The 71,381-nt window shown below is 43.0% G+C and overlaps 2 protein-coding genes across 7 annotated transcripts in view; both read left to right on the forward strand.

Moving 5' to 3' along the window:
- HMGXB4 (HMG-box containing 4) overlaps window positions 1-17,592 on the forward strand; it is a 21,661-nt gene extending 4,069 nt beyond the window's left edge. The window contains exons 2-11 of one of the 5 annotated variants that reach the window (XM_048500673.1): window positions 2,384-2,489; window positions 3,140-3,285; window positions 4,480-4,555; window positions 6,322-7,346; window positions 7,908-7,989; window positions 9,230-9,294; window positions 10,930-11,035; window positions 12,038-12,207; window positions 13,088-13,210; window positions 15,670-17,592. In XM_048500673.1, coding sequence (XP_048356630.1) covers window positions 2,459-2,489; window positions 3,140-3,285; window positions 4,480-4,555; window positions 6,322-7,346; window positions 7,908-7,989; window positions 9,230-9,294; window positions 10,930-11,035; window positions 12,038-12,207; window positions 13,088-13,210; window positions 15,670-15,714 — 1,869 coding nt within the window. In that variant the 5' untranslated portion in view covers window positions 2,384-2,458 and the 3' untranslated portion in view covers window positions 15,715-17,592. The remainder of the gene's footprint in view (window positions 1-2,383; window positions 2,490-3,139; window positions 3,286-4,479; window positions 4,556-6,321; window positions 7,347-7,907; window positions 7,990-9,229; window positions 9,295-10,929; window positions 11,036-12,037; window positions 12,208-13,087; window positions 13,211-15,669) is intronic. The other 4 variants (XM_048500676.1, XM_048500675.1, XM_048500678.1 and 1 more) reach the window with 4 other exon arrangements.
- Window positions 17,593-19,535: 1,943 nt separating this feature from the next.
- On the forward strand, window positions 19,536-54,177 carry TOM1 (target of myb1 membrane trafficking protein). Of its 2 annotated transcripts, XM_048501009.1 has the most exons (16): window positions 19,536-19,673; window positions 30,486-30,570; window positions 32,368-32,446; window positions 33,147-33,296; window positions 33,972-34,106; window positions 36,562-36,708; window positions 37,204-37,320; window positions 37,557-37,690; window positions 37,796-37,829; window positions 39,063-39,177; window positions 40,210-40,330; window positions 44,314-44,389; window positions 45,897-45,944; window positions 51,293-51,352; window positions 52,677-52,707; window positions 53,030-54,177. In XM_048501009.1, the coding sequence occupies exons 1-16, from the start codon at window positions 19,622-19,624 to the stop codon at window positions 53,176-53,178; spliced, it is 1,533 nt and encodes a 510-aa protein (XP_048356966.1). In that variant the 5' UTR covers window positions 19,536-19,621; the 3' UTR covers window positions 53,179-54,177. The 2 variants fall into 2 exon arrangements, with proteins under 2 accessions (XP_048356966.1, XP_048356967.1); XM_048501010.1 differs by lacking the exon at window positions 45,897-45,944.
- Window positions 54,178-71,381: the final 17,204 nt, after the last annotated feature.

Below are 71,381 nucleotides of genomic sequence, written 5' to 3' on the forward strand. Positions count from 1 at the left end.
CCATTTTCCACAAAAAAAACCTTGTAACTAAGAATATATGTTTAAAACTAAGAACATGTACATTTGAGCAAAGCATTATGGTTTTTGTAAGTCACCTTGAGCCTGTCATGGGGAAGGGAGGGCACGTGATTCAAAGAATGAATGAATGAATAAATAATTGTGGTGAAAATTGGATCCTTGTTTTGCGGTTTCCTTTTCTTGTATTATTATCTCAAGCAATTGCTGTTTAAATTACTGAACTCAATCACACAAATTCTGTATTGTACTACTAATGTACTGCACTCATTCATGTTTTGGTAATCCTGTTCCCTACTAGATTGCTCATTCAGTGTCTCCTTGTACCTGCTGTAATGACCTACACTGTGATTATTAGATGGACTTTTTGTGTGGACTATTATGAATTTACTTTGCGTTTCAGTGGGAAAGGCAGGCTGTAAATACAGTACATTAAACACAATTACCCCTGCCAGCTATGGGAAGAGTCCGATTTGTTAGCAGTAGACGAACGTGAAGAAGTATCTCTTGTACCCAAACTAGGCAAAGCTCCATCTGTTACATCAAGGCTGCTGTCAAAGGCACAAGAGCAGGGTCAGTGGGAAGAAAGGGTGGTGATCCTAGCTATGGGATAAAAAGAGCCATGACTATGCAGAGTTGTTTCCTTTCCTAACCCAGGGTTGCCAAGTTGAAATCCAGAGAATTTCCGTGTTTCTTTTTCAGAGCTATGGTTACACCCTCTCATACACAGAATGCTGCTGTAGCCTCTTTTGCCCCATTGCACATCCCCTACCCCTACTTGCTGTGGAACAAAACAAGAGGGTTGATGACAAAGGGGTCTTTGTGTCCTCCATTGCCATTTTGGAACTCTTTGCAATTCACTTACCCTCTGCTCTGCATCAGGACTAGTTCTGCTGCATTGCTGCATGTGCCTGGTTGTCTATGCATTGTCTTCTGCCTATAAATGTATCTGGGACCAGAGGTGTTGACTTTTTTTGCTGTGTGCAAGCAGAGTTTCTAAGCTACCTTTGTTTTCTTGGTAAATCTCTCATGGTTAACAGTAGCTGCTGGATATACAATTGTGAGAATTCTTTAGCTAAGATGGAAGATTATTCCCTGTTCTCTGTAAATTGTATTAAAAATATCTCTCAATTATAATTTTATTACTGTGGTAAGTGACAACTGAAATGTGTTGATATTTTAAGTATACACACATTTTTTGTAAAATGCATTGCTGTTAGTGGGCACAAAAGATTCTTCATGACCCAGAAGCACAACTCTAATTTAGCATGTTATGGTTGCTGCTTATAAATGCCTTGAAAAGTAGAAGGCTAATTTGCTGTCCATAAAGAGGCAAATGAGATAAAAATCACTTCTGCCCAGGAGCTGAATCTGTTAAAATATTGTGAGACTCAAAATAAAAATTTAAAAAATGGTACTTGTGCTTAGTGAGAGAATGCATGTCTGTCATGCAGTTGATGTGTGTCATTTTATGAGGGAGAGTGAATTCTTCCATAGCTGAAGCTGCTCCTTTACCGGTGCTAGCATTAATTTTACTTTATTTTATGTTATTTTGGGGCAAGAATGAGGCAGGTGGAGGAAATCTTGAACATCTGAGGTGACAGAGGCTGGAAATGCTGCAGAGGCCCTGGGAAAAGGACTGCTTCTTTCAGTCTTCTCTCTTCCTCCCACTATCCTTTCCTTTCCTCCTCACCATTTCTCTACCCCAGGATAGCACTCAGTCCCAAGGGTGTGTGTGGGTATAGGATTTATTCTGTTGTTGCTACCCTCCCATTAACCTCCCTAGAGCTTGTCAGCATTGTACATCAGATGAAAGGAGGGAATCCTTAGCAGGATGGCCTGAATTCCTTGAAGGCAGGGCAAGATTTAAAAAAATTAATGGATAGATTGCATAAAACAGATGCTAAGCTGAATTTTTTCTGATTGGTCATCCAATTTTATCCTAGAATGAAATGCTACCGGTCTGTTTCAGCCCTACCACACCGCAATCCTCCTTTTCTTAATGAATGCTTAATGCCAGCTCACTTTTAAGAAGTTCCTGCAATAATACATAACCCAAAGTGAATCTCACAATGACTTGAAAGTCACATTCCCTGTGCCCTATTAAAGTATATAACACCAATTTGAAATTGCTGTAATGGCGCTTGATTACCATCTAAGAAAAAATCTTTCATCCCCTGATCTTCCACATGAAATCCGTTAAAACAAACTATCCCTGGAATTTAAAGTTTCTCTCCAAAGCTAATCACAAAACTGCGCACAGGACACACTTCCTCTTCCTCCTCCTTCCCATTTCATCTTCATTCAGTCCCTTCCTCCATCATGATTCCACTTTATGGGAGGGTTATTCTCATTCTCTGTTTCTTAGACCTTGTCCTGTAGACGGGAACGGGGAAAGGAGCCCAGACGTGGCAACACATTCCCACGCCCCTGCAGGACCGCCATGGCTTATGATGACTCCAAGAAAAAAGAAGGTAGGATTGTTTCATAATCGGAGAGGTGTTACAATGAGCATACCATCACTAACCTTGGGAGTGAGAGAGTAAGAAAGAAAGCCAGTGTCCTGCATGGATTGGGTTTCTGCAGCATTCCAGATTCCCCCACCCCCCATCAGAGATCTGAGCAAACCAGGATTGGAACTTGAGTCTCACACATAGTAATTCAAAGTGCTGAATAACTCTGTTTTGGGGCTAACCCTCAAGTGGTGCTTTCTAGTCAGCTCCATGGAGTAGGCATTTGGAATTGAATTCAGATCTTCTACGTAGCACCTCATTGATACCTATAGTCTTGAGCAGTCTTCAGTGTTTTGCTATCTCTGGGAAGAAGATAGCAGTGCAATTTTAGGCAGTTACTCCAGTCTAAGACCGCTGAAATCAATGGCCTTAGACTAGACTAGCAAATCTCTGCAAAGGTGTGCACTGTCTGTAAGAACAGGCGAGGAAAGCAGCCTTCCAGGTGGCAGTATTAATCATACTACAGTTCCCCAATGGAGGACAGAGCTGTAATTTCAGTCCTTTTGTTTGTGTGCTCGCTTCATTCCGTGCCTTGTGTTTTACCGTCAGTCAAAATTATTGTGCTGTACATTAATTAGTTTACTTTCTAACCATTCTGTTTCTCCCTTTAGATTGTTTAGAGAGCGACCAGACTGATGGTGTGGGGTTGGTAGCTGGGAGAACACAGCGAGAGAAGAAACGCTCCTACAAGGACCTGCTTCGAGAAGAGGAGGAGCTAGCTGCTCAGGTCAGGAAGAATTCAAGGAAGAAGCTGAAGGTGACACGGAACAGGAGAAAGTTGCCTTCTTTAAAAAAAGGCAACAGTGTCATCTGGAATGCATTGTGCAACATTCAGAAAATGTGTGCCTTACGTAGTGCTTCTTCTTATATGCGTGCATTAAAAATAGTATTATTAATAGAAAAAGCAAATACAGGTTAGGTTTAGTTGTGATCATTATAAGTGGAGGGATCCCCTCATGCCATAGGGTAAAAAAGAGCAAATAGAATGAACTGGAACAGTGTGGCTGAATCGGTTCAAGAGTGTTCCTGTCCAGCATTCTCTCTCCAAGTATGACAGCCTAATGCCTCTGGTGGCCTGTAAACAAGACACTATGGAAATCCCCGCCTCCTACAATTTTTAATACCTGTTTTGGCAGCTTAGGAATTTATTACCAGTTAGAGGTTTCATTTAGCTGTCATGGCTTATAGATGTGTCCTTTTAATCTTCTTTTAAAGTCATTTAAACTACTTGGCAGCCACTGTACTTTACCTAGGATATTGTTGTGAGACCAAGAAGAGAATAGGACTCCATAGAACATGGTTGCACAAATCTTGCTATTTCAGCATTGTGAGAAGGTAGTGACCTTTTGAATTTAGCAAAACCATCTTCCCCTTCTGTTGATTCAGAAGGAGGAGATGGATATGATCTTCTATCTCCTGTTCAGCTCTCAGAAGTCTTGTGTGCTGAGCTCGAATTGCAAAGGTGACAAAAACTCCCACAAATAAGATATTGAATGGTCATTTTGGAAGTATATTTTTATGACTATATACAAAATCCTTGGGGTGTCAGCAGAATCCAAACTGATAACATTGTCTCTCTAATGCTGCAGATAACCTGAAAATCATCTCAGAAGTGTCACCTACCTCATTCGCTCCTTTGGGATGTTTCACTTTAAGCTTTTCTGCAAAACATTCCCCTTTGAGCTGAAATTTCTGCTATCATTCCTGATGGGATTGTTGTTGTTTTCTTCTGTTAGGAAATGTTATTTCCTGCTGCCGGGCCGGGCGGGGTGAGCCTCTTCTGTCCTTCAATAGTATATTCTCCATAGTTTATCAACAGGCCATTTCCAGTTTTGGATGACAGAAGTGCTATGTTCTGGAGAGTGTGTTTATTGTGTAGTTCAGAATATTCTCTGTCAGAAGTAAGCCTTCCTTCATTGCTTTTTTCTTTTTAATCTATTGGGTGTGGCAGGAGAGTGACCTCTTTTTACTGGGGACAGAGTCTCACAAGAAGAGGAAGCACTCCTCCAATGAGCACTATTACAGAGGTAAGGGTGGAAAATTGTTGCAAAGGGCACAAGGAAGGAGTATATAGCACACTGGAAGTTGTCTTGTACTATCAGACTATTGGTTCAACTAGATCACTAATCTTCTACTCAGAGTGGTAGCAGCTGTCCAGGTTTTCAGGCAAACAAAGGTCTTTCCAGCTCTTGAGATCCTTTAGATGGAGATGCCAGGGACAAAATGTAAGACCTTCTAATTGCAAAGTATGTTTGACTGAGACATGTTAGTTCCCTAAATAAAGAGAGAGTGTTCTACAAATTTTGACTGTTCTTTTACGGCGCAATGTGCATAGTACCTTAGAAGAACTAAAGTAAAAGAGCAGTGTTTTGAAAAAAGAATCTTGGGGTAAGAGAGGAAAAGAACAGATCCATTCTTAGAAAAAAATTAATTTGTTTTGTTGAGTTTTATTTCCAGTGCAAAAGAGGATACAGTTTAGCTGTTGATCAGTTTGGATGCTTATTCAGTTGTCTTCTGACCATTCAATTGCCCAGTGGAATATAAATCAACTTACAAATGTGGAGCTCTTTTTCTGACATTAAATGAATTATTACAGAACTTATAAGTCATTATTTTAAAAAGCCATATTTTGTATTTCCCTGCACAGAGGGTTCTAGATGGATTATAAAAGTGAACTTGCATGTGTATCTTACAGTTAAAACCTTAAGCCACAGTACAATATTATTCTCAATAAATAGCATCCCACAAATAAATCCATATAGGCAGCAGTAAAATCAAATACTGCAATTGGCCAAAAGCCCTTCAGAATCATATAGTCTTACATACCCCCTGGAATGTGAATACAGTGGGGATCGACATCTCCTTCACTGGAATCTAGAGGTGGCCAAAAATAATTATCGGTATTTTCCGGGTTTGAGTTTAATAAACCTGGAATTTTTCAAAAAAAACCCCAAAAAGCCAATATTTCATATCAACTTATCAGGTTTTCAAAATATTTTCAAGTTACTAAACCCGAACCATTCACCTGCCTCCACCTGAGATCCATTTGGAGTTCAGAGGCAGAATTGAATGCTGGACCTGGCCAGGCTGACCCCAGTGGCAAACTGCAAGCTCAGCCTGGCCAGGTCAAGTTCTGTACTGCTGGCTCTACCTCTGAAGCTCTGACTCCAAAGTCACATGAACTTTGGAGGTGGAGGCAACAGAATAAAGCTGCACCTGACCAGCTGAGTGCACAGTGCAGTGCTGGGTTTGGCCTGGCAGGATCCAGCTTTAAACTGTGGGCTTGGAGTTCAGGGCCAGGGAACACTGATAATGCTGACCTAGCCAGGCTGAGTTTGTTTGACTGCTGGGCTCGGCCTCACCAGGTCTAGTGTTCAATTACTGGCAGCAGGCAAGGGAGAGTGCATTTACTGAATGCCCTCTCCTATTGACATCCCATTTCCTGGAGCAGTTCTTCACAGACTGGACCTCTCGGGAGGAGGGAGGGACACAGATTGAAGCTGGCAGGAGGAGCCATGCTCTTGTATAGGCTAATATTGAAAGATATGCTTCTATAGATATGTGATCCCATGAAGGACTTTGAAAGTCAAAGGCAGCACATTAAATTGAACCTGGAAACAAATCGGCAGCCAATGTAACCATTCTAAAACAGGCATAATGCAGTGGAAATCATTTGTTTTGCTCTGAAGTTTGGTTGCTTTGTAATGAACTGTTTTCAGGTTGTCTTCAAGAACAGGCCCTCGTTAAGCATATTAAAGTGTTTCCATCAATCATTCTCCTTTGGATGTTTCAGATCTTTCTCCTTTTGATTTATCCCTGCCTTTGGAGCCCACTTCAAAGAAGAGGAAAAAAATAGTCTCTAGTCCACCTTCTGCTGATACTGCCATGGATCTGCTTAAGGCCATCACCTCACCTTTGGCCGCAGGCTCGAAGTCTTCTAAAAGGACATCTGAAAAATCATCCCATTCTTCACTCCCTGCCTCTGGACATTCAGAGGCCAAGAGAGAGCATCACAAAAAAAAGCCTAGTGGGAGCAGTAGTGACCTGCCCTTGGATGATGGTACTTCACACAAGTCCAAAAAGGTGAAACCCCCTTATGTTAACACTGAAACACTGACCTTGCGTGAACCTGATGGCTTAAAGATGAAACTCATCCTTTCACCAAAGGAGAAGGGGGTGAACCCAGTGGAAGAGCCCTTTCCACACTCACCACCGCCACCAACAAAAAAATCATCTAAAAAATCATCTCGGGATGAGCATGGGTCATTCCTCCCAAGTCATGATATGCAGAGCTTTCTGAAACCATCCCGAAAGAAGCACAAACCTCTGGCAGACCCACATCCCCCTCCAGTTGTGGAGAGCTTTGGCCCAGACACTCCCCTTTTCACAGAAGGCCACAGTAATGAGTTTGATCTTCTAGGCCTGGAGCCACAACTGGAATCGGGCTCATCCTCTGGAGGTGAGCTGGAAGCTGGTGAGCTGGTGATTGATGATTCGTACCGTGAGATAAAGAAGAAGAAGAAATCAAAGAAGAGTAAAAAAAAGAAAGACAAGGAGAAGGAGAAGCACAGGGAAAAGAAGCACTCCAAGTCTAAGAAGAGCTCTGGGCTGTCTTCTTCCCTAGTGGCAACGCCACTGCCCGTAGCCTCGCCCCTGCCAGTTTCTCCAGCCAGCCCACAGTTTGCTGTTCCCGCTCTGCCTCCACCTCCACCTCCTCTACCCCCACCTCCACCTCCTGTTTTTCACACAGACAGCCAGAGTGAGAAGAAAAAGAAAAAGGAAGAAAAAGAAAAGGCAGAGAAATCAGAAAAAGAAAAGGTAAAAATCAACCACTGAGCAAACTGGTACATACTTACAATGAGTATGTAAACTTAATTGTTTTTTTAGGAGGCTAGCCCATTCTTTTAAAGTCCCAGGCCTATAATTGGAATTGACTTTTTTACTTCAAGAAATTTCAATGGTAAAAATAAATGTTTTGCTGCTGCTTTATTTAAAAAAAAAACCCTTTTCAAAATGTGAATGCAATACCAGTCCAGTCCAGAACCTTTATTAGGCATATAATCAAGAAAATGTCAAACATTTCCAGAGAATGCAATACTTAAATTCAACTTGCAGAGAATCAATAATGTCTCCAACTTCTCCATGCTGGACAAGTACTATGTTTTCTCTGAAAGGCTTCTTAGACTGAGCCAACATTAGCTTTTGATACAAGCCACTATCTAACACACTCCATCTAGAAAAGGACTGCAGAAGCAAACCTCTAACAACCTTTGAAGGGAGACACTAGGAAAAAAAATCTCCAGGTGTTTTTAAAGGAGCGACAGTATTTTAAAATATATTCATCAGTGTAATTGTTTTTCTTTCCTCCTTTGCACTTAGCCAAAGAAGAAGAATATGTCTGCCTACCAAGTGTTCTGTAAGGAATATCGAGTGAACATTGTTGCTGAACATCCAGGAATAGGTAATAATAGAATAATTCTGTAAGGACATGTTCTACTTCCATTTTACGGTCTTTAAGCACCTGGGATGCATTTGTGCAGGGGGTGAAACACTTGGTGGAAGCCTGTTTAAATATTTAATGACCCAATCTGTATGAAGGCAGCAGGACCCTACGCCGGCGGATTTGTCCTCTCTGGGGCACTTACCCCAGTGGAGGGGCAAATCCACTAGTAGGAGGCCACTGTGGCCTTTAAGGCTGAAAAATGCTCCCTCGGCTTATACACGAGTCACTGCTTACCAGCCGGCTCTTCAAGCCTCTCCCGAGGCTGGGGGCGTGGCCAGGACGACCTCCCTGCGGCTACACAAGTCAGTAGAACATCATTGTAGCTTCAGTTACCAAACTCATGGGTCCCTTACATTCCCATTTCTTGTAATTAACATTTCTGTGATGCACAGACCACTCCAGATAGTTGGGCACCTCATTCACTTAAAATGGGCATTGTGTGTGTACAAAGTATATTCAGCCTGCATTCTGCAAACATTGCTAGATTCCTGCCTCCCAGTGGAACTGCTTTCCCTTATATGAAATTTTAAATAGTATGTGAACAGGGAAAAATATATATATAGCCATGGCTATTAAAATTTGAGAGGGTTTTTAACTAATTCCTAACACCCTTATGAAAACTAGCTCTATTTAAATCTCAACTACGAACTGTATCAAAATGGCTCAACAGAAACCTGCCAGGAGGAGCACAACAATATTACTCACATTTATTTATTTTATTTATTTTTTCAATTTATATACCGCCCGATCCCCGGAAGTTCTGCAGAGAACCAGCCAAGATAAGTTTAACGGAGGGGTGTGTGTGTGTTAAAATTTAAAGCCCAGTTGACAGCAACACAAATACACTTTAATTTTTAAAAAATTTCCTCTGTTTCCTTACATATGCTGTGGGAAAGCGGAAAAGCTGAAATTTTTCGACTTTTCAGATTTTAACTGAATTCAGATAGCCAGGATTTTTCAGCTGAGCCCACAAAAGCTGTTTTGGTACAGCATATCTGAATGCATCCCCCTAGTTCCTTCTACATATATAAGTTTTTCACCAGTGCAAATATTTTATTTCTAAGTTATTGTGTAGTTTAAATGATTATTTTTAGTAATAGACCAGGATATAAATGCGCATAGGCCAAAATCCTCATGAAAGTTGTAAAAAAAATTTTTTTTTGTTCTTAATCTTTTACCTTCTCTAATTTTCTGCTAGATTTCGGAGAGCTAAGCAAAAAGCTGGCAGAAGTTTGGAAACAGCTGCCGGAGAAGGATAAGCTGGTAAATATGAGATGTTTCCATTAAAATTATATCTGTCATGATATGTCCTGGTATGTTGCCACCATGGCATTCACATTTATTAACTCTTCATTCTCCTCCCCACTGAGATTGTGTATTTCTCTCTTGTGTTTATGTATGTGTGATTATGTAATGTTTGCCATCAGCTCATGAAAATTACATAGTTTATTTGGGTGCTGTGTGGTTTCCGGGCTGTATGGCCGTGTTCTAGCAGCATTCTCTCCTGACATTTCGCCTGCATCTGTGGCTGGCATCTTCAGAGGATCTGATGTTGGGAAAGCAAGTGGAGTATATATACCTGTTGGAGTGTCCAGGGTGGGTGAAGAAACATTGTCTGTGAGTAACAAAGAAGGCAACCAGGTCAATAGTTGAGGGCATCTGAATAGAAGTATGAGTAACAATGAAGTCTATAGCATGGGAGTAACAATGAAGATAGCAAGGTCACTGGTGGGAGCATCTGAATAGAAGTATCCTGGCCTTTGTTTCCTTTGTCTATAGTCATCCTATGTTTGTGTGGAGCTGGTTAGACACTGTCTTGACTCTAGTATTTTTCAACACTGGCACTATAAAAACTTTGGTAGATCGCGCAAACAGAATCTGTGAACCCCACCTCCTTCAAGATGAATTGAATCACCTAAACAGGGCTCTACAGGCTAATGGTTACTCTAATACAGACATCAGAAGAGCTGCAAGACCAAGAACAAGCCACATGAACAAAGATAAAGAGCCAGCTAGAGGGAAAGTGTTCTTACCATACATCAAGGGAACCACTGACCACATAGGAAAACTGATGAAGAAGCATAACCTACAAACAATCTACAGACCCACTAAGAAAATTCAACAGATGCTACGTTCAGCAAAGGATAAGAGGGATCCTCTAGCTACGGCAGGAGTCTACCACATACCATGCAGCTTTGGACAAATCTACATAGGAACCACCAAACGCAGCGCGCAGACACATATCAAAGAACATGAAAAGCACTGCAGACTATTTCAGCCAGAAAAATCAGCAATAGCAGAACACATGATAAACCAACCTGGTCATAGAATATTATTTGAAAAAACAGACATTCTGGACCACTCTGAAAGCCACTATGTCAGACTACACAGAGAAGCCATTGAAATCCATAAGCACATGGACAATTTTAACAGAAAGGAAGAAACTATGAAAATGGACAGAACTTGGCTGCCAGTGTTGAAAAATACTAGAGTCAAGACAGTGTCTAACCAGGTCCACACAAACATAGGATGACTATAGACAAAGGAAACAAAGGCCAGGATACTTCTATTCAGATGCCCTCAACTATTGACCTGGTTGTCTTCTTTGTTACTCACAGACAATGTTTCTTCACCCACCCTGGACACTCCAACAGGTATATATACTCCACTTGCTTTCCCAACATCAGATCCTCTGAAGATGCCAGCCACAGATGCAGGCAAAACGTCAGGAGAGAATGCTGCTAGAACACGGCCATACAGCCCAGAAACCACACAGCACCCAAGTGATTCCGGCCGTGAAAGCCTTTGACAATACATAGTTTATCTTCCTCACCTGTGAATTTTGGGGCAACTGATAGGATATTGTTAAACATGTTTTGTTTTCTCTATTCTTTTCAGGTTTGGAAGCAGAAGGCTCAGTATTTGCAACACAAGCAGAATAAAGCAGAAGCTACAACAGTGAAGAGGAAAGCAACCTCATCAGAGGGTGCCCCTAAACTAAAAGGTAGCATCTAAGCCTATTTCCACACAGGATTTTTTTATCCACATGGAACAGAGCATGCCCCCAAATTTGTTTTGGAGTTTCCAGATGGTATCATGTTCATTCGAAGCACAGCTATTGGGGTTCATGGGCTTTTCTCATTTGGTTCAAAGGGAAAACCTCCTTTGATACCATTCAGAAGAGGAAATGCGGGGTGACTGCATGTAGAAATGTCCATGTGGACACGCTACCTTCAGTCAATCTAAGAAGGGGCAGAGTTAAGCTGTGGTTTGAAAATTGCAGTTTTAAAATAGTTCAAAGAAGGGTGTAGAAGGAAAAGTGAAGTTTAACTGTGCTTTTTGAGGCAGAACTTAGCTCTGCATTTCCCCCGTTTCTCCTTTTAAAATCCTGTTAGGCCTTTTAACCTGTCCCCAGTAGAGCCATTCTAAATCTTCATCTGTGACTCAGCTAGGAGGGGGCTTGACATGGCACAAGATGGAAACAGAAGTGAGGGGCACTGTGATGGAGCAAGTAGACACAATATTCATTTAGCACTGCTTCTGCAACAGGCACATCTTTTTGCACCACGTAGAACTAGCTCAATTCAACTGATCCTTATCTTTTGTCTAGCTACAATCAGAAATTGGAGAGGGCTGTTTTCTCCTAAGACATTTCATGACCTGTTGTAGTATGTTAATAAGCTTTCTTTTTAATGATTGTAAAGCCTTTGACTCAATCTGTAACATCCATGTCTTGTTTCAAAGCCTGGAAAACATGGATTGCAGGGTTCACTTTGGTATAGGTTGCACACATGGTAAGATCTCCAAAGTTCCCCCTCCATGTTAAGCTGCCTGAGAGTAAGACTAGTAACCCAGGCATTTTAGTTGGGAGAGCACTGGTCACCTCCTTTACTGAACATTAGAAAATTCTTCAGATATATAGTGTGTAATCTGCTCATATATTTCATTTATATCTGCTCACATATTTCATTTACATCCTATCTTTCTTCTTTTATGGAACTTGCAGCGTCTCTATCAGGCATGCTATCACCTCATAAGAAGTCTCCATCTAGCACTGTAGTCTTACCTTCATCACCCGTCAAAGTTCCTGAAACAGATCCTATTGACGTTGCTGCACATCTACAGTTGCTGGGCGAATCCCTAAGCCTTATTGGTCACAGGCTACAGGAAACTGAAGTAGGTGCTGTTTGAGCTTTCATTGACTAATTGTACTATTTTATTTATCACAGCACAAGCTTTGTCCCCATCAGGAACCATAAGGAAAAAGGGGGGGGGGGATGGGGACATCCCCATCTCCCTTTCTATGATAGCATAAATTTATCAGCTGTTAATCTCTTAATTGTTTCTGCCCAGCTGATTTCCATTCTCCTCTCTATTTTCCTGTTAAACAAAAAACAAACAATCCCTCTGACAGTTGCTGTGGGGGTCTTTTTAAGGACATCTTTTCAGCATACCTAGGGTTCTTTTACTGCCTTTAGGAAAGAAGCTCAACTGTGAAGGTTGCTATTAGGCAGAACAAGTCAAGGACTTATAAGGAACTGCTGTACGGAATAAGTTAGGTGAAATTCTCCCCAAACCTCAACCTCTCTAACCAAGTTACTGTCAGCCCCTCCCAGTTAACTGTTTGCAGCATACCAAGGGCCACATACACTCCTCATTGCACCATTTATGGGGAACTGTTCCCTTATTTTAAAACTTCATTTTTGTACATGCTCAGGAACCCCTTGAGTATACAGAAACATTACCTTTGTCTGTGGGTGGGCACCATTTTCTGCTTTCACAGTAGGCCTTCAGTTATGCTGTTGATGACAAGAAGGAAAAGTTGAGGTGTGCAAAGGAATAAACATTGACATTTCCCTCCCCCAATAACTCTTAAGGACTTAAATATGCCAGCTTTTCATCCCCCTTATCTCTCTGCTTTTGTTTTCTTTGACTGGCACTCAACATATCTTGCTCATGAAATGTTTGTACAAAATAAGAGTTTTCAATCCTTTGAGGAAGCCACTTAGAGAATATGTGTTTCACTAATCTTTCATTCACTTTGCATGCTTCCTAGGGTATGGTAGCTGTATCAGGAAGCCTGTCAGTGCTCCTGGATTCAATTATCTGCGCCCTGGGCCCTTTAACATGCCTGACTTCCCAGCTGCCTGAGCTCAATGGCTGTCCCAAACATGTTTTGGTGAGTTGTGTGCAATGATATGGATATTCCGTGGGAGGGGGGGGGATGAATTGGAAAGTCCTAAATTGATGCCAGCTGTGAACTAGCAGGTTTTGAAGTCAACAGAATTTACAATGTATTTATTTGCTTCATTTATAGCCATCTTTCAACAGCATGAGTCCCAATAACAGCAAATACTTGAACTTATTATTAGATTTGGGGGGAAAATCAAGTGAGGTTTAACTTTATATTCAAGCAAATGCAAACCTTCATGTGGAAAATTGTTCTACTGGAGTATTACTTGTAAAAATTAAAGACAGTATCATACAGTTCTCTTACATTGTCTAAAGGAGTTTGTAAGCCTTTTGAGTCTCCCTACAGGAGATAAAGGAGGAGGGTTATAAATCCAAACTCTTCTTCAATTTATGGACAAAGACACTTGAAACTGTTGAGACCTAACAGGGCAATCGCTAAGCAAAGTTCCTCCTTTCTTAGTCCACTGAAGCCAGTGGGTTTAGACGGGTGCAGCTTTGCTTTGGGATTGTACAATAATGCGAGTGCTCCCAGGGAACTGCACAGGATGTGCTGGGGCTGTCGCTGTTTACTAATTTGCTCCTGCAGAATTTAACTCTTTCTCACCTAAGTCACTGGTGAAACCTCAGTTTTTCTACCGCACTTGCATTACTTGCTAGTTTCATATCAAATTATTGATGACTGTATCTCTCCATTGTCATGCCTTCAGCCAACTGTGGAGAACAGATTAGAAGGCTTCTAGAAGCTTTAGAGCAGTGGTTCTCAACCTTCCTAACCATCAGTGTTCTCCATCTGTAAAATGGACAAATGTTAGGGTTGGGGGTCACCACAACATGAGGAACTGTATTAAAGGCAGCACTTGAAACAAATTAACATCAACAAAATCAACATCTGTCAACTTCAAAAAGCCGCACTGCTGGGCTCCGCAAACATCCTTCGTCAATACGTCACAACATCCTAGGCCCCTGGCTGGGGCTCAATGGTGATGTAGACCAACACCGACAGTGATACCTGGCTGCCGTGTATTTTGTTGTTGTTGTTGTTTTATTATTATTATTATTATTATTATTATTATTATTATTATTATTTCCATTTTAGAATTTTTTTGTCTCATCCCTGTCAGACTTAATGCTTTTGATGTTCAGGGATGCATTTGCCCCTATGGGATCACTAATATGGGATCACTGAGAAATGCCTCTGCCATGTAATGCGCCGTCTCACCATCCTTCAAAGTCGGCTTCCTTCAAAGTCAGCTTCCTTCAGTGTTGAGATTTGAGGAAACTGCAGCTACCTCACCATGTCTACAACCTGATCCCAAAGACAGTCTCCTTTCTGTCCCATTCAGCAGCAGCCCACCGGCAGATTTGGCCTCTTCCCTGGATGGGGCTGTAGGTTGTTTTTTGAAGGAGCAAACAGAAGCCGGGTGAATCCCATATAGTATTAATTTAGCAATATTGAGGGGAGGGGTGAGTGAGAAAAAAAGGGTGATAGAAAGCTATAGCATGGCACTGTCCTTCAGCTGTTATATATGGACAGCATAGCATGGTTTTGTTGTTCAAAGGGGACTTGTACCTACCTGGCCATTGTGGTCATCCTCTGAAGTCTCCTTCTTTGGAGGTTTTTAAACAGAGGCTGGATGATCATATGTCAGGAGTGCTTTGATTGTGTGTTCCTGCCTTGCAGGGGGTTGGACTTGATGGCCCTTGGGGTCTCTTCCAACTCTATGATTCTGTGCTTTGGTTGACTCTTCTTTCTTACTTTAGGCAGGTGCCACCACAAGAGAGGGTCTTCTCAGTTGTGGTACCAAAATTATGGAACCCCCTCCCCAGGCATATTCATCTGTCCCTTTCTATCTCTTGTCCCCTACAGTGTTTGCAGACTTGTTTGTTTCATTTGGCAATCCATCCTCCCTGTCCTATGTTTTAACTGCTATTCTTGTGCTTTTATGATTTTTACATATGTACTTAATTACAGCAAATTACAGCTTCAGTTGTGTAAAAAGACCATTGATATGTCCCAGTCTGCTTGTCCCTGTAATACTTTTTGAAAGATTAAAGGATCTTAAGCTGCAGTTTCTACTTGTTATCAGCAGGTGGCCGTGCTACTCAGAGATTTTCTTCATCCCTTGCTGTGTTAGCATTAATGTCTTTGCCTTATTTGTCATTCTGTTCTTTCTGGGATCTATACAAGGCAGTGTACATTTTTTAAAATTAAAACCCAGTGTTTTAGATTAAAAATATACTACAAACCAGTAAATGGGTTGGATCCAGCAATCCATAAGCAAAAACTGGTGGTGCAAGCCATAGCCCTTGCATCAGTGGATCAACAGATCTGTCCCAGTGTATGTTATTACAGATTGTATTTCCCTCCAATCATCTGTTCTACCCAAAGTCTGTTTGTTTTATAAGCTAATGGGTTAAATCAGTGTGTCATTTTTCTCTTTCCAGTCAAACACATTGGACAACATTGCCTATATAATGCCTGGACTCTGACAGAAACAGGATCCCGGGACTTGATCCACTACCGTGTAACTAGTGTGTGTGTGTGTGTGTGTTGTGTGTGTGTGTGCGTGCGCGCGCACGCATTGCGCTGGCATTGTTCAAGGTGGGAGGGTGGTCAAACATGTAAAGTTTGTGTCTGTAATTCAAAAACAGAACTGTTAGCCGTTTCACTTGATTTTATGAACAGCAGTGAAGTTTAATTAGAGAAAATCCATGTTTTCTCCTGTCTGAATGCTTGTATATAATCTAGAGTTAGGAAGTCTTTTGATACATAGATGTAATTTGGAAGTTATAAATAAATGAAATGGATTTTACTTGGAAACGATGAGCTAAACAAGTTTTACAGATGAAACACTACTCTTTTTAGGAATAAACGTTCTACTTCTCTGAGGGAAATCAATGTGATGGAGCAAGGGGTTGTTTGAAGAGCTGACTGGCTTCTTGTTATTGCTGAGGAAGAAGACTATTCTTTTTCCTGAGGGCATGGGCTGGCACCAGTAAACCTCAGCTTCCCTATTAAACTTCCCAGGTATTTAGGGAGAGAATTCTAAAATAGATGTACTCAAATTCGTTGGAGAAGGTAGGGGTCCATGATGTATGTAAGTAGCAGACCTTGGTGGAAACATACATTGCTTGTTCTCCGATTGTGTCTACTCTGCTGACTTCAGTATTTAGAAACACTTATCACCAGCAATAAATGGATGCTGCTCTCTTCTCATGGTGCTGCCATTCGTATTTTAGAGGCAGTGATCAAGATGAAATGAAAGAGCTTATTGCTGATAGGTACTGAGTGAATAGATCCAGGGGGTTCAGTGTTCAGAGTGCCTGATCCTCTTTGGGGTAGCACTTCATTTGCACTCACAATCCTAAGTGTTGCATTCTTATCATGTGTATTTGCATTTTCATATATTGTATGTGGTAGATTAATTTATATTGTATATTTCTGTATATAACTGTAATTTAAAAACAAAAGAAAACCCTTTCATTCCACCAATAGCATATGGAAAACATGTGCTTGCTGTTATCATCTAAATGCTCCACAGGATCAGGCCTGAGAAGAAAAAGTAGCAATGGGATATATATGATTAGTGGAAATGAAGTCATAAAATTAAGTCATAAAAACCTTATGTTCTGCCCTGGTCCCCTTTATTGCTTGTGATGTGGAGTTCTGGTAATGGCAAAAAAGTGAATGCTTTTGCTTCCAGGCCCTATTAGTAGACTGTCAGGTTGACTGACTAGATTCAAATAAACATTTAAATAAAACTGTTTCCATGCTGTGTGGTAGCATTTGGATAAGGTCTCCCTTTCTTGTTTTTCCCCTCAGTGAGCCCAATGAGGATAATCGGTGCTATTCTAAAAAATTACATTTTTTGTGCTGATGGCCGATGTCTTGGTTTTCACGTAGTTTATTCAGAGCTCAATATTTATCTGAACAGCATCTCCGGCAGTATTTAAGAGGGGAAAGAAATCATGGTGCAGCTCCTTGAACTCCTTGAACTGTCTCAACTGCTTTCTTTCTACAGACACATGATACCTGGTCTTAAGGTTTCAGATTTTTAATTATGGAGAGCAGTGTTGGTTCTCCGTGCATAAAGATATAGATCTCAGATTAAACAGTACAATCTGCTTTAGTTGTGTCATTTGCACTATGGCAGACTTGAAGTTTTTAAAACAAAAATACCTATTCATATACTCTTATTTAAAATTTGTACATATTTGTATAATCTCTATCCTGTGATATTTGTTACTGGAGATCTTTAGACTGAGACTCTAGCAAATTTTTTTTACATTTGTTGTTTCTTGCCACTTAGTGAAAATTGTATTGTATAGACATTTTACTAATGTATATAAACTTTTCAAGAACTTGAAGCTTGTGTCTCTATTCATTTCAGATTTGAGTTGTGCTTTTTGCCTTAGCATATCATTGGTCTTGTAAACTACCTCAGTCATAGAGTTGTTGTGTATTTGTCTCCTCAGCTACAGAGTTTTCTGTTACATTCTTGCATGCCTTATCAAGAGCTCAACATGCGATAGTGCATAGCCATCCTCTATTTTTATTCTTTTCACCACAGATTTGTCCATTGTAAACCAGGAACAACTGCTGTGAAAATCCATTGATCGTAACTGGCTATTTGTGGAATTTCTGCTGCACTGTATTGACTTGGAGGTTAGCAAGTAGCAATTCCTGGTGAACTGGGGCCAGAACTGTTTAATCACAGTGGTTCAATCACATTCTTGCCGCCTTTTCACCCAATCAGTGTCCACAAGGCAGCAATCATTAATAATCTGTGGATAGGCTTAAATCACCTTTAAACTGAGAATCATATATTGATATACCTATGAGGGGACTGTCAAGTTGGGGGTTTTGTGTTTAGCAACCTAATTTGAATCTGGAAGCTTGATTTTGGGATGAACTAAAACAGAAAAAGAATGCCCACTGGGAAAAGTGGAAGACGCTTGAAGGCCCATTGGATATAATGGGGGGCAAGAATTTATTTGAATGGGTTCCATTGAAACACGTTACAGCATCCAAAAGTTGCAAGAAAATGTGAAACATATTATCAGAAACCTGCTGTATGTCTATAATGACAATCCCTGGGATCAAATAGATTGCTTTGGGACTGGAATGACAGCCCTGAGAGCACAGTGGGCTAGATTTCAGTTTAGTAGCCTCTTAAAGGCCAACAAGATTTTTGCAGTATAAACTTTCAAGAGTCAAAACTCCTTTCATCAGAGTGGAGGGATGGTCCCTGGAACTGGAATGATGGACCCTGGGCCTGGAATGATAGTCCCAGGAAGCAGATAAACTGTGCTGTGACTCAAATGATCGTGCCCAGGGTGGAATAGACCCTGACACTGGTATCAAGAGCTCTAGAAGTGAAATGACAGCCCCTCACCAGCAGAATGGTTGTCTCTGGGATCACATAAACCGCTCTGAGGCAGGAATGACAGCCTCCCAGAGTGGAATGATGGTTCGTGAGAGAAGCATAACTGTCCTGGGCCTGGCTTGTCACTTATTTAAAGCACTGTCACACTGCCTTTTCACACTATCAAGGTCCCCAAGACAGCAAACGTAATTAAACATCTGAACAATTAAAAACATTTATAATTGTAAAATAATTCAACGAAAGCATACCATCAAACCATTCCAGAACCAGAAAGAAGGGCCAATAACCACCACTGGGGATATAAAACAAAATGTTTTCTCCTGCTAGTGCTATTATGAGTCATGACTTGCCAGAACTAAAGGAAATGCCAGGCTTCGCTCTAGCAAAATGTAAACCCTTCTACGCCAGTTAAACTGTCCTTTTGCCATATACGGGGCAGCCAGTCGGAAAGCTTATCTCCCCAAGCCGCTGAACTTGCTTCCCTTTGTCATCTTGGCTAGTAAGAAAGGCATGCGCAAAAAAAAAAACATCAAGAGGACTCCTGCACAAGAAGTGGTGCAGAAAATTGGGTGAGCACCACAGATCGTGGCAGGACAAGGCGTGTCAAAGAGAATTTAACAGCAGAGCGGAGGCAGATACACCCACCCACCGACTGGCGTGCCCGGGGTTTCTGGGGAGCGTGCACCAGCCACGCTCACTTTTGTGGCGGGGCAGCCACGTGTTCGTTCCGCTGTGACAGCAGCCTTTCAGTGCCATTAGTCAACAGGCCACAGGAGGCGCCAATGAGCAGAGCGGCGGGGAGAGAGACGGGCTATTGTAACCCTTTTGCCTCCACCTGTAGCGCTATAGCACCGCCCTTTAAATTCGGTTTAGAACGAGCCGAAGGCTGACGTCACGGACGGGAGGGGGAGGCCCGGAGACACGCCCCACTAGATCCCGAGGAGGTCACGTGAGGAGCTCTCACGGCTGCGTCAGCTGATCTCGGCTGAGCTGTGGCAGCGGCGGCGGCGATGGACTTTCTGCTGGGCAACCCTTTCAGCTCTCCCGTGGGCCAGCGTATCGGTAAGGCCGCTGCCGTTGGCCGTCGCCTTCGCTCCCGGATTTTACTCGCCGCGCACATTCTCATGCGCTTTCGCAACTTAAGATTCTACGCGGGCAAAGGGGGGGGGGGCTAGAAGGGCGGTACATATAGTCCGTACCTGGAGCCAATGAGGGCGCGGGACTGTTTTGACTGACTGACCTCGTCAGCCAATGGGGAGCGGGGAAAGAGGAGGGCTCTTGGGGGCTGCCCTCCTAAGCCAATCCTGGTGTGGGGAGGGGTCTTGAAGCGAGGAGAAAGTTTGCTTATTTAAAGGGACCGCTCCCCTCCTGGAACTAGAGCCACGCCCCCCATGAGGAAGGGGAGCGAAAAGAGTTACTCGCTGTTGTTGTGATTCAGGTTGTTGTACACTATTGAGGAGGCCCGTCTAGCGGTGCCCCTGTGTTCCGCTGTGCCCTCAGCTGCGTTGGTCTACAGGCAGTAGGGGCATAGGGGAAGTAACACGTGTTGCAGCAGAATTTGTTCATAAGCCAACTTTAGGTGGTTGCTTCCCCTCCCTTCCTTTCTCAGACTTCTCCAAAAAATCCTAATTGATCATAGCCCTAAAAGTAACAAAGCCAGTCCCAAAAAATCACTCAGACATTTGTCCTTGATAGATTGCTAACAATAATTCGTAGACTACCAACTATGCACATGTAATGGAGAAGGGCGGTTGATTCCCGATGCAGTCCCTGGGCTTCATTAGACCAGAACCTGCATAGTCTGGTGTTTTTTCAGCATGAGAAAGGTTAGGGTTTTCTGATCTGCGGTTTATTTTTGATCTCAGGAATTACATGGGAAGTGAGCAACTATACATTCTCTTCGGAGATTATTTTATCTTCTGAGAATACAGGCTTTTATATTTTATAAGTGAGCCTGTATTGGTGATTTCAGAGATGCAAGCAGGCCCTGGGTGACTCATATGTTGCTTCAGTAGATCAACGCCTTTCTCATTTCATCATTCCCTGGCTCAAGTAAGACTTTTCCATTTAGTGTTATATCACAAAATCCTCACATATTGTGTAGAGTTGCTGGAAATTCCTGGCAATCCATGACTTGCTAGTTTAATAACTGGGTAGTAATGGAATAGCCTAGTCACTGTCATTCTTTCTCTTCATTGGCATTCAGGGATTCATTTAAAGTACTTTGTGTACAAGAATGGCAACCTACTAATTCCCATGTGACTGGTAATCCTCCAGTGAATCAGTGTCCATGACTGGATTAATAAACTTGTATTGTTGAGAGCAATCGATGGGTGCTGATTGATTAAAAGGCATGCACTCTGTATTCATTGGAAACGTGTTTTGTTCAAATGGAGAGCACCCTTGGGATAGCAGTGGATCAAGGAAGGATGGTTCAGAGCTTGGAAGCTGGAACAAGGGATGGAATATGTCATGACAGTTCTCTTCTGCCTGGCCCTCGAGATTTCACTTGCCTCAGTCACACTCCATCCTATGCTAGAAGCACAGTCCTGTGCATGTTCACTCTGCATGTGCATCTAAACACCTGTGCATGAGCTTGCAGTCAGAACATTTTATTGGAAGATCTCTAACCCCCATATTATAAAAATGGCAAGGGATGAACTTTGTTCCTGTTCAAAGCAGCTTAGCCTGTTGGAGTCATCACCTGGTTGTTTTTGATGATTAATCAGTTAATTGACTGAATGAAGACAAGCCTGTCTGTAAATAAACCAGATATTGTGGTTTGCAAAGCCAATTTAAAAGCATTGCTTAATTCAGGAGAGGCACATAAATTGCTTGTAACAACATCATTAGGTTTAGGCCCTGATGTTCAGTCCTAATCTCTAAATGCTGTTAGTGGCACTGAAAATCTGCACTGACACTTTCTGTGTCACTTTCCTTTAAAAAACCCAGAGCAAACACTTCAGTATTAGAGCATACCAGAACTACTTGAAATCTGCGTGCTTCAGTGTTGTGTTAATATTATGTTACTGTCACCACACTTCGGTGGCATGCTTCTAAGTTGACTGTGAAGTTTGCCAGATAAGTTTTAACAGTTTGTCATCTAGGACTTTTCAAGTTATTGCCTGGGTTTAATTTTAAGCTCTCTGTTTGATAACCCTATCTGAAATGTTTGTTGACCATTGAGAGTCATGCTTCTGTGCCTACTGTCGAAGTCACCCTTCTGTGTAGAAGTCATGTGGGCCTGGGTTAGATTTCAGGAGGTGTGGATGGTTCTAATTACAGCTTTCGTAGTTGAGCTCAGCATCTAGATCTTTCATATGACCAATAAATATCCTTTGTGTTTCTGAGAAGCTTTATTAAAGGAGTAAAATCCAGAATCCTTCCTCTCCCACTTTTAATGAAACTTACAAAAACCTCACTAACTAAGAATCCATTCCAGGGATTTATGAATGTAGGAAGCATTGTTTAGGTAGTCAGGAGAAGCATTGTTTAGTTATCAAAGTCTAGCCATTTAAAGCAGCCGTGTAAATGTTCGATGAAAGGGGGGAGGGATCTACATGCTCCGGCACAGTGGCACAAAAGGCTTCTAGAACAAACTAGAATGATATCAGTGGTTGTACAGAGTGTGATGCACTTTCTAAAGTGGTGCAAGAAATTGCTGAGTCAAACCTAGCCACCCCTTGACCTCCCTCTTCCACTGATCTGCGTGGCTGAAATCAGGAGGCAGAATACCCCCCCACCCCGTGCACTATCAATAACTGTTCTCCCATATCTTTTATGGTTGATGAGGGAGGACTTCATGAAATGCCTCTTATGAAATGTTCATGAAATGCCAGGTAGCAGTGCTTTCCCACCCACTCCCTTCCCCCCTGCCCTTCATCTGTTGATTGTACACCAAAAGCAGGAACAAGAACTGTAAAATAACCTAGTTGTAGCTGAGTGGCAAGTTGTGGGATTTTCAGTTTATTTATGCAGATGGGCTTACTGAAAAACCTTGATCTAGACTCAAACCAGATTTTCAAGTGGTTTGTCATACCACCCACACATGTACCTCTTTTCCCATCTCAACCATCTGAGCCTGGGAGGTCTTTTGGGAGATAGTGTCCAAAGAAAGATGGTAAGTAGAATTAGAAATAATAAGATACCACCTTCTTGGATCTGGAAGGTAGTTTTTTTAAAAAAGAAACTTTATACAATCAATTACAAAATAACCTAAGTACATTTTTGTAATGTACATTAAGTTTTGTTGTATGAATTTAACTTAACCTAAAGTAGTTTAAATTATGGGGGGAGGGGCAGACCTGCATAAGTCTTGTCCTTTGCCCACCAAAGAAGGGAAAAATAGTTACTCAGCTCCTAGGAATCTGATGGGGGCATTCGTCTTCCCAGGCCAGACACTGAGCTCAGTTCCAGGTTGTACTGTGTTCACTGCAGCTTCCATGGCACAGATTCTGCCCTGATAATCTACATTCTTCCAGCTCGTTCTGATCCATAGTGTGCACATATGGCTCCTGCTTCTTTACCATTTCCTTTCTGTTACACAAATGCACATAATTTATTCTAAGAGCAGAATTTGGAACTTTGAATGTACTTTGCTTGTACTCTTGTCACATGGCTCCTTCCTTTGCCATTCTTTCTTAATTTTTTGACCTTCTTTCCTAATCAGCCCATTCTTTCACCGTGTACTCTCCCCCTGCTGTTCTCCATTGCGGTTTCTGTGTCCGCTTACAGTGCAGTGAAGTACTGAGAATATTTTCACCTTTCGCTGTTGCTAGTCCGAATGAAGTTGGATCCTACTTCAGGGAATTAAATTGGATCCTACTTCAATGGCTTAGTAGTCTTTGCCTAGTATTATGGCCATTTGGCTCTGGCTCCACTGGGATTTTCTTTTTCCTGCATGCTAGTTTCTTTCCCAAGCAGCCGGAAGAGTATATGCAACTTGTTTGCATTCCTTTCCACAAAGTAAATGTTTTAAAACCTTGACAGAATCACTTTATATTGGGGCAAAGGTTAGTAGAGATTCTATAACACCCAGACAGAGGGAAATGGAGAGGAAGAGGCTGGTAGAGAAACCCTTCACTTATCACAAGTTTGGGGCTCAAGCAGGGTTTCATTTGAGGCAGAGCTGTAGCTCAGAACCTGGTTTTTGTGCCAGGATTCATCTCTAGAAAGTGCGAAGTGATAACCAAGTGCTTTTGAGCATATGATGAATAATGGCTTTGCTGCCAGCTGACTTCAAAAAGTCAATATAGTGTATATAGTATGGTATAGTTCACAGAGTATTATACTGATAGGGAAGGACTGGGTTACCAGCCCTGGTCATCAGTAAACCTCCTTGGTATTATTTGCCCTGATGACTGATAATTTTTTAAAAAATCCTAAGTATTAAAAAAAGACAAAGTATGTGTTATTAGTTTGAATTTATTTTGTAGCACAAAACAGCTAACTTATGTGTAAATGCAACCCAAACAATATTAGAAACCCCATTTCTGAGCATTAAACTGTTAACTACAGGCTCCTCCATCTCAAGATATTACTACAACCAAGCCTCCAATTCATTCTAATCCAGAAGCATATCAATTTTACATAGAATTAAAGCCACCTGGTGTAATTTCTGAAAAGTGCTGTCCTCTGGCCAGTCATTCTGCAAGGCCAGGTGCAACCATGGAGAATATTGTGGCTCTTAAAAACCTGGAGGTTACCTCTCAAAAGGAAAAGTCGCCAATTGATAATTCTGTGCCAACCTCAACTGGCATATGGGCTTATATTGAGAGAGGCAGTCCTTCAGATCATAGAATAGAATCATAGAGTTGGAAGAGACTGCAAGGGCCATCAAGTCCAACTCCCAAATATAATGCATATTGGTCCTGTGTTGTGAATGTCTTTGAAGATTAAAAGGCACTTTAAGCACTAAACATAGATGAAAGGCAGGGTGTAAATGTTCTGGTCTAAATAAATACCATTTTGAATCTACTGCCAATAAGGGCTTCCTTTTTCCCTCAATTGCCACTTTGTCAAAATAGGTTCTTATTACAACTGTTATCTGATTGCATGTTTCTGTGAAGAACCATAGTACACATCTAGGCCAAACAGAAGAGCTTCTGGGTCACTCAACGCAAATTGGAGCCATGCGCCTCTGATATTAGCACATTAAGCACTAGAATGAGAAATTCAACTATTGGGGCGAGGGGACTCTTTCTAAGTCTGCTTTTCTCATCATTGTATGAGTGCCAGATTTGATAAGGTACAGAGCTTTTCCAGTGTACACAGTAGGTCTCTTTTCTCCCTGCATAATTCAGCAGCCCTGCCTATTGGCTCCAAACTACCCTTGGCACTTGTTGGAGCACTGGTCCTCATTTAAAAAAACAAAGAAGTCTTTTTAAAAAAAACTAAAATAGTATGGGAATAGAAGGAGTTTGTCTGCAGATCATTCACATCAAAGGCACAGTTTAGCATGTGGTCGCAGTCCAGTGACGGTGCTAATCAGGTGAGAAGAGGAATCAAAGTTTTAACTGATTTTTCACTGTGCATACACATATCCAGACCTTATGCACCAGATGAGAGGAAAATGTCAGCGTTTCAGTATATGAGTGCTCAGACGGGTGTATTCACGCCACAGAATATGGCGTTGAATCTTGAGATAGTGGAGTGAACTGAATTGCTGCCCACAGGAGTTGGATGATGCCATTTTGGAGTGCTTCCTCCCAAAGAAAAAATTCTTAGCGGAAGAAAAAATCTAACACACAAAGCAAAATCTAACGCCCGAAGCAGAAAAAATCTCATAGACGAAGCAGTGACCCATTCACTCTTCTAATTGTCTGCCTTCTATGGAATCTTCAGAAGTGGCATCTTCCTTTGGCAGTTTGAAATTATACAACCTGTCTCACAGCTTTTACTTGAATCAAGATTTTTCTCGACTGTCATAGCTAGTCCGGTAATAGGCCAGACCACGATAGCCAGGCTGGACGACTTCAGGATTCAGAGATCGAGTCTGAACATTGAAAGCACAAACTCCTGATAGTTTTAGAGAGCTCAGATTCCAGATGTATTTTTCCCATTCCAGAAGATTTCTGTTGTTTGTTCTGCATGTGTGATTTTTGTCAGTTTTGACCCCAAACTGCTTCAACATTTTTTTCCTTTTCTGCATGTCCCCCCCCCCCAAAGTAGTAGCTTTAATTTTTCCTCAACTTTTTTCTACATGCACTTTTACCACAACTTTTTTTTTCCAAACTGATTCACTCAATGTGCCGAAATGTTCCAATGTGGTTGTTGTGGGTTTTTCGGGCTGGTAGATCTTGTTCCTAACGTTTCGCCTGCATCTGGGGCTGGCATCTTCAGAGGTGTATCACAGAGAAGTCTGTTATGCACTGTGTCCACTGAGATGGGAATGTTTAGTGGGGGATAGGCCACACAGCCCGCAAAACCCACAACAACCAGTTGAATTCGGCTGTGAAAACCTTTGACAATAAGTTCCATTCTGGGTTTTGTTTTTTGCCACTCATTAAGGCCTACCCACGCCCATATCCAAACTCCCCAATTAATTAAGAACATAAGAACATAAGAACAAGCCATCTGGATCAGACCAAAGTCCATCTAGTCCAGCTCTCTGCTACTCGCAGTGGCCCACCAGGTGCCTTTGGGAGCTCACATGTAGGATGTGAACGCAATGGCCTTCTGTGGCTGTTGCTCCCGATCACCTGGTCTGTTAAGGCATTTGCAATCTCAGATCAAGGAGGATCAAGATTGGTAGCCATAAATCGACTTCTCCTCCATAAATCTGTCCAAGCCCCTTTTAAAGCTATCCAGGTTAGTGGCCATCACCACCTCCTGTGGCAGCATATTCCAAACACCAATCACACGTTGCGTGAAGAAGTGTTTCCTTTTATTAGTCCTAATTCTTCCCCCCAGCATTTTCAATGAATGCCCCCTGGTTCTAGTATTGTGAGAAAGAGAGAAAAATTTCTCTCTGTCAACATTTTCTACCCCATGCATAATTTTGTAGACTTCAATCATATCCCCCCTCAACCGCCTCCTCTCCAAACTAAAGAGTCCCAAATGCTGCAGCCTCTCCTCATAGGGAATGTGCTCCAGTCCCTCAATCATCCTTGTTGCCCTTCTCTGCACTTTTTCTATCTCCTCAATATCCTTTTTGAGATGCGGCGACCAGAACTGGACACAGTACTCCAAGTGCGGTCGCACCACGGCTTTATATAAGGGCATGACAATCTTTGCAGTTTTATTCTCAATTCCTTTCCTAATGATCCCCAGCATAGAGTTTGCCTTTTTTACAGCTGCCATGCATTGAGTTGACATTCCCATGGAACTATCAACTAAGACGCCTAAATCCCTTTCCTGGTCTGTGACTGATAGCACTGACCCCTGGTAGCGTGTATGTGAAGTTTGGATTTTTTGCCCCATGTGCATCACTTTACATTTTGCTACATTGAACTGCATTTGCCATTTTCTGAGCCCACTCACCTAATTTATCAAGGTCCGCTTGGAGCTCTTTCGCAATCCTTTGAGGTTCACGCCACCCTACATAATTTGGTATCATCTGCAAACTTGGCCACCACGCTACCCACCCCTACTTCCAGGTCATTTATGAATAGGTTAAAGAGCACTGGTCCCAAAACGGATCCTTGGGGGACACCTCTCCATTGACATCTCTTCATTGTGAGAACTTCCCATTTACACCCACTCTTTGTTTCCTGTTTCTCAACCAGTTTTTAATCCATAGGAGGACTTCCCCTCTTATTCCTTCATTGCTGAGTTTTCTCAACAGTCTCTGGTGAGGAACTTTGTCAAAAGCCTTTTGAAAATCCAAGTAGACAATGTCCACCGGTTCACCCTGTCCACATGCCTGTTTACACCCTCAAAGAACTCTAGTAAGTTTGTAAGACAGGATTTGCCTCTGCAAAAGCCATGCTGACTCTTTCTCAGCAGGTCTTGCTTTTCTACATGTTTAATAATTTTATCTTTAATGATAGATTCTACTAATTTACCAGGAACAGATGTCAAACTGACTGGCCTGTAATTTCCCGGGTCCCCCCTAGATCCTTTCTTAAAGATTGGTGTGACATTGGCCATCTTCCAGTCTTCAGGGATGGAGCCTGATTTCAGGGATAAGTTGCATATTAAAGTGAGAAGATCAGCAATTTCATGCTTGAGCTCTTTAAGAACTCTTGGGTGAATGCAGTCTGGGCCAGGGGATTTGGTAACATTTAGTTTATCAATGGCTGCCAGAACTTCTTCCTTGTCTACCACTATCTTCGCTAGTTCCTCGGATTCGCCTCCTAAGAAGCTTGGTTCAGGTGCAGGAATGTTCCTCACCTCCTCTTGGGTGAAGACAGCTCCCTCCCATCCTCCCCTCCACCTGGGCTTCCTTGTTCTTTTTTAAACATTTTTTTAAATGCAAAGATTAGTCATCAAATGCACCCAGCAAGGGTCTTCTGATCAGCCTTGCTGCTATGACCATGTGACCATAAAACTGACCAGAAGTCGATAGCAGAGGTGTTTATTTTCACTTGAGTTGACACCCTTGCCTATTCTTTCAAGGTGTGTGTGGGAAAAAGGAGCTTAAAGAAGTCCATCTCCCAGCTCTTGTATTAAATATGCAGGAATGAAATGGGAAGTTTTTCATGCCAGTCACATGTGGTTATGGGGAAAAGGCAGAAAGTGTCCCGTTTTGGCTTGTGCTGCTATGAAAGGCATAAGAGTGTTGCCAAGAAAAATAGGTTACAACCCTACCCTGTACTTCCAGATTAAATCTTTGGTGATCTCTGTCTCTCCATTGGCTGCCGCGGTCTTGCAAATGCCACCTTGAACAGTGGATGAAATTTCTCTCTCAGTCTTCTTCCTACAGCCTGTTTTTTTTTATGCTCACTGCTGGCTTGCTGTCCATTTTTCCTTAGGAGGTTGACCACCCTTCTGCCTAGTCTGACTTGGTTCACTTTCCAAAGGAGGTTGAGGCCGAGCTGATTACAGGGTGGGGACACTGGTAACGCTGGATATAAGAGCTTGTTGTTCAGTTCTTTTGCCATGAGTAACAATCCTGGTTTGTGTAAGAACTGCTAACTGAATAGGAACATTGGCAGATAAGGACTGGATTGGCTCTCACGTGGGTCTGATCCCCATTCTGCAAATTTAAATGTCTCTTGCACTAATCCCTCTGAAGAACCTTCTAAAAAATGAAATGGCTTCTTCATTTTGGTAGGATCAGAGTAAGCCCAGGACACTTTGATCCCTGAGTCAGAACATACAGATTTCCGCACTTGCTCAGTAATAACCAAGCCATTGATATTCTGCTGTATTTAATGGAATCCCAAAATATGCCTCTGAAGTAAGCTATGCCTTTCTGTCTCTTAGAGGGTATTCACTGGGCAGACTTATATTAAAAACTAAAGAGCTGGCAAATTTTCTTTTTTCTTATACATGCATGTTGTTTTGCTTCTGATTTGATCTAACTGATGGGGCCTCTGTGGTAGTGGTCTTAAGAATATATCAGTGCAATCCCAAACACTTCAGTCTAAGCCCACTGAAATCAGTGGCTTTAAATTAGAGTGTCTTTTTAAGGACTGCAGTGTCTATTAAACAGCAGCTAGTTTATCATGCTATCAGCCAATCATTTGGCTTCTGGGGATTTACTATTTATTTAATAGAATCATAGAGTTGGAAGAGACCACTAGCGTCACCCCTACCCCCCTGCCATGCAGGAATACAAAGTCAAAGCAGTCCTGACAGATGGCCATCCAGCCTCTGTTTAAAAACCTCCAAAGAAGGAGATTCCACCCTCCTCTGAGGTAGCATCTCTTTCATTTTATGCTCCTCGTGTCTTCCCAATGGGGACCCAAAGCTGCTTACATAGTTTTCTGTTTTCATCCTCACACTGACCCTGTGAGGTAAATAAGCTGAGAGTTTCAGAGGATAGCCATGTTGGTCTGCAATCGAACAGTTAGATTGAATTCCAGTGGTATGTTGAGGACCAACAAGATTTTTGGAGTACGGGCTTTCAAGAGCCAAGACTTTGTATCTAATGAAGGGAGCTTTGGTTCTTGAAAGCTTGTACCCCAAAATCTTGTTAGTCTCCAAGATGTTACCATACTCTAAGTGTTAGGATGAGTGTGTGTGATTGGCTAAAAGTCACCCAGGAAATTCAGAAGCAAGGTGTTGAAAGAGAAGAGCCAATGTGATATAATGGGTAAAGTGCCAGATCTGGAAGTCCTGGGTACAAATTTCACAGAGCCATGAAGCTTAGTTGGTGATCTTGAGTCAGTGATTGTTTCAGCCTCATTTATCTCACACAGCTGTTGTGAGGGTAAGATGGAAGAGCAAAAATGGTGTACACAGTGCTGAGCTGCTTGGAAGAAAGGTTTGATACAAATGGATTAAACTTTAAACAAACAAAATCTAGCGGATGACTGTTCTCAATGTCTGCTTTCTCCGTACTTGGAGAGTACACTCCTGTTCATTCTGGCAAAGATGACTGCAGCATCCCCTGGATACATTTTTTCTTATAGAGAGGAATAACAAAATCCTCCTTGTTCCTCTCCAGGGCTAAGAATCTTTGTGTTCTTGGGGGGTTAGGGTGGGCAAGCAGAGGCATGGAAAGAGATCTGGCATGGGATGTTTTGTCTGTTGTAGTACCTGTCCAAAAGCAGGAACTGCTGCAGGCAGCCGGAGCATTTTGACCGCATAGCAGCTCTTTTTAGGCTTACTATGTGACCTAGTCCTAAGATTCTTAGAAAGCAGGTTTATATACATTTGCCACCCTCAGTGTGTACCTCAACAACAGGGAAAGGCACTTCGCTGTGTTTCAAAGACAGATTCTGGGATGTTGTTATCTGTTTTATTTATAACTCTTTTTTTCTTCAGAGAAAGCTACTGATGGCTCACTGCAAAGCGAAGACTGGGCTCTCAACATGGAGATCTGTGACATCATTAACGAGACAGAGGAAGGGTAAGGGAGTTGATAACGCTAGGACAGGCTGATGTTGTCTGAGTGCTTGGATATGTCCAGTGACACACTTGTGAACACATCCTGTTATGTACTCTCCATACTAATGACTGGAAAATCCTCTGACTATACCCAATTCCAGCTGGGGTTCTGTTCTTTAGAACATTACTAATATGGCACAATTGAAGAGGTAAACCTGGGAAAAAATGTTAAATTTCCCCTTATGTTCTCAGCTCCTACACAAATATACAAAAACACGATACTGGCATATCTAGAAACCTGGGGAGTGCCTATCCCATTGATGCTAAATTCTATAAATAATTTGCATTGGGCTTGTGGGTGACCTCAATAAAGGCAGGAATAGCATGTGATGGGAGTGGCACTCCATGGAATTTAAAGCTGTGGTTATGTGGATGCCACTGTCCCCAACAGAGGAAAACCTCTGAGTACTTTTCATTCATGTAAAATCTGAAGCCAAGTCATCTGTTTCTGTCAAAAATACCTCCCCCAGCATCTGTTTCTGTTCCAATCCCACATTTTAGTCCCAATATGAGTCCAACTTGGCTCCACAGTATATTTCTCCCCTCACCTCTTGGCCAATTTCTTGGCTCCACCCAGTTCCATTCTTGTACATCTGGTTTATTGCTCGTATAATTTACTTGGATCTAGGAGAGAGTGGGTTACCATCTTAAATTAGCTTCCAATTCTGTGACTTTCTCAAGGCCACTTGGCATCTCCCAGCCTAAATTTACTGTGAGAATGGATGAGATAAACTTTGGGAAACACTTTGAATGTTGAAAGGCACATGAATGTTCTTGCGTCTAGTCATAGTATTTCATGTCTGCCCTCTATCTGTCTTATGCAGAGGCAGCCGAAGCCATTTTGGTGCCTGGGACAAAAAAAAGGATAGACATGCTAAATAAAGTAGGGCAAAATCCACATGCACACCACACACACATCTTTTTCAAGCCTTATAGAGTGAATAAGAGTTGTACAAGACCCCTCTGGTGCACTGCTTCTCTTCATTAGGACTTTGCTTCTTTTCTTTGGGAGGCTTACTTAGGAGCATTTCCTGATTGGATCCTGTCCTCCTCTTGGGTGGGCTAGTCACAGTTCTCTCAGAACTTTCTCAGCTCCACGTACATCACACGGTGTCTGTTGTGGGGCGAGGAAGAGAAAGAGTTTGCCAGCCTCTTTCGAGACTCCTTACTGTTGAGAAAAGCAGAGTATAAATCCAAAATCTTCTTTTTCTTCTCTTAATTCCATTTTCCACAGCAGGCAACAGAGAGTATATACCCTATTCCACCTGTAGATATACCAGTAGGGTTTTATTCTCAGTAGTATAGAATAAACTGAAAAAAAGAACATTTTTCTGTGAGTAGACTGTTTTATATTCTGCTCTCACCTGGTCCAAACAACGTGTTTCTGGTCCCTTTCTGGCATATGGTAAATGTTAATCTTTCCTTGCACCAGCCAACATAATGAGACTTTACCCAGTTAGGGAATAGTCTTTTCTTGCCCATACCTTCTGTTTCTATGTCTCCTCGTTTCCTTGCTCTTTACACCCATTGATCCTGTGAGACATGTGCAGTTGTGTTCCTAGTTAAAAAAAATTAAATTTTGGGATGTAGAAATGTCTGCTTTTGACATTGGGGAAAGGGCAAGTTTAGCTCGTTTGGTTAGTTGCAAGACTTCAGAATGTTAGTGACGAAGGAATTAAAGTTGATTTCTGACAGATAAATTACAGCTGTGTGTTTTGCCTCCACGCTAATACCAGCACTTTTGGTAATTTGCACATAGGCCCAAAGATGCCTTTCGGGCCATAAAGAAAAGGATTGTTGGGAATAAGAACTTCCGTGAGGTGATGCTGGCTTTGACAGTGAGTAATATGGACCCTTTCTTGGTGATATAGAGCCCCAGAAACATCAGTCTTCTTTGTTTCTTGCTGAATGATGCGGGGGGGGGGGGGGGGCTTTTTTTTTTTACACAATACCATTTAGTTGACTTCAGTGGCTGGGTAAAAGGCATGGCATTCTAGAACCTGGTTGTTTCTGAACAAAAGGGGCAGTCTCCAAGGTGGAATGTTAATCTTGGATTAAGTTGTAGGAAAGCGCCAAAAGATTATAATAAATCTGTAATGAGAGGAAAGGAAGTAGAAATACAGTGGACGGCAAAGCGGTTGTTACCTTGACTAAACTTGTGCCTGCCTGCTTTAACAGCCTTACATAAAAACATATACCACACAGATCACTGATCCATCTTTCTCAGCATTGTCTATTCTGACTGGCAGCAGCTTGGTCTGAGGAACACAAAGTTGTCACCCAACATCCGCTGCATGATAACCTTTAACTGGGACAGCTGGAAACTGATTCTGAGATCTATGTTCTCTACTGCTGAGCTCTCCTTGAAGGCACTTCTTTGTGTGTTTTACACATGTAGAGACTCATGCCTTCAATCTGGGGTTGGTGCTGTGTGTGTGTGAATTGGTTAATTTTTCAGTGATCATGATAGTCAGCAGTGGGAAACCAAAAGCCAAAAGCCTCTGCCCCTGCCTACTGGCATCTTTTTTGTCTCCACAGGTTCTTGAAACATGCGTCAAGAACTGTGGCCACCGTTTCCATGTGCTGGTTTCTAGCCAGGACTTTGTAGAAGGTGTGCTGGTCCGAACCATCCTCCCGAAAAATAATCCACCCACCATTGTACATGACAAAGTGCTGACCCTCATACAGGTGAGTGGGCTTAGTTTTCCTGCAACTGCACAGTTCTTCCTTCATTGGCAAATAATCAAATGCAGTTATCCCTAAAGATGTGATTTTGTGTCTCTTTCAGTGTCCTTCTAGTTAAGCTCGGAGGGCTGGAAATGAAACTCTAACCCCCACCAATAACTGTACTAAGCCTAAATCAGGGCTGTAATGCATACATGGGTTACTTTAGGGACTGAGTGTACTCCATGTTAAAAACCATTTAACATTGTGTCTCAAGAAAAGTTGATTTTGTGGCTTATTATGCACATTTGCTAGGTTTGCATAATGTATCTCCTGTTTTGCATAACATGTCCTTCATTTTTTTCCTGTTTTGCATAATTCATTCGAGGGTTGCTTGTCCTAAGGGAAGGCAAGCAGGGAAATCTTATTATTTTACCCCTTTGGTTCTTAAAATGTCCATTGGCGTTGCTTCTACAATGAAGTACAGTTTGTCATTTTGAAAGACTAGAACTTTGCTTTTTAATATGAAGAAAGAAAATTGAGTTTTTCAGGAACTTCCCTTATGTGTCTAAACCACTTGCTGCACTTTTCTTGTGCTCCTAATGAAAAGGAACATTCACACCATGCTGGCTATTTTTAATGTGAATCACAATGCATACCATATCTTTTGGAGGTAACATCTTTTTCTATTCTCCTCAGTCTTGGGCAGATGCATTCCGCAGCTCACCTGACCTGACAGGAGTGGTAGCTGTATATGAGGACCTGAGAAGAAAAGGTCTAGAGTTTCCCATGACTGACTTAGATATGCTGTCACCCATCCATACACCACAGAGGGTAAGGTTAATGTCTCTTCCGCAGGGATTCTCTCAAAGTATAAGGCTATTAAAATTACAAGTGGGAACCCTTAAGAAAGGAGGGGGCCTTTGCTTCCTTCTGTCTCCCCATTCTCTCTCAAAGTTATCCAACATCATGTAGATCCACTTTCCTGCATTGTAAATGGCATTGCACCTAAGCCAGCCTCCTTAGAAAGAATTATAAGTTGATTTTGCCAAACCCACACAGATCCCTATATCTGATGTCAGAGTCTACTTTTATCAATCAGATCCATATGATATAGTCCCGTCTCCATCCATCACATGGAAATAGCTCTGAACTTCCACAATAAATAAATAGTATGGTCCAAACTGGATTGTCCTTTGTTCAAAAGGGATGAAGTTTGCCAGGATGGTCCAATATGGAGTGGAAGTGAATGGTTTATTAGAAAGAACACTCCAGGGGTCTTAGATTCCAGGCACTCTTGAGCCTTAGCAAGTTTTAGGGTTTCTGTCACACTCTTTCTCCTCTCTTTCAATCTCCTTTTTTCCCCCTCTCTGCTCCCCTTTCACAGGCAATCTCCTTCCCTCTTCTTTTTTCACTATCTTGAGAGCTGCTGTTGCTGCAGCAGCCCTCCTCGCATACACACACACACACACACCCGGAGTCACTATAGCAGGACCTTCTCAGGAGCCACCACAGCTGCAACAGAAAATGCCATGGCAGCTGCAGAGACCTCAGGAAATTGTCATGGCAGGTGAAAACTATTTCACTGTGAGCTGGATCCATGAGTTTAGATATCTGCAGAACTGCCCACTCTTGAGAAATAAATATATAATAATAGGACAGGGTGAGGGAGCAGAGGTAGTTATTTGCACACCCAACAATTCTGAATTGGACTTTGGATTCTATGTTACCAAGATAAATTGTAAAAATTATGCTTGCTTCCAATATGTTCAACAGTAATGTATATATTGCTGTTGATTTCAAATATAATATTCAGGGGTTTTTTTTGCATCTAATCATAAAATGCAGCAAAAGCAGGATTTTTGCAAAAATGCCAAACTGCAAGGATTGCAAGGATTGTCATGCCCTTATATAAAGCAGTGGTGCGACCACACTTGGAGTACTGTGTTCAGTTCTGGTCGCCACATCTCAAAAAGGATATCGAAGAGGTAGAAAAAGTGCAGAGAAGGGCAACGAGGATGATTGAGGGATTGGAGCACCTTCCTTATGAGGAGAGGCTGCAGCGTTTGGGACTCTTTAGTTTGGAGAGGGGGATATGATTGAAGTCTATAAAATTATGCATGGGGTAGAAAATGTTGACAGAGAGAAATTTTTCTCTCTTTCTCACAATACTAGAACCAGAGGGCATTCATTGAAAATGCTGGGGGGAAGAATTAGGACTAATAAAAGGAAACACTTCTTCACACAACGTGTGATTGGTGTTTGGAATATGCTGCCACAGGAGGTGGTGATGGTCACTAACCTGGATAGCTTTAAAAAGGGCTTGGACAGATTTATGGAGGAGAAGTCGATCTATGGCTACCAATCTTGATCCTGCTTGATCTGAGGTTGCAAATGCCTTAGCAGACCAGGTGCTCAGGAGCAGCAGCAGCAGAAGGCCATTGCTTTCACCTCCTGCATGTGCGCTCCCAAAGGCATCTGGTGGGCCACTGCGAGTAGCAGAGTGCTGGACTAGATGGACTCTGGTCTGATCCAGCAAGCTAGTTCTTATGTTCTTGTTCCAACTTTTTCTTGGATGAGATGTTTAGTGATTTGTTAAAATGAAAGTATTACCTAGTTCCTTATTTCTACTTTTGGTCCAGTCAGATATTGATTTGTCATCAGTAGTAAACACCACATGGAGAAGTTTATTAGACATAACATGAAAAGGGAAAAGGACTTGTGTAAGAAGATCAGGATTAAAACTTTTTTTTTCAAAAGGAGATGTTTCAAATCTAATGCTGTGTGTTCACCAAGTCTATGCAGAGATCAGGATTCTTGCTTCCTAGCCACCATAATCCTTGTTCAAACATCATGTCTTTCTTTTTTGAACTGAAACTGTTGGGCTGACATTTTTTCCCTCTGTGAGGACTAACAACATGCTGCTTATTTTTAAAACAAATGAAATGGAGATTCTTATCATGTGATATTCTTCGCTGCACATGCAGAGGCATAGGCTATATGTGTCTACTGTTGCGATCAACATAGTGGTTGGGATATACTGCCATGAGTTCGGTTTTCTTTGGAAGCCACAGAAAAGCATAAAGGGTCTTGTCTAGAGAACGTGAGAGGTTATATGCCAGGGAAGCAGCAAATGACATATGAAAGCCATGTTGGGTAAGAGAAAGAGAATTTACCTGAGTCAAGAGATACTTTTAAATAGATTATTTGAGTAAGAATAAGTACATATTTCCTGTGCCACAACCCCCAATTACTGAGCCATTTCCCCTCTCTCCTTATTTCTCTTTAGACTGTGTATACCTCAGATTCCCCATCAGGGCAAAACTCACCAGCTGTGGATTCCTCTCAGACAGTAGAGTCTATCTTGCATCCTGTGTCGCTGCCAGTAGCCCCAGGAGCTTCAGCCGAGGCTCCTATTGTACCTACTCCAGAGCAGGTAAGAGAAACATGGAACAAACAATATTCTTGCAATAGAATGTCTTTGACGTTTCCTCCATTTTGTCATCTGCTCAGCTCTGCTCACGGAAACGAGACTTACTGGGAATATTTAGGGTGAGCTGCTGACCTGAGGGGTCATTGCTGGCCAGAAGCAAGCCAAGTTCCAGTGGTGCTGGACGCAAATCTGGGAGAGTGATAGGAGGCAACCTGTGCCCATCCCATCACATGCTTTCCTTAGAAAGCTCCCAAGTTCAGTCCCTAGCAGTTTTAGGGAAAGGATCTCGGTTTGCATGATAGACAGAGGAACTCCTCTTTGAGCGTCTGGAGATCCACTGGCAGACAAAGCAGGCAATAGTGGGCAAGCTCTATCAATGGACTAAGGCAGCATCACTTGGCCATATATCCCAGCTTTTTGTTCCTTCTGATCTTCATCTTTTTTTGTCGCTGGGACAAAGCCCAGTTGGGTTTAATACATGCTTGTTTGGCCTTTCAGATTGGGAAGCTACGCAGCGAGCTGGAAGTTGTAAACGGGAATGTGAAAGTGATGTCCGAGATGCTGACAGAGTTGGTGCCAGGGCAGACTGAGACCTCTGACCTGGAATTGCTGCAGGTAGGAAATGGCTGGAGCATCTGCTGGCAGACTCTCTTGGTCTTGCAACTTGCTTTTGCTCACCCCCAATGAGTGGTGAGAATGGGCTTGCCTGAAGCCAACGAACTTAATTGCATTGTGTCCTTTGTGTGATTGGTAGGAATGGACATTTAGCCCTGGGTGGCTACACGCTACCACTTCTGAATCTAATTTCCTTGGCTCCATGTTCATGATTGACATTCTCTTGCTGTGGGTAGGAACTGAACCGGACGTGTAAAGCGATGCAGCAGCGGGTTCTGGAATTGATCCCCCGTATCCTCAATGAACAGCTAACGGAGGAGCTGCTCATTGTCAATGACAACCTCAACAATGTTTTCCTGCGTCATGAACGGTACTCCTTCATCCTCTTCCCCTTTTCCCTACACTTTCCCCAGCCCTCCCAAAAGCAAAGCAGCTCACCTTCTTGTGCTCAATCTCCTATTCTCTTTTTTTGTAGGTTTGAACGGCTCCGATCCGGACAGCCTACTAAGGTGATTTCAGCACTCCTTCCCATTAAAGCGCACTGGTATCATTTTTTCACTTATTCGATTAAGATAGGGTAGAATGCATCACTGCTGTTGTGACATTTTAAAGCCATAGACTACAATTCTTCCTATGTTGGTTTCATTTTTTCCCCATGTTGCATATACAGAGGTTGCTTCCATTACTTCCAAATACTGGTGAGGTTTAGGAGTGTAATGGAGTTTCTGATCAAATTAATCCTCCTTGGGCATTTTGTAAACCTATTCTGTAGATATCTAGCTCAGATTGTGCTTTAGATTCTGATAGATTTAAGCATATTGAAGCTTTTGTCCCCACTCAGTTGTTCTAAGGGGAAATAGGAAAAAAAAACTAGGAGCTTGCATGTTACAAAATGTTTGGTGCATTGACTTTCTTTATACCAGCTCCCATTCACACCATTTTTCAACTATACACATTGTTAGGCTTACATGCTGTATTCTCTGTGATTCTGCCCTGTTTGAATAATGTTCCACTGTAGTGCAATGAGCTGAAGGCAGCAGGCACTTTATAGAGTAATCCTACGGAGAGACCCTTTATTGTTTAGGGTCACAAGCTCCAGTTTGGGGACCCCTTTGTTTCTTATCCCGTATCAAAGCCAGCTTCCCTTGCATAATAAAGCTAAGGTCATAAGGCACAATCTAGAGCAGGGGTAGGGAACCTGCGGCTCTCCAGATGTTCAGGAACTACAATTCCCATCAGCCTCTGTCAGCATGGCCAATTGGCCATGCTGGTAGAGGCTGATGGGAATTGTAGTTCCTGAACATCTGGAGAGCCGCAGGTTCCCTACCCCTGATCTAGAGGAAGTGGCTGTGTTTTGAATTTCATGGAACCTGTGTGAGTTAAGCATTTACTGCCCACTGATTTCAGGCCAGTGGAGTACCAGCAGGCCTACCTCTATTAGAAATGCATTCACACTTCTCTGTGTCCTCCGTGTAATATCAAGCATTGGAAGAACACCCGTCAAATGAATGAAACTTGGCCTATGTGGGGTCGGGTTCGCCATGTGGTGCCTTTGCTTTTGGGTCTTGCTCACTGGTGGTGCCTTTTCTTTTGGGTCTCACTCACACTTCTCAGAGGCTTTTGGGTAACAGGAGGTGCTTGTGTTTGCCTATCTGGATGAAATATCAGATCTCCCAAACAGAGTTCAACCGGACCAGAAATAGTGTGGAAACAGTGAGTAACTTTTTTCTCTCTCTTCAAAGCAACACAACAATACAGAAAATGCAAGCAGTTTGATTGACATGGTGCCTAGTGTTACTCCAGCAGGGAATGAATCTGAGGCTCCCAACTCTCTTTCAACTCAGCTTGCAGGAATGAGTAAGTAGCTTAACTGTGTCCCATGTGCCATTCAGGTCTTTTTCTTCCTCTCATCTCCCTCACAACTTTCTTTTCTGGCTTCCAGACCCTTGTTTCCAATCTCTGTATTTCCTCCTTCTATTGAAATCTTAAAGTTCTGTACATTTGGGGTAGCAGATTCATATGTGAAGAAGCAGGCAACATTTTGATTTGCCTCACTGATTAGTAACATTTGAATTAGGGGTGGCACATATAACCATTCCTATAGATCTCCTTAGTTGAGAGTAGGCAAAACAAGACCTGATGCTTATAGTCATCCCTCCCGAAGGGCTGCCTCTCCCTGTATGAACCTATGTAGTAGTGCCAGTACTCACTCTCCATCCCTTCTTGTAAAAGGACACAGTCAGCCACAGTTTAATTTCAGGCATTTTCAATTATTGCCTCCATTTTATGGAAGTGCCTCGCTTCAAACATGAGGGAGAGATTCTTGCTGATTACTTTTGAGAAGAAGGGTTAGTTTTTATACCTCACTTTTCTCTACCTTTAAGGTTTTGGAGCAGCTTAGAATCACCTTCCCCTCCCCACAACAGACATCTTGTGAGGCAGGTGTTCTGAGTTCTGAGAGAGTTCTGAGAGAACTGTGACTAGCCCAAGGTCACCCAGCAGGCTGCATGTGTAGGAGTGGGAAACAAACCTGGTTTGCTGCTCATATGGAAAAGTAGGGAATCAAACCTGATTCTCCAGATTAGAGTCTACCACTTTTATTAACCACTATACTATACAACACAGGCTGAAGAAGGGGTTGGGGCATTATAGTAAGGTTTTTAGAAGGCATTCCACTTGGGATGCAAGTGGGTGGCATCTGGTATAACCTTTGGTTCTATTTTTATTGTGTTGATCCTGTACTGTTACCAACCTTGGGTCCAGATTTCTGGGAGGAAGTTAGTTCTATAAATAAGTGAACCAGTATCTTGCTCGGTCTTCATTGTGCTTTGTTGGCCTCAGCATGTATCCTGCATTAGCTTGTTCCTGCTATGTTTTACTCCCCTGCAGATCTAGGTTCTGGCAGCGTCAGTGCAGGGTTGCAGTCGCTTGATCATTCTGGCAAACTGGAAGAAGAGTTTGACATGTTTGCACTGACCCGTGGCAGCTCCTTGGCTGACCAACGCAAAGAGTGAGTGGCAATGCCTGTTATGATCTAAGAAGCAAAATTGGAGTGTTGCAGATTAACTTAAGAGCAGTTGTGTAAATTTTGCTCTGATTCCTGTGCCTCTCAGCATTCATCTTTGGTTAATGCAAAATGTAACAAATTTTTATGTAAAGTTTTGAATTCTTTGTTTCAAAGCACTAAAACCTGGCCCTGTTCAAGAGAAGATAGTGTCTCTCATTCTCCCAATATATTGTCCATGTGGCTAAGCAAGGTGCTAAGTCTTCTAGCATGTCACAAGCAGAGAAAAGGGAACAAACCATGAAAATGAAATTGGTAATTACTCTGGAATAGAGAATAAGGGAGCAATCAAAAGCAGAGCTACTCAGAATTCTGATTTTATTCAGTGGGGCTTACCGTACTCGCAGGAAAATAGGATTGCAGCCTAGGATTAATAGGGGATTCCAAATTAACTCAAGCCGTCAGCTACCCGCCACACGGGTCTAGCCCAAGGGCACATGGAAGAAAACAAGAGTTTCCTTTTCCAAAGCATTTCACTATTAGCTTTTTTTTAAAAAAGGTTGCTTAATGAAAGCAAATGGAAAAAGATTGCTTTAGAACAAAGAATGGTAAGATAGAAACATTCTGATAGAGACAGAAAAAGAGAAGACAAATGTTTGCTAAAAGGGTGATAAATTATTTTAGCAAACAGTAGAAATCACTGGTTGCCGCAAAAACAAACAATTCCCACCTGTTTTAAAATATGCTGCTTTCTTTTACAGTGCATTACTGTTCTTTTTTTCCCTGATTGTGTTGGCTGTGCCTGCTCATGTTCTGTTTGTGCCCACATAGTCGCAGGTGTATTCACCAGCCTGCATTTCACTCTTTGCTCAGTAAGCTTCTATGGTAACAGGCAAGGGATCTGCATCTCTGCAACCATCTTTAAGCTCCTAAACAAGAGTCGTCTTTCAGGGTGCTGTTCTAAATTTCAAGAGGGGACAATATGTATGTTAAAGGCAAAGAGTCGCTGATCAGTTTTGTGTTGTGTCTCCATGGAGTTCATGAAAGCTGATATAAGCCTGCTTTAGCACTCACTAGCTCCTCCGCTCCCTTTCCCTCCTTGGCCCAGTCTTGCTCCCTAGTAAACTCTGGCAGTTGTAGTGAAATGCATCATTTATTTTTAATAGCTCAGGCCAAATAGAAAACAGTCGTGTGTAGTATGCCACAGAATTTTAGGTAGTTTAGATGGGCACCCTACTATCAATCCAAGATTAATGCTTCAATTAAAATCTCACAGTGCACCATGTTTAAATTAATGAGAGGCAGACTGCCCTGGAAACTTCAAATTTTGTGTATCCTTTCAACTGAGGGGAGCAGCAACCTCCACACATATCTGAACAAGCTGTCATGTGGATGCAGACTTAATGTTATTTTCGTCTGGGAAGGAATTTTCCTACAGGGAGGTGGTGTTTATGTTCCCTTGCATCAAGTGGCATTACTTACACTTAAGTCAATCACCTTTCTTGCTCCTGCTATCCTGGCACAGGGACAGCAGTGTTGTACGAGGGCTGGTTGGAGTAACCCAGCCAAGAAGTCCCCGGTTCAAATTTCTTGGCCCCAACTCATCTCCGCAATAGGGAGAATATTGGCCCACTTTACAAGATGATGGTGGGTATGAATTACTGCGCCTTGAGTGCTCCAAATAACAGTATGTGTTAAAGTCAAGCATTGTGAGTCTGCATAGGACTGATATGCCAGAGGGCTTTGCCTTGCAGGTGTCCTTCTGGGTCCTTCCAGCCCTGCAAGATTAAAATACACCTCTGTGTCTATGAGAAGCTTCAGCCTGCAGTAAGTTTTGGAATGACCACTGCTGGTGCTAGAAACAGATGCTTGTTGTGGGCATGGGCAGCTGTGTTCACATCACATCTGCTCAGCACTTAGCAAACCAGGCTAGATGCCAGCATGCTTCTAGACACAACAGGCACTGTTGTGCTCACTGCTGCCGCTGGAGGGCTCGTAACGTTGGACTTGGAAACTGCTTTCCCAAAAGAGCCTGGCTGATTTCACTAGCAGAAAGAAAACACGCCAACCAGAAAAGCACAGATGCTGTGTGTATGTAGCAGGACCACGTTATCAACGCGCTCTTTGCCAGGAATGAAGGTGGAGAAGGAGCCAGAAGGAGCTGATCTTGTGCTGAAACCCAGCCTCTAGGAGTGCAGTCCAGACACTTCCCTCTCACTCTGGGTATCTGTGGAGGAACTGGGGAGCATATCTTCTCCAGCGCAACCTGGTTCTCCTAAGACGGAGGTGTGCATGATCTAGCCATTTGAAGTGGCGTGTCTTGTTGCGTTCTCATTCTCCAATGCGATTAGCTGCCTGCAGTTCTCTGGCCATCAAGCCAACTTGGGAAGTCAGTGCTAGAAAGTCCAGCACACTCCTCTGCCTCCTCTTTTTTCCCCCCTCCTTCCTTTTTGGCTTTGCTGCTAGATTAGGATTTTTGTGGGCAGCTGCGCCAGCTGAGCTTTGCTGTCTTCCAAGCACTCTGTGAGTACCTGCTTGCAGAATTTCAGGCGATACCTCAAACCGCCCCCGCCCTTCTGCCTCATCAGTTGCATGGTTGTGGCACTCTGCTTCTTCCTGGATGCCATTGTGCACAGCGGGCCTTTCAGAGACAAACGTTTCTTTGAAAAATTTGAGGAAAAAGTGGCCCAGGCCTGTGGTGGGAATGATTCCCATTGATCATAGAAGTGGCAGAGATGTGCCAGGGGGAGTTCAGTACTGGACCATCATTGGACAAGGTAATTCGGGCCTTTCTGTGTAAGAAATAATCAGCCTAGCACTAAGGATGAAGGCAAAGGAGAGTGGCCTGGAATATTTTCGAGGGAAGCATTCTATTTGGACCTGTTGATTTCTATGGGAGGGAGGATACCGCTATGTTGGAGAGTTTCTTTGAGATATTTTTTGAATGCAGAGATATCAGTGTCACTTGGTGTGCATTGATTGCCAGGAACAGTTACCTACCTGACTATCATATGCAATGCTGCATGTCACAAAATAGAAATGTGAAAGGATGCAGAATTTGTTGTGGGTTTGTGTACTTAGAACTAAGGTATATGAAGATTCCTGTACATGCTTCAGCTCGGCAGAAGCACAGAAGGTGGTTGAATGTGGTGTCGAGAGTGCAAATTTCCGCTTTGGTTGAATGTTGGCTTGCATTTTTAAAGTCATCTGTCTCGGCCCCATGGATGCAAATACTTGAAAATTTGTGGGTGATGCTTGCAGAAATATCAGAAACCAGAGTGAGTGACTGAGCCAGATTTCCCCTTGTTGGACATAAGGCTCTGCTATCTTCCATAGTTCCCCTCTCAACGGTTAGAATACATTTTTAAAATTCAAGACAAGCCTTGAAAAATAAAAAAAATGCATATTTTATGCAAGTTCTAGACATTCTGTTTTCTTGGCAGCCCTGGGTAGATGATGCATTTAGGCGATTACGTCTGAGTTGAGCCTTCTGATTTAATAACTTGGCTATGTAGCCCTTCCCTAAGGGTCAGAGCAGATAAGCAGATCTGCTTACCCCTAACATGTATTATACACCAAGACTCAAGAGTCCAGTTATTTTTATGTTATGGACTGGAGAACTGGAGGAAAGGGATTGCCTTGCCAGTAATTGACTGAGCTTGGATCTGGACCCAGGGGAAAGACTAACAGTCTCTCTGATAGCCCCTGCTGGTGAAATTCATAATTCCGCTCATAATTCCAGTCACTCCTGTGTTCTAGGTGGCTCAAGTCCATTCAGAACAGGTGTGATGCAGCAATGTGATACAGGTGTGATACATGCTGGGATACAGCAAAATGTTTTTCGGGGGGTGTCAGAAAACACTAAGGGAGGGGCTGGGGGCACAGTTTTGCCTACAGGCCACGCTATGCACAGTAACTTGGGTTCTCCCCATATAAGCAATTTGCTTTTGAGTTTTTTTTTTTTTCTTTAATTTGGTTGTCTTGTTCAGGGTGAAGTATGAAGACCCTCTGGCCACCAAAGGACTAGCTGGAGCCTTGGATGCCAGGCAGCAGAATACAGGAGCTGTGAGTAAATATTTCTGCTGTGCTCAATGAGTTCCGTGTGTAGCTCACTCTCTCCTTATACACCCAAAATTCAAGTGTTGGGTGCTGCCTGCTCAGTTCAGTCTCAACCACCACTAAATCACTGGGGAGGGCTGTAAATTGAGATGGCCATTACCTCTCTCTCGGCTAACCAGTCAGCTCTTTAGGGTACAGCCCTCTAACTGAAGAGAAAAGATGATTTATTCCAGATGTCAACCTTATGTCCTAGTGAAGTCAAAGATCACTCACGTCATGTTTTGAATAAAAATCTTAAAAGAGATCATCTAATCATTTTAAATGAGTTAAATATGAAATAATCCCCGATACCAAATATACTTAGGTAAATGGAATTAGAAACAGTAATATAAGCATATCATTCTTTATCCTCTCTGAGATTAAAAGGTAAAATGCAGCTTCTGAGATTGTCAGCAAAGTGCTTTCCAGGTTTCTCATGAAACCCCCATCTGAGAGATTCAGAAGCGTTTGGGGTGCCAGTTTCCTAATATGCGCCAATACAGAAAGTATGAAGGGAACAACCTTTTCTGCATTTCCAAAAATCCTTAGCTTCCAAAGCAGAGCTCATCTGACTCCCTGCAATGGTAATGCACACAATTGCCCACTCATTTGTATTTCCTGGACTTTCAGGTGTCCACTTGAAGATTCTTTTAGTAACTTTATGCAAACTGATGCAGGCGAAACGTCAGGAGAGAATGCTGCTAGAACATGGCCATACAGCCCGGAAACCACACAGCACCCCAGTTTATGCGAACTGTTAATCACAATTGCAATTAATGGCGGGGTTTTTTTTTCATTTTAACAAGCGAGAAGAAAGCTACTTTTTACAAAATGCCGTGTTCTTTTCCATCTTTGCCCTCACATATGCCTGGTTTAAAATGGAAACTCTGGGTAAACTGAGAGGGGAGAATTTGTGTCCTGCAGGAATTCTGCTAGCCCTTGATCCACTGAACCCTGATTAAGAGACTAACAATGTTGCATCTGCCCTAGACAAAATTTTGCCTGGAAGGGGGAGTTTCTAGTTGTGCTCACAAAAGTGGTAACTCTGCAGACTGAAAACTGCAACTCTCTAAGCATATAGTCTTCTTGAGGTTGGGCATTACAGTTTCATGTCATAGTCTTCATTCCAACCACGCTTCCTTTCAGGGTCTGGGTTGGAAAGCCAGCAGGGTGTTCTGCTGCTCTCCAAACCTCACATTCCGCAGGAGGAGGAAGAATTAGTTATTCATTTCCTTTCTAGCTCCGGAGGGAATACGCCCGTGCTATTGGTTCAGTGCAGGGTTCTCGCTTACTCCATTAGTCTCATGAAGAAATGGGTGAAAGAAAGAATTTTATCAGTCCATCAGTCATCTTTTATTTGTAGAAGAAGGTGCTGGTCTCGCTGCTGACCTCATGGATGTTACATTCTGGCAGATGCCTGCGTTTCTCCTTCCTTTTCTAGCACTTTTTCAAAGTAAAACTCTCTTTTAACTAGCTGGAGCCAGAAGCCCCGATCTCAGATTGGATGATGCAGCAAGGAATGGTGAGAACGTGAGGCTGCTGGGGGGAGAGCAAAATAAGTTTCAGACGCTGCTAAGCAAGGGTGTGGTGCTTAATGAAGAGTGTTATGGGGATACACAGCAGGCAATGGAAGCTGGAGATTCCCTTCCAGTAAGTCCATGTTCTGGAAGGTTCTTTGGGATAAAGGAAAGCATGATAGAAAAAATTGAGCTGAGAGCATGTAAATCCTTTATGCTCCAAATTCCTGTTGGCATTAGAAACTGTAAACTCTGGATCCAGTAGTGCATGCCCTTGACGTTTCATCCAGCACATGGCCTGTTCTGTCCTTTGCACCAGCATTGCAGTGCCATCCAGAAAGTGTGTCATCATTGGTCCATCAGTGATTCTTTGCTAACCGGTCCCTCTACACTACAGATTTTTTTTTCTAAAACAAAAAACAAAACACATCTTCCACCACGATGGCAAAAATCACCCATAAGGTGTCAGCGGTGGCCAGCTGTTATGCTGCCATATGGCACAAGAAAATTTGCACTCCCAGATGTGTCTTCCACATCAGCTCCCAGTAATAAGTTTGTTTCCATGACTCATACACCTGTTGTTTGAACTGGGCTGCTACCTGTAATACAGTGATGCATCCTGTGTCCCTGTTTTGCATGGGTAGCAGCTCCCTTTCAACCAGACACCAGGCATATGCAGAATCCTAAGAGAGTTCTTTTATGTATCAGTCTCATCTTTAAAAATGCCTGATATGCCAGCTCAGAGAAAGCATAGCTAAGCAGCTTGCTCAGGATCCAGCTGCTGGTTATTCTGATTCAGAGATTCTAAGTTCAGAATATGCTGCAGAACCAGTCGGGGGAGTTGCCACAAAACTAGAAAATTTTCACTGCGGCTCCTTGCCCAAGGTATCCCCATACACTTTTCCAGCTTCTTGGGTATATTCAGGCTTTCTGTTTCTGAAAACTTCATTTGAGGACAAACGTACTGTTGCTGGCATCTTTTCATTTCTCTCTGCACCAATCCCTTCCCTCATTAGTCTGATGGGCACAAGGGAGAGAAGAGCTTTACATCAGCAGAGGGAAAAGAGTGTGGCAGGGATAGCTCGGATGCTGCATTATTGATTTGGGTGAGATGGATTCTCTTGCTTTGGTTCTACTTTTCCATGGATTTGGTAACCAAAGATCAGTGTAGCAAAGACTTGCTTTTTTTATCTCTAGTTACGGGTGTGCTAACTCTCCTTCATCCTTTGCTGTTCCAAGCTTAATTGTGGCTCTTTTGGGTCTGAGGATTTGAGCTGATCCCTGATTCCTTTAGCATTCTTTCCGCACTGACCAGTTCCCTTGTGAAAAAGACTCTCACTTTTAAAAAGCCCCAATCTCTGGCTATGGGAGTAAAGGTCCACTGTCTCTGCCTCTAGCACTGTCCTTACTTTGAATTGGCACTGGGGCCAGGTTTGTAGTATTTTGAGCCTTTCTTCTTTTCATGTCTGCTGCTTCTTTATTTCCTGGAGTGCCACTGTGATTCCGAATCTTTCGTTAGGAGTGAAGACAAAATATTTTTAGGTTACATGCCCTTGTTAGGCTCAGTAGAATGTAAATAGTTGCTGACCTGAAGTGCCAGCCTGTCTCTGTAGCCCCTGTCTTAGGTTTTTATTGTTTTTTAAGACAGTTTTTCCTGGATCAGACTAAGGTCCATCTGGGACATCATTCTTTCTCCAACAGTATCCAGCCAGCTGCCTCTGGAATTTCAGGAGGAGGGTGTGGAAGTGATGTTTATCCTCTGCCATTTGTCGCTGCGTAGATCTGTTTTTCTGGACTTTGCCTGAACTTCTTGAAGGAGGCATGCTGACATGCCTATGATTCAGTTGTGCAGTTAAAGAACCCCCAAAACCATTCACTTCCACTGACAACTATCCGAGGCTTACAGCTCCACAAGGGTCCCTTGTCCAGTAATCCTGGACTTCATACCAGTCCCTTCACCAGTTGGAAGCATGAATGCTGCATTAAGTGAGAGTGTGAAAGGCTTTCCTGCAGAATTGCTGCTTTGTGCCCATATTCAGTGAATCTCTCCCAGAGAGAAAGCTGCCCTATAAAGCTTCAGGGTCTGAATAGAATGAATAAAGGTGTCTCTAAGGACATGGTGCCTCTGAGGGCATGCCAGATCCCAGTTGACACTTTTCATTCTTTGTCCAGAAGAAAACATAGAACAGTATTGATTTGGGTGAGTAGAGTTTTTTCCACAGCAAAACATTTTGGTGGACATTCAAAATATAAAATGGAGAGAATTTCACAGCATCTAAAATTTATAATACTCATCTTCATAGAGGAAAGCTTGAAAATAGGATGTTGTGTCCTAAACTGGCCAGAATACAGGAGACTGCAGTATTTATCTTTCAGTGATGGTTGTGTAACATTTTTTCAAACTTCATGTTCATATTCTTGCACTTCGCAATTAGGAAGCTTCTCACAGTGCAAAGTCTTATGCTTATATAGATACTTCTCCCCCCCTACAACCACAGAAATACACTTCTCCCTCTACCACAGCTGTGAATGTTTGTTTTTTCACCCAAGAGGAGGTGAGGAAAATTCCTGCACCTGAACCAAGCTTCTTAGGAGACGAATCCGAGGAACTAACGAAGATAGTGGTAGACAAGGAAGAAGTTCTGGCAGCCATTGATAAACTAAATGCTACCAAATCCCCTGGCCCAGATTGCATTCACCCAAGAGTTCTTAAAGAGCTCAAGCATGAAATTGCTGATCTTCTCACTTTAATATGCAACTTATCCTTGAAATCAGGCTCCATCCCTGAAGACTGGAAGATGGCCAATGTCACACCAATCTTTAAGAAAGGAACTAGGGGGGACCCGGGAAATTACAGGCCAGTCAGTTTGACATCTGTTCCTGGTAAATTAGTAGAATCTGTCATTAAAGATAAAATTATAAAACATGTACAAAAGCAAGACCTGCTGAGAAAGAGTCAGCATGGCTTTTGCAGAGGCAAATCCTGGCTTACAAACTTACTAGAGTTCTTTGAGGATGTAAATAGGCATGTGGATAAGGGGAACCAGTGGACATTGTCTACTTGGATTTCCAAAAGGCTTTTGAGCCAAAGTTCCCTCACCAGAGACTATTGAGAAAACTCAGCAATGAAGGAATAAGAGGGGAAGTCCTCCTATGGATTAAAACTGGGCTGGAGAAACAGGAAGCAAAAGAGTGGGTGTAAATGGGAAATTCTCACAATGGAGAGATGTAGGAGTTATGGTGTCCCCAAGTTGATCCACAGATAACTGGGGACCAAAGTGCTCTTTAACCTATTCATAAATGACCTGGAAGTGAAGGGTGGGTAAGCGTGGTGGGCTAAGCTTGGTAGATGATACCAAATTATGTAGGTGGTGAGAACCACAAAGGATTATGCAGGGAGCCCCAATGGTGGACCTTGATAAATTAGGTGAGTGGGCTAAGAAATGGGTAAAATGCAGTTCAATGTAGCAAAATGCAAAGTGATGCAATATAGGCTGTGCAAATCCAAACTTCACATATTATCGCTACAGGGGTCAGTGCGCTACTATCAGTCACAGACCAGGGAAAGGGATTTAGGCGCCTGAAGTTGATAGTTCCATGGGAAATGTCAACTCAATGTATGGTAGCTGTGAAAAAAGGCAAACTCTATGCTGCTGGGGATAATTAGGAAAGGAATTGAGAATAAAACTGCAAAGATTGTCATGCCCTTTTATATAAAGCACACAGTAAAGCACCCTCGCACTTGAGTACTTGTGTTCAGTTCTGGTCAGCCACATCCTGCAAAGGATATTGAAGAGATAGAAAAAAGTGCAGAGAAGGGCAAACGCAGGGATTAGATTGAGGGACTGGAGCACCTTCCTTATGAGGAAAGAGCTGCAGCTTTGGGACTCCTTTAGTTTGGAGAGGAGGACGTCTGAGGGGATAAGGATTGAAGTCTATAAAATTATGCATGGGGTAGAAAATGTTGACAGAGAAATTTTTCTCTCTTTCCTTCACAATACTAGAAACTAGGGGCATTCATTGAAAATGCTGGGGGGAAGAATTAGAACTAATAAAAGGAAACACTTCTTCACGCAACGTGTGATTGGTGTTTGGAATATGCTGCCACAGGAGGTGGTGATGGCCACTAACCTGGATAGCTTTAAAAGGGGCTTGGACAGGATTTATGGAGGAGAAGTCGATTTATGGCTACCAATCTTGGATCCCTTCTTTGATCTGAGATTGCAAATGCCTTAATAGTCCAGGTGCCTTCGGGAGCAACAGCCTGAGAAGGCCATTGCTTTCACATCCTACATGTGAACTCCCAAAGGCACCTGGTGGGCCACTGCAAGTAGCAGAGAGCTGGACTAGATGGACTCTGGTCTGATCCAGCTGGCTTGTTCTTATGTTCTTATGTTGCTAAAAATCCACTTATTAATATAACATGGGGGAAAGTGCTTTGAAACTCACACTCGACAGCCCATACAGATCTTGGAGCCAAACCATTTGTCATCTCTGAGGATCACTTTTGAAGCTGTGAGATACGGATGGAGAACTTGGCACTTCCTCGTGACTTTAGAATGATTCTGTCAGCGTGAAGTGAAACTGACAAACACTCAAATGATTTTAGCCGAGTTTTTTTAAAAAGATCCTAGAACAGGGCCACTTTATTTATTTATTTATTTTATTTATTTATAATCAATTTATATAATAAATAAATAAATAAATAAATAAATTTTATATACCGCCTCACTCTCAAGGGCTCTAAGGTGAACAAATATAATCATAATAGAAATAACATTAAAATCCCAGTTAAAACAGCCAATTAAATAAAATTACAGCGTATCCGACAAATTTGGCAAAGCGTAATACACCCACCCTGGAAGCAGCAGACCTAAAGCTGAGGGCTCCACAAAATTATTAAGGGCCCAGAGCGAAAGGAGGGAGGAGGGGAGGGCGACTTGAAGGGTCGGCCCTCCAAACGCCTGGGTGGAACAATTAGGTCTTACAGGCTCCCATGGAACTCTCCAAGATCCCGGGTATAGTCTGGATAGCTGGTGGTAAAGTGTTCCACCAGGCAGGGGGGCCAGGGGCTGTAAAGGCCCTGGCCCGGGTAGAGGCCAACCGCATCATCGAGGGGCTAGGGACAACCAGCAAGTTGGCCTCTGCCGAACGCAGAGGCCGCAGAGGGACATATGGGGTAAGACGGTCCCGAAGGTGTGATTTCCCACCCCCCACTTTAGAGAGGAGTTGCAGACGTTGCCATCAGTGAAAGGACAATCCAAGTACAAATTATTTCTCCAAGAATGGATTCAGCTCATACTCCTCCGTACCTTACTATGCCATGTTCTTTTTTTTCCCCTTCACCTGCCAGATTCCTGTCTCCCAAGGTGCCCTCATGGAAGATATTGAGCAGTGGCTCGGCACTGATAAGGTAAGTAATAGCACCAAAGCATTTACTCATTACTTAGGATAGACCCGTGGTGGCGAACCTTTGGCACTCCAGATGTTATGGACTACAATTCCCATCAGCCCCTGCCAGCATGACCATGCTGGCAGGGGCTGATGGGACCAGTAGTTCATACATCCGGAGTGCTAAAGGTCTACCCACCTACTGGGATAGACCTCAAACAGAACTTTGCAATCAGTGTGTGTTCATCGAAACTGTAAATAGCATAAAGCAAGCCTTCAGGTGTTCTTGTTTGAATATCCAGTGGTACCCTTGTCTGTTCTTCCTTCCCACTGGGCTACTATATATTTTCACTACTTGTAGTGTGTAAGGCTAAGGACTGATTCACACCACAACATTACCTGTGATGGATTATTACATTTTTTCCACACAAAGTTACATCATTACAGTCCTCAGATACAGGCTGTGTCTTGTGACTTCACACACCATTTTGCTGTGGACAAAATGTGGGCGAACACTGCTTAAGAAAGCTGCCCACTGTAGACAACTCAGCTGTGCAAATTAGTTTTGTTGTGTATTAGCTAAAACAATAACCACTGGGCTTGCCTTAAACCACTACCTCTAAGAATTCTCTCTGTCTCTTTTGACATGCATGCAGAATGGAAGCCTGTCTGTGGGAACTCTTGATAGGCTGGAAAAGTCAAGTTTTGGTAGCTGTATCCCGATATATTACCACTGTCCAATGCCATTTGCTGTTAATCAGAGGTGTCTCTGGGCCATATACTAAGCCGGTGCAAAAGCACTCTTGTGTTTTCTGTCGCCCCCCCACCCCCACCCCCCCAATTCCCACACACTTATCACCTTGCTCCAGTGAATAGTGCAGGCTAGAGAAGCTGCTCATTTCTCCTGCTGTTTGTATCGGCTCAGGAAACTACACTTCCCATGAGACCTTGGGGCTCGCAAGGTCTCCTGGGAAATGTAGTTCCCACCAGGCCGTTTTCAGCCTGAAAGGAACTGAGCCAGCCTCTCAGCACTGTAATTGCTCTTAACTAAGGTAAGTATGGGGGAGGGGGTGCTTTAGGGGGATGGTGTGATTTCCCACCCCCCATTGTGTCCCCAGTGCAACGTGCGTGCGCACACACAAACACCCCATGGTAACTCCGCCTCTGCTGTTAATGTTAGAGGAGATGTAAAGTGAGGCAGGAAAATAGTCTTCATTGTCTGGGTCCCAGAATCTCTATCTTGACAAGGACAGTATTCCCTGCCCACTTGGTATACTCCATAACTTTTGATTTTATCTTTCTTTGTTTCTGTGTTGTCATTTGTTCTTTCGTCTCTGGAAAACAAGGCTGAGGATTCGAAAGGTGTCACCAGTGAAGGTGAGCAGCTGTCTACCACCCTGCCCAGGCTTCTGCTAATGTTTACAGGCATAGGTTGCCCTCTGCCTACTCCCCCATTGTCTGCATGCCTTAGAAAAGACACCATGTATGAACGAGCAACAAATGCAACTACTCCCCCAGGTATTAGATCAGTGTGTTAGATCACAGGCCTGTTGGGATTCATGGCTCCCATGCCCGCATAAGTAGAAAAGCCCCAAACAAATGAGTTACACGTGTACTTGACTCCGCCCTCAGACTCTTCTTGCTCTCATGAGATTCTTCCGCTTCTGTTAACACTCTTCCTGGTGGCCTTTCTTTCCAGAGTTTGACAAGTTCCTGGAAGAGCGAGCAAAGGTAGCAGATCGGCTGCCCCTGCTTTCCAATCCCCCCGCTGGAGCTCCTTCCCCTCCAACCAGCTCCGACCCTCACCGGAAGAAAGAGAAGGAAGACGACACGATGTTTGCTTTATAGCCACCCTACAGACTGGTGTGCTGTGGCTTCAAGAGGACCTGTGTGCTGCACTGCTCTCCTCCTCCATGGGGAGGAGGGGCAAGGGAGGAGTGATGGGGGCAGGGGGCCCTCCCTCTCTCCTTCCCTCCTGCCTCCCTTACTAGGCTGCTTTGGGGTTACGTTAATCACTGCTGCATCTGGGGACTTGAGAGAGAGAGAGAGAGAGAGAAAAGAAAGTGGTGGGAAGAGTTTGCAGAGATGCCAAATGCCTTGTCAAGAGGAGTTGGGTGGATTTTGGATTTCTCCTGTGTGGTTGAAGTAAGTAGTTTTCTTCTCCCTCAGTCCCCCCCCCCTCCTTTTCCCCCCAGTGAAGTGACTGTAAAAGCCAAGGTAGTTCCTATCCATTCCGCAAGCAGCTGCATTTAGTTGTGAAAGTGGGCACCTCCCCTTCCACCTGCTTTCTCTGTCCTCTGTATTTTTTTCCTCCTGTGGCTGAATTGGAATCATGGACACTGTTTACAATGACAAGAGAGCTGTTTTGAGTAGGCCAGTGCTGCCTGCAGGTTTCTGCTACACTTCCTCCCTATTGTGCAAGAACCTCCTGAATGTATCTGCCGGCATTGAGCATCCTGCCAGCAGGCCATACAAGTTTACCATCGGCAGCACAGGTGTCCTTTTCATGGCAGGCGAGGCATCGCTGGTACCAGAACCTTCCAAGACCTGTCTTCGATGCTAGACCTATCTAGGAAGCAGACTCTCTTTTGAAATGACCTCACTGATCATGGCTTCTCTCCCTTCTCTATTGCCGTTCTCTTAATGCTTCGCTGTATCACCCATCCCTCTTCAAACAGAGGGCCTGGGGTTCTTTTTGGTGTATTAGAACACTATAAGGAAACAGCATTCACTGTGTTACAAGATTAGGAGGTGAGCAGCTTGTTCGGGATGAAATGCTGAATATTCCATGTACTTGGGAGACTTGCCTTTTATATTACATATTAAATAAAACACCTATGGACCTCACTAGAGAATTTGTGGTTTCTCTGCGCTCTAACATAGGCTCATTCCGCACATGCAGAATAATGCACTTTCAAACTGCTTTCAGTGCTCTTTGAAGCTGTGCGGAATAGCAAAATCCACTTGCAAACAGTTGTGAAAGTGTTTTGAAAACGCATTATTTTGCGTGTGCAGAAGGGGCCATAGTGAGATAAAATGCCATCATACCAGGTTAGGAAGAAGAGAAGACAATCAAGAGAGAGAATGGCTTCTAGGAGTGAACCGAGGGGCTTCCTCCTGAAGTGGGTTCCAGTTTTGGTGGCAGGGAGGGAAGACCACAAGACCTCCACTACTGAGAACAGATGCCGTCTGTGTTCAATCAATTGCTGCTGTTCTTACATTGCACCCACCAAATCCTATCTGCCACACTGAGGAAATGAAAAGATGCCTGTTAAAATTAAGTCAAGCCATGTAAGGATCTGCGCATAAATCGCTTCACTTCTGTAATTACTCTGATTGCAAAATGGTAGATTTTTGCCTTGTTCTTTCTTCACCTGTGCCAGGTGGGGCAATACAAGATGGTAGCTTAGCAAGGCTTGACATACTGATGCTGATTGTTTCACACTGGCCCTGCAAGGGGAGGATGCGGTTGGATTTTTATAATAAATCATTTCAGCGTCAGCTACCAATGTATATGGGTAAATGACTAAGCATAAGAACATAAGAAAGAGCCTGCTGGATCAGACCAGAGTCCATCTAGTCCAGCTCTCTGCTACTCGCAGTGGCCCACCAGGTGCCTTTGGGAGCTCACATGCAGGAGGTGAAAGCAATGGCCTTCTGCTGCTGCTGTTCCCGAGCACCTGGTCTGCTAAGGCATTTGCAACCTCAGATCAAGAAGGATCAAGATTGGTAGCCAGAGATCGACTTCTCCTCCATAAATCTGTCCAAGCCCCTTTTAGAGCTATCCAGGTTAGTGGCCATCACCACCTCCTATAGCAGCATATTCCAAACACCAATCACACGTTGCATGAAGTGTTTCCTTTTATTAGTCCTAATTCTTCCCCCCAGCATTTTCAGTGTATGCCCCCTGGTTCTAGTATTGTGAGATAGGTTGTGAGGATAGGGGGAGAGAATGATCGGAGGACATGGGGCTCTTTTGTGTGGTCACTGCATGATCTTAGCTACTCAGGTAAGGGAGGAGGGATAATTGCATGTGGCTCTCTCCCATGTTGCTTCCACATCAGTGTGTGTTAACGAGACCATTTGAGAGAGGAGCATTTAACAGCTGCTTGCACTCTTCAGCCAAAGCAGTGCTGCCTTAGAAAGTGAAGTGGTCTCCCCATTATATCTGAAAATGATTTACTGAGTTAGGCTGTTAACCTGTCTAGCACAGTATTGTGTGCTCTGGCTGACTGCCTCTCTAGGGTCTCAAGAATCTCTTCCCCAACACTTGCTATCTGAGAGCCTTTAATTGGGGTTTAAGCAGGAGGCCTGCCTGAAAAGCAGGTTCTGTACCCCTCATCTACAAATCCCCCCTTATGCATATTATCAAGCAGTAGGGAAACTAGGCGCACACATGCTTTCTTACAACTAGGGCAGGGGTCGGCAACCTTTACCACCCAAAGAGCCATTTTGATCCCTTTTTCCACGACCCCAAAGATCTACTGAGCCGCCTCTAGTTCGGCCCCTCCGCTCACCTTTCCTTCCAGTGCTGCTCTGTAGGGCCTGCCCTGTGCCGCTGCTTCTCGCACTGCTGGAGGCAGTGGCACCAGGCAGGGAAACCCCCTCTGCCCGACGGAGCAGGCAGCCGCCTGCTCTGTGGGGCAGAGGGGGGATGGCGGCTGCTCTGGAGGGACATGCCCACGCTACCCTCCGACCTCCAGGCCATGCGGAGCCACAGTATAAGGCTGAAAGAGCTGTATGCAGCTCTGGAGCTGAAGGTTGCTGACCCCTGAACTAGGGTGACCAGTTTCAAAGTGCAGCCTGTCTGGAGTTCACTTGGGATTACAGTTCCTCGCCATACCACACAGATCAGTTCCCCAGAGGGGGGAAAAACAGTTTTGAAAGGTTGATTTCACGGCATCCTATCCCTGTTAAACATCCTCCCAGGTATCACCCCTAAATCTCTTAAGAATTTCCCAGGCTGTAGGTGGTGGTGACCCATCTCAGACAGTCATGGCTATGTACTCTGAAGGGAGGGAAAGTGATTGCAGAGAAAGTCTGCAAGGGGGCGGAAAGGTGCATCGCTTTTGAGAATTCGTTTTCTGGACCAGATCAAGGTCTATCTAGTTCTAAATGTTGTTTCCTTCTGAGCAGCCACATTATCAAAGTCACTGTTCGCTAACAGGGTTAATTTTGCAGTGTTACTCCCTGTTCCTACCTGAAGGTAGCTTTTGCCCATTTCGTCTGTGCCCTAGAAAGCTATGCGAGCGCAGGAGATTAGAGTGCATTGCCTAGGAACAAATTGAAAGGGAAGAGTCTGTGAAATGGCTAGTGTGTTGCTTCAGACGTAGAGTTGACAGTATTAGCCTTATTTCTCCCCTCCCTTCCCCCACCACCCTTGTCTGGAATTGCTCAGCCCAGCAACATTTACAATAATTAAAAATCATCAGGTTCAAAAGCTGAGAGGAATCCAGTTAGGCATCAGTAGTGATGTCACAAACGCTAATCCACTGCAGTAGTTTGCAGTCATGCTCATGTTTCCAGAAGCAATTACAAAAGCAGTGGATACAAGTAGCTGGGTGTTGAATCACATTTCCCGGCATCAATATTGCTGTTTGCCAGCTGGGAAAAGATGACCAGGAGCATTACATTGCATCAAGAGAAGATGTCTGGACCTGTGCTAGTAAACAGAACAGCCTAACAAATCAGGAGAAGCAGCTCAATAGCAGAAATAAGGCTGCGATTCCATTGCCACCTACTGAGGAATGAAGTGCCACTGAACTCATGGAGGTGTACTTTGCGTAAACATGCCTAACTTATCAAACAGACTTTGCTGGCTTTGACTGTTCATCCCATGGTAGCCAGCAGATAGGTGCTATCTCGTTCATTATGCCTTCTTGCTGTACTGCTGGAGCAACCTCTTCCTGCTGCCTAAATAGTATGACTGTAAAGCTGGGGAGACCTTCCAGAGCTGGCATGTTGCTTACTTACTGTCTCCTTGGAGGATTAATTATAGCCAAGGCTTCAGTTTGCACAGTAAAGCTCTCTTTAAAAGGCATTCTTAATTGCATGGCTAGTCAATATCAAGGGACTTCTCTGGAAGCTTGACAGAGGCTACGAGGTTTGGCATTCACTGGGTATGGTTGCCCACCATGAGGTGATGCGTGGAGTTCTGCTAGAGTTACCACTGATCTCCAGATTACAGATACCAATGATTCTGCAGGAAATGGCAGCTTCAGAGCATGACCTCTATGGTATCATCCCCGTTGAGCTTAACTTCTCCCCAAACTATGCCCACTCAAAGCACTGCCAAAGTTGCCAACCCTGCTAGGGGATTGGTACAAACTGAATGCAGACCCCCATTTCTCATGAAAATGGCTGCATTAAGTGATAAGAGGCAGAGACAGATGAGGATAGGGCTTGCCCCAAGCAGGGACTTGCCCGACTTGCGCCTAACATTCTTTAGGGATAAGGAAATTGCCCTGGGGTGGGTGATGTCATTAGGGGGTTCCACCAATCAATCTACCCACTGGGACTCAGTGGCCTTAATTTCCAAGCAGCTTCTGATAAGAGGAATTATATTTTAAAGCCTAGTAGACTCTACTGTATTCCTCACATAGTGACCAGGTATGTACGGAACCCATTTTATGTACACCATGATGATGCCTTCATTCAACTTGCTACTTTAGAACAGTTTGTTGTACTCCATAGGAATCGACATTCTCCAGCTGCCTCTATTCAGATCTATGCAGCCAATCTATAATGAGTTTAAAGTATCATGTCAGACTGCAGGTGAGGGGGTTAAATTTTCCACAATGTTTAACTCCTTGTAAGTGGGAAATGCATACAAAAGGCTGGGTAGGAGCTCCCCCATCCCTAGTATGTATGTATGTTGGTTTGTTTGCAATTTGCAAAGAGGGGTTTGACATAGGAGATCTGTTAAATACGTATTTCCCAGCTTCCGTAGTCTGAAGTGGCACAGTTCTTTCTGCCTCCGCATTTTTATGCTTCTGTAGACCAGGCCTCAAGCTTACACGGGCAGTCGGGTGAGAGCCTGCTTATACTCTGTTGTAATACAAGGCTGTAAGGCACTTCAGTGTGTGGGTCACACTGAACCTCTGCTCTTTGTGTGTGTGTGCGAGAGAGAAAGAGGATATGGAATACGGCTGGGGATATGGAAGCCAAAGTTCTTTCTCTAATGGCTCTGGGGTTTTCTCTCTCTACCTCTCAGCTCTTCTGCCAAGCAATGACATCTTTAGGAGAGTTCTCACTGGGGCTGCCCACGATACTTTTCCAATACAGCACCCACTTCTGTATAGCAAAAACCTGTAAACTTGCTCATAGATGGTTGCATGTCGTGATTCTGGGTGCTTGTATTTTGCAGTATGCACTCACACACTGCACATGTGCCAAGAAGCAGTGACCAACTGCAGATTTCCAGCAGGTCTGTATGCAGTGAAAATCACTTGTGTGAGGTTGTCATAAATTTCAGCGTAAGATAACATTACATATTTTTTTCCACCCCTCACTGATGTCTGTCCACAAGCACGTTTCCAAAATCAAACAGCCAGCAGGGGTCAGCAGCATCCTGCCGCACGCAGATCAGAGAACCTTTTTTGTGATCTTCCAGGACTGGTTCAAAGACAAGCCCTCTTGTCCCCCTTGTGGGTTATCTTCTTCATGATGGATGATTCTTCACATCTGATAAAGTGGGCTGTAGCCCTTGGAAGCTTATGCTACAATAAATCCATTCATCATTAAAGTGCCACGAGGGTTGTTGTTGTTTTTTGCCGCATAAGGTGAATCTTTACCCTACCCTCCATTTGTTACTATTAAATTTGTATTATGTTTTTGTACCACCTCGAAAGAAATTCCTTGCCTTAAACTTGAAGAAATACAGTGTGCACTTTGTAGCTAAAAGTATGTTTTGGTGCCTGTTTCATTGGCATCTGTTGGTAGACCCCATGGCTGTTGAAGAAACTGATAAAGTATAGTTGGGATTTGTTTGTAAAGGTGCTGATAAACAGATATATGGAAAGGTAAGGAAGTGTTTTACAGAATAACCACTCATTATTGTTGTATTAATAAAATGACCTATGTTTTATTATTACATTTCTTCCCCTACTCTTCTCAAAGCAAGGATCCTTCTGTGAGAAGCTGTGAGATTCTTCCTCTCTCCCATTATTTATTTAATGCATTTTAATCTTGCCCTTTCTCCAAGGAGTTCAGGATAGGGTACATCTCTTCTATTTCATCCTCACAACAACCCTGTGAGGTAGGTTAGACTCAGAGTTACCAGCTGAGTGGGGGTCTCCCAGATCCAGTTTGAAGCCCAGCAAGAGAGGTGGACTAAACTGAGTAAGTAAATAAATAGCTTAATGATCTCACCACTACGCCATGCTGTGAATTCCATGCCTGAGGAAGAATCAGTCAGGTTTCCCAAGTCAAAATTCAACACACTTCTAATACACCACATTGGTTTGCATAGTCTTTTAAAAAGGAGAAAAAGTGTAAAGCTAGCTATTCTTCACAACCATACTCTATCGTTGCAAGAACATTTCTCTTTTTCATTGTTTGGCCCCCCTTTTAAAGGATGTCATACTCCCTGCTCCACTGGATTAGTGCAGCCATTTCTCACACCGCTTTTAAGAAGACTCACAACAGGCTTTTCTCCTTGTAGAAGGCTTTTTTCTTCCCTCTACCCTCTGCCTTTATGATTGAGCAATGATTAAAGTGCTCTTCCAGAAAGAGAACCACCATCACTGTAGCCCTCTCTGACTGATTTTCTCTTGACTTCTGAGCACAATGCCTATAGCCTATTATTCTGCATTTGTTGATCACTAGTCTTATACCCTGGTTTCTCTTCAGATTGTATAATTTTGGGGTGTTGTTGTAGGTCTTCTTACTAGCTTTGAATCATTCTCTTGTTTGTTCTTTTTAGCAATAATTATTGCTATACCAAGGACAATTATACCTTTTTGTGTTTCAAGTCTTTCTCTCTTCTTCCTCTTAAATGATTCCGCTTGTCTGCTGCCTATTTATTTTTGGCTGCTCATTGGCTTCAATGGTTTCAGTTTATCATGCATATTCAATTAAAATATTATTATATTACCGCAATGTATTACCATGTTGCCTTGAAAAGTAGATTCTCTGTACAAGCTCTTAGCTTATTGGTGGCTAACCTAGACTGGAGTGTGTGAGCCACGGGTGATACAAACAGGTGGTAAGGGGTTCTGCCCCTCTCCAGGATTTAGTTATACCACAGAATCAGGCCTGCATTTCGTTTACAAAAGCACTGAATAATCCGTGCCACTTTTCCAACTATTTTGCTATTATCTGACAACGTGATAGAAAAATTATAAGGATTAATGTTTTAAAAGAAGGCAATGACCTCCAGTTAAAAAACCCTGAGAAATTAAGGCTTTTATAGGGTAATATGATCGCAGTCATTGGGCAAAGGATGTTATGTCTTGACCTGAAGTACGGAGTATGGACTAATTAGAATTTAAAATACATCAAATGATCTTGGGAACATCAGATCTTGGGAACAAAGCAGGGTTGGTAGTTAAATGGGAAACCACCAGGTAAAGTTCTGCAGAGAAAGGCACTACAAACCACCTCTGCTTCTCACTTGCCTTGAAAGCCCCTTGCTTTGATTATGACTTGACAACACATGCATATGTAAAGGGAGGGGGCATTTTTTCCTCCAGTCCTGTTGGCAAATGTACTCTATTTACAAATATACAGATGGAGTCAATAGAGGCACCCTATATCAGATCCCCAGAAAGAGCTCCTGTACCCTCCTCCCATTCCCAAGTACTTCAGCCTGCTCCAACAGTGTCTGCTTGCTCACTGCCAAACACACAAACTTTCTCTCCTGCCAGCATCGAAATGCTGTTATTCCTTTTCAGACACATACACACCTCTCCCCACTGACTCTTCCAAACCCTGTTGAGCCCTTGAATAAAACCACTGAGAAGCATTTCCATTCCATTCTGGTTCCTCCAGGGATGCTATTTTAGAACATGGCTGCAGGGAAGCGCCATTCATCCTAAACTCATGACAATATGACCATCAGTACCTCTCTTGTTGTGTTCATCTTGTGCTGTTCATTGCTAAAATGATCTCCTGTTATCTCAGTGGAGTTATTTTAAACTCCTGAATGTCATTCCCTTTTCTCCATCAGTGTTCTTAGATCATCAGCTCTGGATGTCAATGGTGATATTGTGGGGAAGTGTGGTGGGTGGGTTATAGGTTCAGGAAAAGAGAGTTTGGCAAGGTGTTTCTTTTAAGTTAATGGGAATTGTTTCCACAAGAAGAGGTGTTTGATACTACATGTAAATTGCCTTCAAGGAAGATTATTAAGTAATTCATTACTTCTCTTGGCCTGCAAATCCTATCTGAATAACATGGATTTGAAATGGGTTTTAGTATCCTTGAATGGGGGTAGATCCAACTGAATCTCTATGTGTATGAGAAAGAGAGACTTGAGAAGCTTTTCCCATCATTTATAAACTCTTTATTCCTAAAACAATTCCACAATTTACAAGGAAGGAGCAGCTGTGTAGATTGTGCTGACTAACATTTGCAGGGGCCCTCCAAGACAGGCATTTGGTTCAACATTTTGCTGTGTCATGTTTGCCTCTCTAGTTTGCTGAGTAAAGGTTTCAGTCTTTGGGCCACATTTTTGCTGAGTCACAGTCCAGCAAATACACATGTGAGCCTGCTTTCAATCAGATGACTTCCTGTTCTCTGTGCTGAGACTGAAATGGTTTGAATTGGCTCATAGCCCAGTTAGCAAACAAGTCCTAATCACTATCTGGAAATAACTCTATTCTAAGGAGTCTGTTTCTGATCCTGAATCACTGCTTTGGAGACAGAGATCGCAAGTCATACAAACCCTTAAAGGCACCTCACCTAACCATTTGCTATTGCATGTGTTGTGTTTGCCGACTTAAATCTTTCCCAGGAAGAGATCCTTAAACTAGAGACCAAGAAATGAACATGCAAGTGTGTGTACCCCACTCTGTATTCATAATGTTCACTGAACTTTGTTTGTATGTAAGTTCAGAGTTTACAGTTTTTCATTTCCTCTGAAAAGGAGTTCCTGGAAGCCTGAGTCCAGAAAAACAGAGAAGGATCAAGATGGTCCTGTAAATAGCAGCCTAACCATATGACTGAGTTTGATCCCAGCGGAAGTCAGTTTCAGATAATCAGATGAAGGTTGACTCAGCCTTTCATCCTAACAAAGTTGGTACAACATGTACTCCAGATGACAGGACAGGACAAGGTAATGGCAAACCACTCCGTAAACAGTCTGCCTAGTAAACACTGTGATGTGACGTCACCTCTGAAGGGCAACAGGTATATTTACAATATATAATCCTGTCAAGCAGAGTAACGAGCAGAAATGTGGATTGTGTGGCATGTTAAATTAGAATAGTTATCTCTCAAAAGACCAGCCATTTTTGCCTCAGTAGTTCATAAACATAAGGAGAACTTTACTTTAACTGAGAGAGAAAACATATACAATATGTATATATATTGTATATGTATGTATATGTATGTATGTATGTATATATATATATATATTGTATATGTATGTATATGTATGTATGTATGTATATATATATATATATTGTATATGTATGTATATGTATGTATGTATGTGTATATATATATATATATATATATATATATATATATATATATATATATATATGTATGTATGTATATGTGTGTGTGTGTGTGTGTGTGTGTGTATATATATACACACACACACATATATATACATATATATATATATATATCAACAAAGTATCACATGTATATATATGTGTGTGTATATATACACACACACACACACAAAGTATCACATATCACACAAAGTATCACATATATATATTCACGGCTCATCATTTGTTACAGTTTTGGTTGTGCTAGTAAGTTTTTTACCAGAGCACTTTACATAGCACTGGTTAGCAGTACACAGAGAATCCTCTCTCTTAATCAGTCAGGGAACAACAGAACACTACCAACAGATTTTAACTGTCACCTTTAGAATGTTCGTGCAGCTTCCCAGAATTCTCTGCTGCTTGTGCTGCTGCTGCTGCATGCAAACAAGGCTGAAAATTCCAACAACCTCATGGGTCAGTAATGACCTGGTGCTAGCATGAGGGACTTCCTTTACTTATACCTAAACATATGAAAGTACTGTGAGGTAACTGGTCCTTTTAGCTACAATTGCCAACTCCAGGTTGGGAAAATTCCTGGAGATTTGGTGGCAGAGCCTGGGAAAGGTGGAGTTTAGGGACTGAGGGAGCTCAATGGGGGCGAGATTATATAGAGTCCACCCTTCATAGCTACTTCTCTTGTTTGGATATCGGTGATATTTCTGGCAGAACTCCATGCCCCAGCTGAGGTTGGCAACCCTAAACCCGGTTGAGCTAATCTGATAGGTCACAGCCCCTTGGTTTTAAATGTGGAAGCAGCTGAAGAAAGCAGGGCTGATGCTAGGCATAGGTGGAAGCCGCTGGAGCACTTTGGTTTTTGGAGTACCCAACACTGTGTAACAGCGGTACTTTCTCTGTGTGTGATGGTGTTGAGAGCCAGTGTGGTATAATGGTTAAGAGTGGTGGATCCAGTTTTGAGTTCCCACTCCTCCACATGAGCAGTGGATTGTTTATCTGGTGAACTGGACTTGTTTCCCCATTCCTCCACATGAAGCCTGCTGGGTGACCTTGGGCCAGTCACAGTTTTCTCAGAACTCTCTCAGCCCCACCTGTCTGTTGCGGGGAGAGAAAGGAAAGGAGTTTGTAAGCTGCTTTGAGACTCCTTACAGGAGAGAAAGGCATAGTATAAATCCAAACTCCTCTTCTTCATTGTCCTGACTCTCCAAGGAAGGACTGAGCCTGCCAACCCTCCTCTCCACCCATTCCAGAAACAGACTGGGCTGTTAAAATAGCTCTGGAACAAGATGAGCCAGCTGGTAGTTGCCATACAAGGCACACCACTAGGTAACAAAGACAGTGGATGTCGAACTTGTATTTCTCTGCCAGCACGACAAGATTCCTGCAGCTCAGATTGCCTTGGCAGCCAGTGGCCAGCAACTAGCTGCCATGGCAGCAACCCATTAGGAAACTTTCCCATTAAGTGAAAAGGCCAGTCTGCCCCTGGTGGCTCCTCCTCTTATTCATCTGTCACATACTCATGGGGGGCGGGGAGGTGAGCAAGCAGTGGCTGGTGCTCCCAGTTCACCTGGTGACTAGGAACAACAGCTGCCATTCATGTGCCTTCTTCTCTTTCTGTGTCATAGCTGGCTCTGGGAGGGGCCACTGGACAGCCTTCAGCCAAGAGCCCCCAAACCTAGAACTGTTTCTGGAAGGAAGTATTGATCTGCCAGATTCACACCTGCCTAAATTCACACCCAACAAGGATTGCCAGGCCACTTGCATTTTAAGAAGCTCTCTCACCAAATGCATTTGTAATATACACAATGGTATCTTGTTAAGTGAGTGCAGGTGACTTGCCTGAAGCATTGAGGAGACTGGCTGTTGTGAATTTTCTGGGCTGTGTGCCCGTGGCATGGTAGTTTTTGCTCCTAACATTTCACCCACATCTATGGCTGGCATCTTCAGAGGCATGTCACGATAAGAGGTGTTTCTTTCTGTGGCACCTTTAAGGAACAGAGTAACTGTGCTTTCTTGTTCCAAGTGTTTCCAATTTCTGAGTCTGTCTGAATGTTTCCTAGCTATAGAAAAATTCAATGTATTATCAAAGGCTTTCGCAGCTGGGATTAACTAGCTGTTGTGGGTTTTCCAGGCTGTGGGGCCGTGATCTGGTAATTTTTGTCACTTCTTACCTTGAAATGCCTCTAAAGATGCCAGCCATAAAGATGCCAGGTGAAATGTTAGGAGCAAAAACTACCAGACCATGACCACAGAGCCCAGAAAACTCACAACAGCCAGTTGATTCCAGCTGTGAAAGTATTTGACATTACATGGGAGAAGAGGCAAGGTATGACTGACAGCAAATTTAGTATTTGATTCGGTGATATGCATGCTCATCAGTTCACTTACTAAACTGCTATCATACATCATGGGCTTGCTGTAAGTGCTCTTTTGCACCCACACATGCATTTCCTGAATTGCAACCTGACAACCCTGCCAATAAATGCCAGATTACCCATTTAAGAGCTTATAGGCATGTTTGTAGTCCCTTGTTCTTATTCTCCATTCCCATTTTCGCACTGCATGCCCAGACATTTAGCTATTTTAAGAACAAATTAAGACCCTCAAAAGGATCTCAAGCTGAACTATGAAGGCTAATCTCTGGTATAGTGCTATTTGTTTGTGATACGCACACACCCTGCCTTTCCACTTCAAAAATCATTCAAAGCAGCTTGTAAGAATTGATTATGAGAACAAGAACATTTAGAATTGCTCCTCAGCAATCCTATTTTAGCACTTGATGCAAGGAAGAGCCAGCTCAATATGTATCATTGGGCGATGAATGGCATTGGGGGTCCTCACCAGGCTGTTCTCACCTTCAAGCGGCCATCTTACTTATTACAAGAAGCTCTGGACTGGCTGTGGATTCCCACTCAATCTCCTGGCTCTTGGCCATTTTTCAGCTCAATGTCCTAAAAAATCCGGTGCCTTCAAGAGTCTGCCATTTTTTTCAGAGCACCTCCCTGAGGATAGCTTTTAGGAGTGTTATTATTCAGCATTGAGGAATATTCTTAACTTGGACTTAATTTGGAGTTCCAAATCAGTTACATATTGATTTGCTATCCAGAAACCTTAAACCTCTTGCCCTTGTGACATTAGAACCATGTGCCTTTACACCTTGTGTAGACTTGTGCGTGCTTCTGAGTCAAAACCCCTGAAGCCTATTGCTGAGTGACAGGCAAACTGTTCAGCATGCAGTGCTCTCCTGTAGCATGCACCCAAACACCACAATCTATTTGCAAGTAATTTAATCAACTTGGGCAAGTGTGCATGCCAATGGCAGCAAGAATTCCCCCTACTTGCCCAGACCCTTCAGGGGCCAGTAGGGTTCCAGGAAAGAGAATGCTCAGGGGTCCGTTGTCAGCTCCCACAGCAAGCCAAAATCATTTCCTTTCCCCTTTCCTTTCCCCTTTACCTACCTGTCAAACTGCTTGACAAGAGAGGAAAGGGGAGGCCCCCCCCTCCCCCCAGTCATGGAATTGTGCTCTCTAGGAACCGGTTCTAGAAATCTTTCTTACCTTGCACTCTCTCTGGTATTGTACCTCTTGGTCTTGATCCAGATAGTACGTGGGATGGGTACAGCTGCTCTTTAACCTTAAAAAATACTACAGAATATCTTTTCATCAGTTGTACTCTTCCATGGGCTCTACAACTTGTATTTACACGGGCATTCCCAGGCCAGTGCATTATTTTTCTCATAGGAAAGCAATTTTGATCATGATGTATGATAGCAGATTGCAAAGTGACTTGGATAGATTAACACAGACATTCTCTGTTGGAAAAGAACTGCCAGGTTCAGCTTATTTACTTCATGTATATGTTACCGCCCAGGAAAATAGCCAAATTATTTTCCTGAGTCAAGCTACACGACTACACTGGCTCCATGTCAAGACACAGAGACTTGTGTGGTTCAGAAGCCCCCACGAGGCTCACAAAGAATGTATATATGTGACTGTGTCAATGTTATTTGATTTTCCCTTGTGTCTGCCCCTTTTAGGATACAGTGAAAGCCCTTTTGTGCTGAATTTTGTCTAGATTTATATTTTAGCTAGGTTTTTCAATCGGTTTAAGGTTTTGTCATTGTTAGCATAGGATATTCTTACCTATAAGTATATGTGTTTATTCTTTAATGTTTTCCCTAATGTTTAAGTTTAGAAATGTTATTTTTGATATTTGTGTTTGTTAGTAAAAGCACTAGCCTGTAGAAGCTGATATTAAGGGACAAGGAAGCTAGCCCTGGAATGCAGCTTAGACCACACCCTGCCGACTCCTTAGCAAAGACAAAGACCCTCTTTGGTTTTGCAAATTAAATCTGATAGCAGCACCCAGAGGTTCCAGCCGTTGGAAAACATATCAGGACCACCATTGGACAGTTTGAATTCTCTTTTGTTGCAGAGCTGATGCGCGGGAGCCTCAGGTCATAACCAAAGGAAACAGCCATCTGATAACGCAGATAGCTGGGTGCAGTAGCAAGCCCACCCAGATTCTCTGAATGGACCTTCTCCGCTCTCCTTTCAGCACCATTCTGAAATCTCGCGGGAAGACGCTTGACAGCGGGATTTCGTGATCCCATTCACAAAAGTTGTAACTGAATCTTTCTTTTGTATTAATGTTTATTGGTGTTCAGCAAGGGACCTGCCCCCTTTACCTGCCCCTTTGCCTCCTTTGATGTTTGTGAATAAAAGTTCTTGTGCTTGGTTACAAGAGCATGATTCTCCTGCCCGAGCTGTCACCACCACTTCCAAATAAAATACTTTGCCTTGAAGAAACACCGACTTCCTGCGCCTCAATACGTTGCTGAGCTGAAATAACTTATTGTTACCCGAGCAGCAGCGGTAACCTATAAACTGCCATTTCCCTCAACAGAGACACAATCTGGCTTACATGATTCTCCTCTTCTCCATTTTATCTCCACAACAATCCTGTAAGGTAGGTTAGGCTGAGAGTTTGTGTCTGGCCCAAGGTTACCTAGCAAATTTCTATGGCAGAGTGGGAACTTGAACCAGGGTCTCCCAGATCCTAGTCTGTCACTGTAACCACATCTCACTGGCTTTCTCCAGGGCATGAACTGCAGTCAGTTGCATGAAAGATGATCAGCTAAGAATGTATAGGCTGAAAGCCAAATGTCCCAGGCAAGGTCAGCAGAAAGGAAGATGGTGACCAAGGGAAGGGCCTCAAATATCTCAGCTGCTGTAGTCAGGAGGAGAAATCTTCTCAGTGTGCAAGCCATATGGTCCATCAACTGGTCATCATAGTCCTACTCAGAAGTGAACAGATCTAGCAGCCTCACACCAAATCAGAGTCCACTGGGTGCTGGGCTGAGCACACAGGATCTTTCCCCCCACCTCATTTCTCAAAACCTGTGGCCTTGGGAGTGAGGTAGACCCGGGGTGGGAGAGGAGAGCCGTTCGTAGATGCTGAACTAAACGTGCTCAGTCTAGCATGTAGGATCATTCTTCCCACTTTGCTTCCCAAGACCTACAGGCCTTGTGAAGCAGGGTGGGGAGGACAAGAACCTGATCCTGACCAGTGGGGCCTAAGGAAGGGAAGTAGGGGCAGAGCCTGATCTTGGGCACTGGATAGTTTTCCCTTTTTTTTTTTAGAGGACATGTCTTCGAAGCCACACGGATTTGACATGAGAATAAGCATGGATTCCCATATCAAGTCGGTGAAGCTTTGAAGACATGTCATCTAATTTTTTTAAAAAAAAACCCAGAGCACTATCCAGCACCCAGGATCAAGCTCTCCCCCCACATCTTGCTTCGCAAGGTCCACAGATCCTGCCTCGCTGCTGCAGCACCTGCCACCAACAACTCTCTAGCACCCGTTGTATTGTTTAGCACAACAGGCTTTACTGTGAGTCAGCAATATTTTGCTATGACTTCCTTCCAAGTGAGTGAATTTGGGACTACAGTCAAGATGAGTACTTTTAAAGTAGAAAGGCAGGGTATACAATTTATAAATAAATATGTAAAACCACACCCCAAAACATGTTGATGCAGTGTACTAGATACTGTTTGGATATGTCTAATGGACTAGCAAGAGGCAGAGTACACAGTTTGCTGTGTAATGTGATATGCATCACAGGTTGTACTCTATTCTGCAGTTCATAAGATAAACAAGATTTGTCAAACAATATATCAATTATTACAAGATGTAGAAAACAAACTGTTTGAAATGGCAGTTCTACTTTCTACCAGTTGGTTGCAGAAACCTTCCTAAGGAATCACCTGCCCCTACAGAACCCAATCCTCTTTTCTTATGTGCATGCCAGGAACATTAATAGTATAAAGGGGCACCTTCTCTTTTTTTCCTAGGGGAGGGGGTTAGATGAACTATAACATTAAGCTGTATGTTTGATCTGGCTGTAAATAATTAAGCTGATGTCTGCCTCGTGGTATTAACTGTGAGTTTGCAAGCAAACATGGCTGTATTATTGAAGCACTGAAGAAACTAACTACAAAGATCATGCTAGAGAATTGTTGATCTTTCTCCATTCTATTTTATGCTGATTATTTTATTTATTTATTTATTTATTTATTAAGCTTTTATACGGCCCCATCCCCAGCCCCATCTCTAACTCGCTTTGCAAAAAACTTGCCACTTCCTCACAATCTGTTGCTTTTTCCTGTTGCGCAGCCACCCGGTGGACTTCCTGAGTCAGCAGTTCCATTTCCTACTGCATTTTGCTGTGTCACCATATGATGTGTAGCAATCATGCTTTCTTTGAAAAGGGGGGGTTGTTGCTGAGTCATGCTTCCTTCTCAGAGGCTGTCCCTTGGCATTGTTCCCTGCAGCTGGAACAGCTAGTCTTGGAAGGGAAACGTCAAGCTGAGTTTCAGCTTTGCTCTCATGCATTACAACTTCTAATGCAATTCTCATGTATAGAAAAATCTTCTTCCCCTCTACAAGGTCAAATATGGTTTAAGTCCCAATGAGTGATCGGGAAATCTATTCTCTAATCATGTAGCAAAGAAGATTTCAACCCAATCAACACCTGGTTGGGAGCTGCATGAAGGGGAAAAGCAGGTGCCAGTGTAGTGGTAACAAAGAAAAAGAAATCTCCCATACTATTCCTTTATTTTATTGTTGGATTGCCATATTACATTTCACACCTTCCAGACTTTCCACTGTAAATTTTGTGTTCCTCCTCCAGCCAGCCAGTATAGTGTTTAAATAGCACTGAGATTATTGTAAAGGGCACGGGATAAATCAATATAACAACAACAATAATAGACTAGGATTTTGTAGAGCATGGTTTAAATCCCCCATCTGAACATAAGAACATAAGAACATAAGAACAAGCCAGCTGGATCAGACCAAAGTCCACCTAGTCCAGCTCTCTGCTACTCGCAGTGGCCCACCAGGTGCCTTTGGGAGCTCACATGTAGGATGTGAACGCAATGGCCTTCTGCGGCTGTTGCTCCCGATCACCTGGTCTGTTAAGGCATTTGCAATCTCAGATCAAGGAGGATCAAGATTGGTAGCCATAAATCGACTTCTCCTCCATAAATCTGTCCAAGCCCCTTTTAAAGCTATCCAGGTTAGTGGCCATCACCACCTCCTGTGGCAGCATATTCCAAACCCCAATCACACGTTGCGTGAAGAAGTGTTTCCTTTTATTAGTTCTAATTCTTCCCCCCATCTGCCATGAAAGCTTGCTTGGGTAACTTGGGGCCAGTCACACAACCTAACCTACCTCACAGGGTTGTTATGAAGATAAGTGTCATAAGATCCCCATTGAGAAGAAAGGAGGGTATACATGGAACAAAATAGATAAAATTCTGGTGGCAGATGAGAATATTTATTCCATGTCTGGAAAGATAGTTTTGTAGTCATGCCATAGGCAAATATGATGCCAGAAAAATAACCTCTGTGTGATCCAGATCCACACATGTGAACTTCAACTTTGCCAGGAGAATTCCTTTATAATAGGTCCACACACTTGAGACTGTTAAACAGTCAATAACGTATTTGATGCACAAGCACAAGATGAAGAGGCAGCAATTTGACCATAGGTGATTGAATTGCCTCATGCTGTATAACAGTTTTATCTCTCAGAATCAGCACCATCATAGGACAGTGATCCCAGGACTCGAGCAGTAAGGCTGTGGGGGCATTGCAACAGTGTTCTGGAATGTTCCTGTTAGAAAGAAGAAGAGTGAAGTTCTACAGGAAGTTCAGAACTGAGTTGGCTACAAAGCAAGTTCACTGTCAGTATGTAAAGTTCCTTGAACTTTTGCTCTGTTAACATTAAGTGTTTTCTTGTTAAGCTAAAAAAACGGAGGACATTCATCTTCTGCTAAACAATTTCGGCATTTCAGTACTGGAGTGGCCCTA

This window comes from Sphaerodactylus townsendi, linkage group LG06 (genome assembly GCF_021028975.2).
Source record: "Sphaerodactylus townsendi isolate TG3544 linkage group LG06, MPM_Stown_v2.3, whole genome shotgun sequence".
NCBI classification, from domain to species: Eukaryota; Metazoa; Chordata; class Lepidosauria; order Squamata; family Sphaerodactylidae; genus Sphaerodactylus; species Sphaerodactylus townsendi.

What these genes read in the sequence shown, in the direction of transcription:
- TOM1 (XM_048501009.1), top strand. Translation starts at nt 19,622, where the DNA reads ATGGACTTTCTGCTGGGCAACCCTTTCAGCTCTCCCGTGGGCCAGCGT. An exon ending in TCCCGTGGGCCAGCGTATCG is followed by an intron (nt 19,674 to 30,485) that starts GTAAGGCCGCTG and finishes TTTTTTCTTCAG; the next exon opens with AGAAAGCTACTGATGGCTCA. An exon ending in GAAAGGTGTCACCAGTGAAG is followed by an intron (nt 52,708 to 53,029) that starts GTGAGCAGCTGT and finishes CTTTCTTTCCAG; the next exon opens with AGTTTGACAAGTTCCTGGAA.